At 39.6% G+C, this 63,422-nt stretch overlaps 5 protein-coding genes, 1 long non-coding RNA gene and 2 pseudogenes across 7 annotated transcripts; 6 read left to right on the top strand and 2 right to left on the bottom strand.

Annotated features, from left to right (window-relative positions):
• The first annotated feature begins 2,906 nt into the window (after positions 1-2,906).
• On the top strand, positions 2,907-6,312 carry LOC145495405 (uncharacterized). Its single transcript, XR_014050408.1, has 4 exons — positions 2,907-3,204; positions 5,284-5,348; positions 5,841-5,892; positions 6,289-6,312. It is a non-coding gene; the product is annotated as an uncharacterized LOC145495405 (long non-coding RNA).
• LOC145494167 (uncharacterized) lies at positions 6,069-11,275 on the top strand. The gene is made up of 7 exons (XM_081473630.1): positions 6,069-6,350; positions 6,908-6,982; positions 8,531-8,576; positions 9,590-9,630; positions 9,792-9,882; positions 10,568-10,599; positions 11,047-11,275. The coding sequence occupies exons 1-7, from the start codon at positions 6,325-6,327 to the stop codon at positions 11,273-11,275; spliced, it is 540 nt and encodes a 179-aa protein (XP_081329756.1). The 5' UTR covers positions 6,069-6,324.
• Positions 11,276-11,972: 697 nt separating this feature from the next.
• Positions 11,973-15,504, top strand: LOC145495402 (uncharacterized; annotated as a pseudogene).
• Positions 15,505-17,228: 1,724 nt separating this feature from the next.
• Positions 17,229-24,125, bottom strand: LOC145495382 (N-acetyltransferase 8-like). 2 transcript variants are annotated; one of them, XM_081475000.1, is made up of 2 exons: positions 23,297-24,125; positions 17,229-20,599 (listed from the first exon to the last, which is right to left on the bottom strand). In XM_081475000.1, exon 2 carries the CDS (start codon positions 20,594-20,596, stop codon positions 19,880-19,882), a length of 717 nt encoding a protein of 238 aa, XP_081331126.1. In that variant the 5' UTR covers positions 20,597-20,599; positions 23,297-24,125; the 3' UTR covers positions 17,229-19,879. The 2 variants fall into 2 exon arrangements, with proteins under 2 accessions (XP_081331126.1, XP_081331125.1); XM_081474999.1 differs by having other exon boundaries at positions 23,239-24,125.
• A 9,907-nt stretch (positions 24,126-34,032) lies between these two features.
• On the top strand, positions 34,033-36,779 carry LOC145495369 (holothin acyltransferase-like). Its single transcript, XM_081474982.1, has one exon. The coding sequence runs from the start codon at positions 34,346-34,348 to the stop codon at positions 35,384-35,386; it is 1,041 nt and encodes a 346-aa protein (XP_081331108.1). The 5' UTR covers positions 34,033-34,345; the 3' UTR covers positions 35,387-36,779.
• A 2,136-nt stretch (positions 36,780-38,915) lies between these two features.
• Positions 38,916-43,888, top strand: LOC145494168 (holothin acyltransferase-like; annotated as a pseudogene).
• On the bottom strand, positions 41,382-42,042 carry LOC145495400 (uncharacterized). The gene has a single exon (XM_081475015.1). The coding sequence runs from the start codon at positions 42,037-42,039 to the stop codon at positions 41,596-41,598; it is 444 nt and encodes a 147-aa protein (XP_081331141.1). The 5' UTR covers positions 42,040-42,042; the 3' UTR covers positions 41,382-41,595.
• A 10,289-nt stretch (positions 43,889-54,177) lies between the features above and the next one.
• Positions 54,178-55,280, top strand: LOC145495368 (holothin acyltransferase-like). Its single transcript, XM_081474981.1, has one exon. The coding sequence runs from the start codon at positions 54,234-54,236 to the stop codon at positions 55,278-55,280; it is 1,047 nt and encodes a 348-aa protein (XP_081331107.1). The 5' UTR covers positions 54,178-54,233.
• The last annotated feature ends 8,142 nt before the right edge of the window (positions 55,281-63,422 follow it).

A 63,422-nucleotide genomic window follows, 5' to 3' on the forward strand; every position in this document is an offset into this window, starting at 1 on the left:
GTGCTTTTTCTAGTTGTCATATATATGATTCAGTAAAGGAGACAGACAAAATTCTAGATGGAAACACCTAAAATGATGTCACTCAGTCAGGAACAATAGATACTCTTCTTAAGTTAAATTAAGTTATAATTTAGTCAACTGTGATAGTGGTCAACTCGAAAGCTTTTGCTCCAATGGCCAGTACACAGTACACTTTGTTTTTTTATTTAACGTAATTTTGCATTTTTTTATTTCTTTCTTATTCTGTAATTTTAGTAATTGAGTGAAATGTATGTCACTAAAATAATTGTAAATAATATTGGATCGAATTGAATTGAATTGATTACTGAGCTGATTTGATCTACGACCTCTGCTTACTGCGAGTGGCCAGGGACATGGCGATTTCAAATGATGGCAAATGTTGTTTTAGGCTATCTGGAGTGTTTTTGAAGCTCTGTAGGTTAATTTTAAGCTGCGCTATAAAATTTTCATCTGTTTTGGTCATTCTAGGGGAACGTGAGTCTTCTCGAATTTATTAGGGCTTTTCACTCCATTTCCCGAAAACCTTAGTTCTTATTGCCTTTGGGAAAATCACAACTGACCTATTTTCGTTACCCAAAACGACATTTTTATTAATCCGGACACAACAGGCATGATGTTTCTCATATCGCGAAAGTTCGAGGTGACACTGAATTCACGTTACGAAATCGAGCCTCAGATTAGAGGCCTTCTGAACGGATAATTTACCGAAACAGTCCGTTGGGTGACCCTGTTTATAATTACTACACCCTTGTAATAGTGAATATTAGGTCATGATATCTGAAATAAATCATTCACGTATACTGAGATGCTTGATGGAAAAGAATGCATCGAAACCTCAGTGGGAAGCGTCAGTATGGCAGTATGAAACCAAGTTTGATTGTGATTAAAATTACTTTGCCTTGATATTGAGACTCTGAAATTCAATTATGATGACTTATGTGATGCATTTTATCTCCAAACTGGAAAGATTTACGGATGGAATGCAGAACAGGGGTTTCAATCATGCGCTAGTTTTAAATGTATTTTCATCATGACATTAAAAGGGCAAGGAGGTACTGGTTATATGCGCCAAATTGCAAACACTTGGTGAAACTGTCATGCTTAAGTTAGATGTAGTTATAATTGATTCTCGCCTCATTACTTCATTACCTCGTTAATTAATGGTATTACTGTTCAGTAAATGCACTGCACTAAAGTAGTTCCGTTTTCTGACAATCGGGAAATATGCGCTTTTAAATCGTCAATTGTTTCTTTTTGTTCTAGTAAGCTGAAAGCGGTGTTTATATTGATGCAGTGCTCAGCGAGGAAACAGGTACTGACAATTTGCCGCAGGAAGGCAAATAATTGGCGATCAATATACCAATCGAACTAAACTACGTATAACTGTTTGAAGAAATGCCTGTTAGCTCAAAACTTTTAGCGTGCGAAATGTTTAGATCAAAGACTTGCTTGACTTGTTTAATTGTTCTAACATAATGTTAGCTTAATTTTTTATTAATCCTGAACTTGGTGTTCCAGACAAATTTTCAGTTTCCATCATTGATTACATTGACGCTGCTGCTCGCAGGGAACCGACGCCTACCTTACATACGCGTTCTTACTTATACTACAACGAATAAGTATTTCAGAGGAGGGGACTGTTTTGAAGTCAAATGGATGAACGAAAGTTGCCGAAGTCGATGCTATATCTAGATGCCAACGAGAGTCGACGAAAGCTAGGGCAGGTTTTTGGCTAAAAGCTAAAAGAGCCTGGGGAGAGATTGACTGCTTGGAGGGAGACTGGGGAGACACACGCCTTTTGCTGAGTTTTCTTTGAGCAGTTTTTTACTTCCAACGGGTTTTGCCATAAATTCTTTCAGTGGGAGAATGGAAAAAATATGCAATTTTGCAAAGCATAAAGAGATATTCACCCAAAAAAAGGAAACTATCTTTTTCCTACAGTACAGAGGACTAAAGAGTCAAAGTGGTGCCGAAGAAGTGCTTTTTGTAAAACTTCAGCGGTAAGTTAAGACTAGTAGTTTGAAAAGAATTTTAAAGCCCTGTTTTATGGCTTATCTTCAAATAATTTGGATTGCTCTTAGTTTTAAATTTTCCTCATAAGAGTGTTTTGTTTCATTCAAGAATTAAGGTTTAGAAACATACAAAGTCGATTAATGCCTCAGAATGTTTTTTTATGCTGTTGTAAAACTGTCGAAAATGGCAAAATGCCGGCACTCTAACGGTCGGTTCATTGTTCATTGCAGTTTTTTTTTTCCAGCTCAGCAGGGTCGTTTCCAAAACAATGTTTTCAGACAATTTCACAATAATGAGATAACAAGGTGAGTACAATACTCGAGACCAGCTAGTTTCTTGCTTTAAGCGTTTTCCTTTCAGTACAGTTCGATCGATCGAACTCGTTCTCGGCATAGCGAAAACAACTGTATTGGAATAAACTTTTTTTTTTGGAGCTTGCTTTCGATATCGACCAAGACGACGCAACATTGGTAGAAACAGGGGCAGCAGGATACAGAAACTAAGGATTCATAAATCATAAAAATATTGAATTCTTTCGAGACGAATAATTAAAAAGCTTATGAAAAAAGATGAGGACTGAACTTTGCTGTTAAACTACCCAATGAAAAGCTGGATTAATCGTGGCAGCAGAATCGCTCGAATCAAACTATAACCTATGAAATAAAAGCGAATTTCCGAGCAAGCCAGTGGTGTTTCAAGGTATTTTTACTTGACAATTTAATAACGTGATTGTTTCGTTGTTGGAAAAAAATTGTCAAGATTGCGTGACAAAGCTGAGCGTGCAAGCGCGCGTTTTGCCTCATAAGGCGCTCGTAGGCCATTGTTACGTCATGAATGCAAACTTGCGGCTCAGAATCAGACTGGGTTTACAACGGGTCGTTTGCGCTGAAATTTGGACAACTGATTTGCGACAAACAAAAATTTAAACAGCATTGAGAGTGACACGCTATGGCTGCTATCCAAGAAGGTAAAGTAAATTTTTTTCTATTTTTTTTTTTCAAATTCTCAATTTTGCATTTTTTTTTTTACGTTTAAAATTCACCTGAAGTCCAAGCTGTGATTTTAGATATTTAACTGAGGACGTTTCGATTTTTTTCCACAGTGAATATTCCTGAGCATGAAGAAAACGATCCTTGTTCAGAGGCCGAGAAGAAGATTGCACCAAGCCAGGTAATTTTATAAATTTGTAGAGTTTTTGTTTCTCGTTGGCCCAGTAGACGAAATCGCGGTTTGTAGAGTTTTTGTGTTTGTTGTTCAAGTGGACGGAATCAATGCTGAGAGACGCGCATTTGTTGGAATGTAGAATTTGTTGCACAGCTATGATTTTTCAGTCTTGGGTTCAATTTCGTCCATAGCAAAACCCAACTAACCCCGGAAAAGTGATTAATATGAGTAAAACATACTACTTAAGTCTGGAGTACTTTCATACGGAGAAAAGAAATAATTCATTTTTTTTTTATCATTATTTGATCGCGCGCGAAGACCCAAAATATATTTTTATATATAGAAATAATACGAAAGAGGTATTTGATGAAACATAACTATCAGAAATTTAGTCTGATTTCGATCCATTGGACAGAAAAATTCTATAAATGCATTTTCCCAAAAGGTTTTTTTTTTTTTTCTATCCTGCATTTCTAACTAAGAAACACATGCTGAAATGTTGGGAGCTTGCAAAGATTGGGAAGGTATAGTTTAAGCTTCTAAAATATGAAACCAGCATTATTAATATACTGACTTACATGATGAAAAATATAATTATGAGAAAGAAACATAATAGCGATAAAAATTATTTCATTGTAACAAATTCTCAAAGACTTCACAGATTGGTTTGACTAGTTTTTGGTCGAAATTTTTCAACAGGGACGTTACTATGGTAACGTAATACAAACACCGGATACCAGATGAGACCTCAGTAATCTCTTTGAACTTCTTAACATTGCTCGCAAACGTTCAGTTCACCACTACGAAATCTTTGAAATTTTCAGGAACGTTTTCCAGATGTCTGCAAGATACTAGCCTTCTCTTCATATATTTACGAAGTGTCAAGCAGTCCGTTGATTGAATATATAAACAATAGCCTCCATTTGGCGCGGAAATATGCTCGGACATTTGTCCGAGGAGAAGCGAACAGTTTCCCGAGAGCGTTGCTCGAGGAAAATTGTGAGCTTTGTTTGTCGCAAGCTGATTGCGGAAGCCAGAGTAACCGATGATATATAATCAATTAGGCGGCGGAACTCCGGCGGTCGCCGGCTTGTTTTGAAAACACTGAATATACGAACATATTTCCGCGTCAATTGGAGGCTATTGTGTTTGTTATCCTTCTAATAATATACATAATAATAATATAATAATAATAATCACTTTATTTAAGTGTCGATGTATTTAGCACTAATGTGCTAATTGGGGACACTAAATAAATCAACAAATATTTCAAATATAACATAAACTATTAAGAATCCCAACTGGTGGGAGGTTGACCAGTTGGATATATTTACACAACGCGGCCGAGGAGTTGAACTCGGGGCTACCGAGAACAAATCCAGATAGCGGTAGGGCGGAGGATTTGAACCAGGGACCTCCAGATTTCAAATCCAGCGCCCTAAACCACTCGGCCACGCCGCCTCCTTAAAAAAATTACTCGACTCTGATTGGCTGAGAGCAGTGCAGTTCAAGTGTAACACCAGTGCAAATTACACATCGTGATTCTGGATTATGATTGGCTGAAAGACAATAGGAAATTTCGTAAGCCAGTGATATCACATAAAATGATGACGGAAATTTTGTGCGGAAACTTTGAAAAGAGTTTTCTCGATGGAGAAAAATGGCTTCAAGAAAGATCTTCCAGCACTTCCTCCACGAGAATTTTTACATGTTTACATTATTAATAATTATAAGTAATCATACAGTTTTTCTCGTTCAATTTGGAATTAATTTGCACTTGTGAGTTTTTCAAAAAGCTGAAATTGCACTCGCCGAAGCGGCTCGTACAATTTCAGCATTTTGAAAGTCTCACAAGTGCAAATTAATTCCAAATTGAACTCGAAACCGTATGATTACCTATACAAATATTTTTCCCAACACGCGCGGCTTTGAAAATTGGGGAATATCACTCGGATATTCCCCAGTTTTAGCTGGGGAATATTCCGTTACGTGACTCGTTTAAACCAATCGCGCGCAAGCGAAAATATTTGAGGGATTATAAGAAACAATAATCATGATTGAAATGCTGTTCTTGGTCATTTCCAGGCTTTGGAAATTAAGGAGGCTGCCGGCCAAGAGAAGAAAACTACAAAAGTTCAAGTGCGTAAAAGGTAAAGCAACACGTAATGAAGTACTTTTGCCTTTGATACTGAACGAAGTCAACAACTCCGAAATCGACAGAAACATAAAACGTTTTTATTGCTTTTCCAGGGTTGCCTTCAACAGAGTTTGCTTCTCTTGAATTTGCAAAACAAAGCATACCGGTCTTTTTTTCTTTTCTTTTTTTTTTTCTGCCTTTTTTTCTTTAAACCTGTCATTTTTTAATCAATTTTTTTTTCTCCTATCGTCAGTTTGCAACCTTTAAGTTTAGACATTTTAGTGCGCTAGCGGAATCACCCAAACACTTAACGTCTGAAAACGGAACTTACTTTCCTCTCAAACGTTTCGCACTTCACATGAGCTCTTATTTCTTTCTTTTTCTTTTGTTTACGCGGCGTTTTTACTGAGCTACATGTATCCAAGGAAAAACTCCACGGTGTCGCTAAATATTTGACATCTCTGCTACATAACGCATTCATGACTTTTTTTTCTCAATCCTTTAGCGAGTGGTGGCCAACTCCGCCAAAAAAGAAAAGTGACGAAGATAAGATAAAGGTTAGCAATGTTAATAACGTAACAATTGGTGCCCGCAGCATGAGGAGGAAAATGGGCTTAGCCTGCTAAGTAGAACCGCTGACAGCCAATGCTGCTGAGATTTAAGTAATAAGCTGTGCACCTCCAAACACATTTCTGCAACTCAAAGTTGTTCAGTAAAACCCGGAGAGAGGAGGGGTCGGGAAAATGAGAGGTCCTGGGAACGAGGTTGGAGTAAAACCTGTCTTTAGGTAGCTATTTGAGAACTCTAATCTAAAATTTCCAAAATGACAGCCTGGTGAGTGAAGCCTTTCTGTCGTGTTTTGAGAAAGTGAAGATAATTTACAAATCAAAGGCTGTTAGGAGTAGAAATTGATGGGATTCGCATTTGCGTATTAATGTCATTTTAAATTGTAGAAATTAGAAGACCTTGCAGTGTCTCAGCAAGACGAAATGGAGAAGCTTCGAAGGCAACTTGAGTGAGTAATAACTGTCCGTCTCAACTAAAATGTAAAATTCTTGAATAAGGATTTAAAAAAAAGACAAAAGCCGATCTTGGGAGAATAGTTTTTTTAACGTGACAACCTGTGTTGTATTTTGAGACTTTTCTCTCTAATACAGCTGGCTTGCGATTACCAAATGAGGGTAAGGTAGAAAAAAAATTAAACCTTAATCACCGTTACAGCTGCTTAAAAACAGGCGGGAGAAACAATTACAACAATATCTAACAGTTAAGCTTGATTATAAAATAATTAAGTTTCCTCATCCAGCAAAGGACACTATTCCCAAATCGACCAATAACAGTGTTTGTACAACTGTCCCTTTAATCAGAAGAGTGTAAACAACAGCCGCATTCCCTAATATGCTAAACTTAAGGGTTGGACGATCCCCTTTCAGGCCAAAAAATGTTCATTTGGAAGTTAAAGCTGGTCTATAACTATGTCTGTAAAGAACCTTCTATATTTGATAGTTTCTGTTTCCAGTAAACTTTGAACAAGGAATCAAGAGCCTGTTGTTTTTCTGCTTCTTTCTGTAGAGAGGTACAGGAAGCCTTGATCAGAGAAAAGGAAGCATCCCACGAACTAAACATTCAAGCCCAAAAACAAAAACAGTAAGTGTAGAAACCATACCACCTGGTTATACTGTTGGTTAACGCAAGACAATATCTCGATTTGTAAATAAAATACAAAGAGTTGTGGTCAGTTAGCACGAAGGAAAAAGTGTCTTAGATAGCGAGGTCGGATTGTTAAAACGCTGTCCAAGTAAGACCTGACACCATGTCGTAGCAATGAACCAATAAACCAGTCAAGAGATCCGTTTTAGAACATCATGTCATGCAGATTCGAAGAACTAGAAGAATATGCAAATACACACAAGCATGCGAATAACTTATACGGACTCATCACACCTTCGGTCATGCGACCGGAACTGCGAACAGTGTGAAACCGGAACTGAATATTACAGTTTGTGGCTGAGGGGAGGTGGCTGTTGTGAAGTTCAGATAGTAAACTCCAGAGCTGTAACCACGAGACGGGGATTGGGAGAGTAATTGCTGTTTTACTGCAATTTGTGTTAGTAACACTTCACGAAGATTTCTCTTAGCCCCTGTCCACACTACGTCAGAGGAATTTAAAAACGCAGCTTCAGTTATTTCTAAGGTTAGGCCTTCCGTCCACACTAATCTGTCACGAAAACGGAGCTTTTCGAAAACGCTCATCAAACCGGAGGAATTTGAAAACGCCGGGTTTTAGACAGAAGACTTTTGAAAACGGAGCTTTCCGAAAACGATGACGTCACGATGGTCATGTGATTTCCCTGCCAGATATTTCCTCAAACACAAATCCAAGATGACCGGTGATTGTTGCGTTTTTAAATTTCTCAAGCGAAGTGTGGATAGAAAACATTTGATGCGTTTTCAGAGTGAAACCACCGTTTTCAAATTTCTCCGGCGTATAGTGTGGACGGGGCTTTTATACAGCTGTTTCGAGAAAGGTTGTCTTACAAAAGCGTATAAGCGAACTCGACAATGTCGAAGGGTATTGGGGTAACGGTGGTCATACAGTTGCTTGATTGAAGATCAAGGTATTTCAGCGTTCAGAAAAGGAAACAGCACAAATACGTGTATTCATGCCTTCTCTTTCCCTCTTGCTCAACACCGTGAACCTCAATCAAACAGCTCCAAGCTATTATGACCCATAATACTAATCGGCTTTGTCGCGTACACTTTACAGTTTGTGGGACAACCTTTGCCGAAACAGCTGTATGCTGCAACAAGCTTCACCAATTGTATGATTTGGACTCACTAAGTAAAAGACATTAAATCCTCGGCCTTTTTGAAAAGTAATTTCTTCCAGGATATGACCATTTTATCATTTTTGATGAAGTTAACCACCAGCCCGCAAAAAACGCGAAACACGCGAGGCCCGAGATATCTGCAAAGCCCGCGAGACTCGTGAAGCTCGCGAATTCCGTGAACGTGAAGTTAGAGTTAATCATCAGAGAATTGTACAACTAATCGGACTAACACCCTCTTCTGTTGCTTTATTTTTAACCATATTAAAAACTTGAAGATCTTTAAGTCAAGAATGAAAGCTGAATGGCTGGGTACGCGGCAAAGAATATGGACTTATCATTATTATTCTTATCTCCCTCTTAACAGGACGATTAGCGATCGCCAGATTGAAGTTAGGCACTTTAGAAGCGAGGTTAGTTTATTCTGACTATTGTAACGAAAAAACCGTATTCAAATTTCCACGAGCATGGGACTGAAAAAATGAAATAAAATTCTTAGACGGGAATCAGATCATGATCTTTTCAGGCCACTGGTTGGAAGTCTAACCCTAACAAGACATATATATAGTTCGCTCAAAATAATTGTGTTCCAAGTCAGTACAATCTGTGTTGTCTTGTCTGAGAATTGACGCCAAAGGAGAGTCTTTTAACAAAGGGAGTCTCAACTGGTGCAAAATAACCTGTGGGGACCAAATATTTGGAATTTTCTGAATAGAATAGTCAAATTTTCTAATATTAGTAAAGAAGGCTTTAAATCAATTTTAAGAAAATGTTCTAAAGACATCCTCCAATTTTCTTTTAATAAAGAAGTCATTTTGATTTCAAACAAGAAAGATGATTTTATTTATTATTAAGTTAATAAGGTATTTTAATTCTAATTATTGTTTTATTTTTATCTTAGTTATTTTACTATTATAAGCAGGTCCACATCAGCCTTTTGGCTGCCGATTCAATATTGTTCATTCAGTCTTGTAATTATAAACCTGCTCTAACAAATAAAGGATTGATTGATTGATTGATTGATTGATTGATTGATTGATTGATTGATTGATTGATTGATCAGGCGTTCTTTGATGGCAGGTTAGGTACAAAATTGACGAGGGGGAAGCGCGGTGGCCTCATGGTTAGTGCGCTCGACTCCGGATCGAGTTGTCCGGGTGCGAGCACCAGCCGCGAACATTGTGTTGTGTTCTTGGGCAAGCCACTTTACTCTCACAGTGCCTCTCCCCACCCAGGTGTATAAATGGGTACTGGCGAATTTACTGTTGGCGGGAACCCTGCGATAGACTAGCATCCCATTCAGGGGGGAGTAGAAATACTCCTTGCCACTTGAAGGAGAGTTGAGGACTTTGGACCTTTTACGGAATAAGGAAAACTGTTTTATGTTTACAAACTAAAGGATATTGCTTCCTTTAATTTCTGGCAGACGAAGAAGCACAAGAAAGGAAAGGAGGCGGCTATCGCTCAGTAAGTTATTTTGTCTTTACTATGTCAAACGTTGACAACTTTACAGTGCAGTTGTCTTATTTGAAGATCATAAACAGACTTCGCTTTAGAACTTTCTTTAGTGTATTTCTTCAGAGCGGTGCCTTCGTATTCAAGCGTTGTTTGCTCTCGCTTTCTTTAAGGTTGTCTAAATCCGAAGAGGACAAGGATGAATTAAAGGCAACGCTCAGCTCTTTGAAAAAAGAGGGATGTAAAATCAACCGAACTTTGAAGGTGAGCCAGCAGAACGTGAACTTGCTTTCACGATTAGAACTTTTGGATGTAGAAGAATCTGACGCCATGCCTAATCAAAGCTGTAACTGTGGAGTTACCAAATTTACTTAAAAGAGCTACGTCATAGTTTGCGCGTCTTGAAAAGTTAAGCCTAACGTTTTCAAGTTCGTCGTTTGTAATCCTTGTTAATCTTCTCCATCCTTTACTATCCTTGGTTCTTTATGGTTTATTATTATCGTTTTGGTGTTTTACCATCTTGGTAAACGACTATTTTTAGGCTGCCTTCATTATAAAGGTAATTTTGTACGCGGCGAAAATAACTCAGGAAAACCGTGTCTGAACCCCTTTAAACTTGTTTTACATCATCATTTGTTCTTCCCGTCCGCTGTACTCACAGCTGCTCGTAAGCAAATGTCATGATGAAACAACAGTTTTGAACACTTGGAAAAAATTTTATTGAATAACTAGGAGGCAGAAAATTGTCGCGTGTACGTGTTTATGTTAAATTATGTTCCTCGCTTATACAAACTACAAAATTTGGGTTTGATTTAAGTAAGTTCATCTTGACCAAGTTCGATAACTCCTTTGTTCAATTACTAGTCGTTCACGCAAGGTGAAATGAATTCCCCTTTCTATTTTAAAAGCATTAAAGTTGATTGTTTCTTGTTATCGTTGTGTAATTTAGGAAGAGAGGAATCAAACTGAAAGGCAGACGAGGTAGGTTTCCATTTTCGTAAATCTCTTGATTTAAGAAGCTGACTAAACGGGAAATACACTCTTCCACGTTATCAATTACGCCTTTACAAGTTCGATACGGATTCACTATTCCTCATCTCTATTGACCGCTTTGAGTCACAAAGGACTTAGAAAGTTCCTTCACGTATCACTAATTGAAGCAAGATCTAAAAATGCTGATTACAGATCTTCAAAGCACTGACGAAAGAGAGGGCCATATTGGCCATGACGTCACAAACTGACCATGACGTCACATACTGGCCATGGCGTCACATGCCTGCCATGTCGTCATATAGCGGTCACACAATGGCATGATGTTGTGTGTTTTATCATACATGTACTAACATACTAACCTACTAACATCAAACTAGGAATACAAGTGGGTCAAAATCTTAAAACTGTAATGGGATATTTTATATTTCTTCACAGAAAGCTTGGTGAAGCTCAAAATGAAGTTGGTAGACTGCATAAGGAAGTTGCACAACTTCACAGTACAGTGAACAACCTTGAGAGTCAAGTTATATCTCTGAACTTTGAGAAAACGGATCTCGAAGATGATAACGTCAAACAACAACTTCACATAAAACTCCAAGGGAGAATTATTAAAAAGGTGCGTGAAGAGATTTTGTTAAATTCAATTCAACAAGGGACAAAATAATAATAATAATAACAATAATAGTAATAATAATAATAATAATAATAATAACAATGATGATGATAGTACTACTAATAATAATTAACTTATATTGCGCAGATATCAATTTAACATTTTCAGCTGCGCACTACAATGTGACATAGAGCGGTTTTCAATTGAGTCTCGAAAAGTAATTGGTTTTGCATTTACTACGCTGGACGATTGGCTTGAAAAACTCGCGCCGCTTTTTCTTCTAATCTGAAGTAAAACCAAAACCAGTCGTGACTACCTCGCACGCGTTTTCCCGCGCTTTGCGTCAGCTACATATAATTACTTGGAATTGATTGGTTCATTGGATTGTCTGTGTCCTTTATGATTGGCTAGAGTGATTACTTTGGGTTTTACGATACTCAATTAAAAAGCGCTTTAACGCTAACACAACCATGGCAACTAAAACAGTTTAACAAAACTTTGCTGTACATTCGTCTTGTTTATTAATGAACTGTATCTAATTTAGTATAAACATTCTCATCAGTATTTTTCATACACTTTCTTTATTTCTCTTTGGGAGAAGTTGGTCATCTGTCAAAAAGTTCTCTCGTGATGGTCAGACACTATTTAGTGTTCCTATATTTACTTTTTTCGTAGAACTGATTCACCCTTTTATTATTCTAGTAATTATTAAACTTTTATTTATTTCTGTTGTCTTAACTTATTTTTCATGTTTCTTTTTAAGATGACAAGCGATATGTGCTCGGTGGCAGTGTAAGTTCAAATACACTACTTGTTTCAACATGATAGTCAAGTAAAACCAACTTGTTTTAAACAATATCTTTCAGATGACTTTAAAATCGTGCTTGTGAATAAAGACGTATCGGTTAGAACCCATTAAGTCCAAAAATGAAAACAAACATTTGAATCACTACTAAATATGTTTCAAGTTATGTTTAGACGGGCGTGTTCGACAGATCTCCAAGGTTAAAGGGGCTAGGTCACGATATTTTAGTTAATTTTGTTAATTATGAGCTCTAAATGTCAAATTGGCAGAGCAAAAGTCTTTCATTTGCAAGATCACGGCCACATAACAACTGAGAATGATTTTCCAGCTGTGTAAATAACATTTTGATATAAACTGATATAAATTTGAAAAAATGTGGGCCGGCGTTTTTCAAATTTACCCAAGTGCAATCCATTTTGATCCTCTCCAGTTTTGCCCATCCATGTCCCTTCTTGGCTTTCCTGTGTTTTGTTTGAGATCGTCTATAGTTTTAAGCCGTTTTTGTGATATTTTAGTAAATTCTATGACCATTTGATCAGTACCGAAAGTGCCTAAAATTGCGTGACCTAGCCCGTTTAACAAGCTTACATCAATATTTTATTTGCTGACTTGTATTCGAAACAGGACTCCCCAACATGAATTCATGTCCATCTAGGAAAAGGCGCATTCTAGCCCCAAGAAACGGGAGGTGTTTAGATTCCAGATTGGAATTCACGTCCCGCCTAAGCGGGGTCATTGCTCTGTTTGAGGGCCATCTCCAGGCGTATAAGTGGATAAAGTCTTGTTTTTGCTGGGGGGAGGGAGAGAGCCTGAAAAAATCTGCAGGGGTAACGCTTATCCCTTCTTAGCCTGATGAAACGGATTATTCTGTTTAAGTTGTTAGTTATGAAAGACACCATACTAAGTGTCCCTTTTTGTTATTTTTTTTCTCTAAACAGTAGATACGAGGAGCAGAAACTAGCTTTGGAAAGCGAGGTAACTTTACTTCCATTCCTTGCCCATCGCTTTTAAACGACTTACCGTTTGGCACTAAATTTTTGATGGAGTTTATTTTTACGAATCGGCGATTTTCTGTACATTGCAGAACTAATTTTTTCGACTGTAAGAGACTGGTTTTTCTTGCTGGGTACTAATTTTTGCCATTTTCGGGAAGTCGCGTTTAACTGAAATTTTAAAATAAACCGGCAACGTGTAGAGAAGTAAAACACAGTAATCCAGTAATCAGTGTCACTCTACCACAGTTACATCGTGTTCTTGTGTGGCTGATTGCTCCGGCAATGGATCAGAAATTACGTTTTATCGTTTTGCTTCTGAATGAAAGAGACGCTTTAAATAAAGGACAGCAACAAAATTCTTCAAGTGATCATGTTTGTATTTATAATTTCGCCAGTGGAGTAAATTTTGCGGTGGAAATTTTTGCGGGGATTTTTTTGCAAGAACTTTTGTTTTTGCGGATCGTGGCAAAAAAAAAAAAAAAACGCAAAAATCGCAAAAATTAGAACCCGCAAAAATTTTTAGTGCCACACGGTAGGTTTCCATGCAAGTTTACCATGTGCGTATTTAAGAATAACATTTTCCATACTTTCAAATTCTAGCTCAGTGACTACAAGCTCTCTGTGAATGATTGCAAGCTCTCCCTCGAGGAAGCTGAGACAAAGTAAGTACAGACAAACTGAGCTGACTTCTTTTCGATTCCATTACGATATAATCATGGGCCAGGACAGAAAAGTAGTTATTGAAAAAAATTGTGAAGGGCTTTTTGCGTGAGGTTTACATAGCGTTTCGACGCGTTTTAGTGATAGCCTGACAAGCGTTTTTTCCTCTAGTGATAGAATCTTAGTAATTGTAATGCTCTTTATTCCAGCCTAAAAAATACCAAGAAGAACAACAAGCTCATGGCTAAACGCCTTAAGGCTTTCAAAACAAGGAGCAATAGAGAGGCAAAATTATCAAGGTAAATCATATGTTTGCTGATAGACAAACGCGCAATTTGTCCGTCGTCTTCCTGTCTTAAGCTTTGAACTCCGAGTAAGCCTCGTTCTCAGGGAGCTTGAAAAAGAGGTTATATCTAGTATGTGGCTAACACTAGCCCGAAAAAAGATTTCTATCGATTCTCTGCATTATTACTTGAAGTAATATGTGATGGCCTGTTCAGAGAATGCGTACATTTAGACCAGTTCAATTAAAGAATCCGTGCTGGTGCCTCTTATCGCATGTTTTTCTTCAACTCAAGTCAATATAATGGGTCTGTAAAGAGAATTCAGATGATATTCTCTCCAACATCTTTTTACCTTTTTTTCAGGCTGACAAGGAAACTAAAGTGGAAATGAAAGAGTAAGTACTGACTTTAGTTTGTGGTTTTACTTTCAGTAGCGATTCGATATGGACACATGTGCACGTGTCACAAATTCGCAAAGTCCTCAACAATCTTCGAACTCGTCAAAATCCACTTTTTTGTCTCCATTGTTTTCATATTAGCTCATTCTGTATGTCCTTCGCGGACAGACTTGCAGTAATTTTGCTTTTAAAGATTCTTTTTTTGCTGAACCTATATTTGAAGAGGATCTTTATCTCCATCGCAAAGGCCTAGTGTCGAGTCTAAGTTCATTAAATATAACTAACGCTACTGTCCTTATTTTTGTTTTTTTTTTTTTTTCAGGAAAATCGAGACCCTTCAAAAAGAAGTAAGTAGCTTGTATAAAACTGATTATCACTATTTTTATTTTTAATCTCCGTTGGATGATGGTAGTGCCACCATCATGCAAACTTGCATCGTTGATTTAATCGAGAAAAATAATCGCTTTTACGATGTGACAAATGTGACAGAATCAAACAGTGCCCTACAATCGTAAATTTATATTACAGCACAGAAACGACTTGGGCCAAAATCGTTCTCGTCACCAGTGCTACTCGTTTTAAAATGTCCTTGCCACGTGACTAAAAGAAACGGAGGCTCTGGGAACGAGAATAGGCCCAAAGCGTTGTACTCAATGTAAAATCCACCCATGTGCGAATTCCGCACAGGAATCCCACCGGTATCTATCGACCAACTAACCCTAAAGAGGAAGCCCATAAGCCATAAGAAGGAGCTGAAGTTCAGCCAATTCCATTCCCATGAACTCTTGCGTCCCCAAGACCAATCTTTGTAGTGTTACGTCATCAGCGTGGGATGTCACGCTGCGAACCGCGTGACCGTTAAGATAAGAGAAAGTGGTAAGTGATGAGAGAGAGACGAGACACGCTAGTCCAGTCACAAAAATAAAATTCTCCCAGCACATTTCAGGCAAGGAACTTTCCGATAATCTGGTTTTGAGTCATAAAACTCATTGTTTCTCTCTATTGTTATGTTTTTATATTTTTGCAGAACGAGAAACTTCGAAGCGAGCTGAATAATGGTTTCATTGGACGCTACCGACAGATGAAGAGATTTTTTCTGCGTGTCGCAGAAGTACTGCTCTTCAGAACCACTTATTGATTAGACGCACTTCAGGGGGGAGGGGGGAGGGAGGGTCTTTTCATTTTTCGTTTGTTTAATTTGAAAAATATATTTTTTTAATGAAAATAGCAGTGCAGAAAAAATACTGCGTCCTGTGCACGCGTAATAAGGAAATGAACCACAAAATTAAGTTGCAAAATAATACGAGACACTGTTACCAGTAGAAAGGGAAGAGTTGTTATTGACGGATTTAAAGACTGTGAAAGATTGACAAGTGAACACCATAACTACCAGAAAACAAGATGTGGATAACAACTTAAAAGAGCTAATCAGCATCAGTGGATAAGAGTACTGCTTGAACTTTGAACAGGCTAGAATATATATCACACAGTACAGTGAGCAGGAAAATACACTGATAGAAGGTTACATGGAGTGGAGTCAGTTGAGCCAAAGATGGTGGTACACGGGTCATAATTGGCTTTCGATGGACAAATGGAAGAATGTTTGTGGAGTATGTAGATATGAGCAAAGCAGAAAAATGGCCGAGGAACGTTGTACGTGGGTAATGATGTGCTTTCGATGGAGGGAAGGTTGTTGAGGATGGACAAGGTAGACAAGATGGCCAAGGAACGTTGTACATTGGTCGTGATTGGCTTTCGATGGAGGGAAGGTTGTAGAGGATGGGAAAAGTAGAAAAAATGGCCAGTGAAGGTTGTACATGGGTTATGATTGGCTTTCGATGGAGGGAAGGTTGTAGAGGATGGACAGAGTAGAATAAATGGCTGAGGAACGTTGTACATGGGTTATGATTGGCTTTCGATGGAGGGAAGGTTGTAGAGGATGGACAGAGTAAAAAAAATGGCTGAGGAACGTTGTACATGGGTTATGATTGGCTTTCGATGGAGGGAACGTTGTAGAGAATGGACAGAGTAAAAAAAAAATGGCCGAGGAACGTTGTACATGGGTTATGATTGGCTTTCGTTGGAGGGAAGGTTGTAGAGGATGGAAAGAGTGAAAACAAAATGGCCGAGGAACGTTGTACATGGGTTATGATTGGCTTTCGATGGAGGGAAGGTTGTAGAGGATGGAAAGAGTGAAAAAAAAAAATGGCCGAGGAACGTTGTACATGGGTTTTGATTGGCTTTCGATGGAGGGAAGGTTGTAGAGGATGGACAGAGTTAAAAAAATGGTCGAGGAACGCTGTACATGGGTTACGATTGGCTTTCGATGGAGGGAAGGTTGTAGAGGATGGATAGAGTAAAAAAAATGGCTGAGGAACGTTGTACATTTGTTATGACTGGCTTTCGATGGAGGGAAGGTTGTAGAGAATGGATAGAGTAGAAAAATGGCCGGGGAATGTTGTACGTGGGTCATGATTGGCTTTCGATGGAGGAAAGAAAGGAATGTTTGTAGAGTATGGTCGGGAGGGATAAGATAATGTTAATTTGCGGAGCATGGCCACGTGGCCATGTTTCGCAAACTTTGGCTTTAAAACTTTACAGCCATCTTTGGCTATTTATCTACTTTGCCTGTGAGCAAGGTAAATAAATAGCTAAAGATGGATGTCCAAGGATCTTGATAGGTATTGGTTGGCCGAGGGATGGAAGAATATGTTCCTAGGAGACGGCAAGATAAAGAACTGTTTGAAGGTTGAAAATCACAGCGACAAATGAACAATACAATGATCTGACGGATCTGCTGATGTAGTTCACGGTGTTCAACTGGCAGCTGTTTACAAAGTTCTAAAAAGTCAGTGGACTGAAATGAACAAAGTTTGGACGAGAAAGAATGAAGTTTAATACAGAGTATCAAGAAAGACTGGTAACAAAACAAAGTGGTTCATTTAACTCTTTCATAAAGAAATTTAATATGACTGGAAATTTTAGTTTTTATTATTTTTATTTATTTTTGAGATTTGAGCTATATTAAAATGGACAATTTTGTGTATCAGTGTGTGTGTTCCGTTTGTGTTCAGTTTCCTCTCGACCACTACCGGTAAGTCCTTTAAAAGGAGCAAATCATATAAGCTTAAAGTGCATATGAAAAAATATAGCCCGCGTTTTTCGCAGTTTTCGTTAGCCTGCGAAAGCAGAGCGTTTATGGGGAAAAGTGCGCACGCGATACACGAGCAGTAGCGAGCGTGGAGTGCGAGAGTGAGCAGGAGTGAGCGTGGAGTGCGAGAAAAAAAAGGTAGCTCGCCTTAGTGTGCTGTACCCGCCTTCGTCCGTAATCCATCTTACTCACGTCACACGATAGTCCGTCATTTTGAACATCTTGAGAGGAATTGGTTTCCTATGGAAGTTTACGGACTTACTTAGTGACACCACGTTATTGCTTTTAAGTAAGTTGAGAACGTCCACAGATTCTCTGAGCTCCGTTGCACTGAACTGTTGTTAAAATGCAGCTTTCCCTGTGTAACACACAGGTTCATCAGTTTTCTCCCGACACCAACAGTTCCTTCTTCAGTTGGTCCTAATAGATAGAGATTTGCTTCCACCCAGGGGACTGGGGTGAGTACTTATACAGTCTGACTATACAGAGGGCTTCCCCTGCAAGGCAGTATGTTCTTCAACCTGGAGGTATACAGTCTTCTTGAATCTTCCGATCGAGCCTAGTGGCCCATCAGGCAGATGCCCCTGGTGAGGGACTCCCATATGAAAAGGTCGAAGATGCTCGTCGTCTCGCTTAGGGGTAGAAATCAAGGAGTCTGGTCTCACTTAGGGTGTTTATGACGAAACGCCACTACGTTTTTAGCTGTGAAACATTTTAGGATGCACTCGAGGAAAAATAATGATAAAACGCTCTCATTTCTGTTTTTAGGCTCGATTCCCGCGCGCGGCATCACGAGTCGGTCTATTGGCGCTGTCTCCTCTCCTGAACAGCAGCTGGTACACCTCGAGCCTATTACGTTTCAAGTGATATCTTTTAGGGGGTGAATAAAGCTTGAGCCACGCCCAAATTGGTCTCCTTTTAGGGGTCAATTCAAATTTTGTGGCGAGCATCCCCGACCTTTTGATATGGGATTCCCCCCCCCGGGGCTGGTGCTTATCTCAGGTTTCCATAACATGAAACGACCAGTAGTATTTTTATACCTCCCTACCCCCCCTGATGGGATAATATTCCTCATCGGGTTACCCCCTGCATTAATTTTGCTGGTATTCATATAAATGGATGGACAGTGAAGTGTCCTGCCCAAAAGGGATACCACAGGTCAAGAAATAAATGGTTAGGGAAAAAAAATTCTTCATGATCAGGGAAAAGTCAGAGAATGTTATTTCAGTAAAAGTTAGAAAATTAGAAATGATAATATCATCAAGTAATATACAGTCAGATGCATATATATAGTACATTATTTATATAAAATCATTTACATTAAGAACTTTTTTGCACTTAACTCTTTGGAGCAAAACATTCTCTCAGTTACAAATCATGCTCACCAAAAGATATGTTACTTGACTCTTTGTATAAAAGACATATTATGCCATTTACACCAAAATTATACATGCATTTTACCAGTGATACTAATAAGTCATCCTCTAGCAAAGAATATTACTTTACCAAGTTCAGTAGCCTACATGTAGACCTAAGGTATGATATATTTACTCAAACCTCAGCTTATGACAATGATTTTATCATACATGTACACTTTACAAATTATTGCAGCTTTATTTAAATGTTATTAGAGCATATTACAGTTACATCTTGACTGACAGAGACAGCTAGGAAGGGGACAGAACTTTCATGTATAGGCTATCTATACTGCTATGAAAACCACTGGCTTTGAAATAGCATTATCACATGTGATTTTCTGCTCAGTTAAATTCTGAAACCACAACTTTTTCACAGTACTATTTGTACTGAGAAAAGAAAATTATTTACCCCAGATGTACAGTCCCCTTGCCCCCTAATATGGGAGGGGGGGGGGGAGTTTGTATAAAAGTGATAGAAGTGATCGTCATGCCTCTCACTGGTAAGAGTTTAATTTTTATTTGTGATAGGAAAGAGTGGTAATTTGTTTCTGCAGAATGTGCAGTCCCAACTGGGAACATCTAAACCCAACCCAAGGAAGGCCATTAAAATCTCAGTGGGAGGATTTGGGCAAAACACCAAAGATTTTTTCAGACAGTCTGAAGTCAAACTAAGTTATCAAAGTGGGGGTGGGGTGGGGGGGGAGGGGTGTTAAATCAAACAAAACTGCAGTAAGAGAGGTATGGATATCTTTAGGGAACAAAGCAATTGGTATATCCAATAAGGAATTAACTGAATTTCGGACATATGCCCATGTAACAATGTTTCTTTCAAAATATCCCACCATTTTTAAGGGCCTCCCAACAAAAACCAAGTGAAGTCCACCTTCCCTTGTCCCCTATGCAACGTTAGAGCACAGATATTTGTTCCACAGAGATGTTTAAAATTAGAGTTGAAGGTCAAACGACCAGTATTCTAGATCTTTAAGGATCTTTTGAGGGTAAGGGAATACGTCCATACGTTTGAAACCATATTTCTTGTACAATCCAATTGCTGGCCCTTGCGCACTTGTAGTTGTCAAGATAATCTTCTCAAGTCCTTCTTCTCTGGCATGCTCGATAAGCTGGTCAAGGAGTTTCCTGGCAATTCCCATTTTACGACACGTTGTTGACACTGACATTCTCTGTAGCTCTGCTACACCTGGCTTGTGGGTTTCATTGTGAATGAGTCCAACCATTCCCACAATTTTCCCATTCCACTCGGCCACCCACATGTGCGAGCCTTTGTTTGACATGTAGGACTTGTCAATGTCCAGTAAATCTGTTTTAAGGCAGTCATTAATGAACTTCCAGCACTCAATGTAGACATCAACATACAAAAGGGCCAACAGAACGATAGAAATAAACACACAGAGAATGAAGATCCAAAGGGACCACTTAATGGATGCTGCAATAGCAAAGACAGTCACCACAGCTAAGTACCACAAGAATCTTGGAAAGACGACATGCGTGACAAGGTTGATGAGTTGCTGCATGCCTTCTGTGAATATCTCTCGGCATTCAACATAATCCAAACTGCGATATGAACGGATTTCCAATCCTTCTATTCTTGGTCTGTGCACTACAGCTGGGACAACACCTTTGCCATCATTGACAGCAAACATATTCTGTTGACAAAGGAATTAAAACTAGGTCATTTGATGCTGCTGAAACACAAATTATGGCTACATTTTCTTTGTGCAAAAAAACCATACACCATACAGGCAGTCTGATTAACGCACACACAATGAGAAAATCCTTGGTTATAATAAGTACTTTTGTGAAGGTGCAGTGGAAGCACATTAGACTTTAGATCAAGCAGTACCCCAGTTCAAGCCTTGGCATGGGTCATTGCATTGTGTTCTTGGGCAAGACACTTTACTCTCACTTATAAGTACCTCTCTCCGCCCAGGTGTATAAATGGGTACCGGCAAATTTAATGCTCGGATAAGCCTGTAATAGACTAGCACCCCATCAAGGGCAGAGTACATGTAGAAATACTCCTAGTCACTTCATGCTACAGAAACCAGAGATAAGTGCCGGCGTGATGGGCCACTGGACTGGAATGCAGACTTAACCTCACATCTTATTTTGTCATGCATGATTACTGAATAGCATGCACTAATAGCTTAACTGGCAGATCTCCATTTAAAACCTACATTTGCTAGACTAAACTGTAATTTACTGTAACTACACAATTTATTTTTCAGCATTCCTGAGTAGTTGACTTGCTTGTATGAGTAGAGCTTGAAGGGCGTTGTGTTTTGACCCCTGTGGACAAGCTGAAAGTTCAAAAATATATGTACCAAGGATTTTTTTACTAAAAGGAAAACAAAAGTATGACCTAAATGTTGCTGGAGTTTTCAGGTCCTTAAGATTATTGGTGACGGATATCAGATGACATGGCACTCTGTTCACTCCAATTAGCCAAGCTTATATTGTTACTCAGAATAACAGACATACATGTAATTCCATTCTATTGTTGACACAAAGTAAATCACAACACTTCCAAATAGTGCAGTATTAATTGATGTAGATCTTGTTACATTTTCCTTCTGCATTCTTTTAATAGATATTAGATATTATGTGGTTTAATCTATTCAAACAACTGGAATAAATAGAACACCTTGTTATTAGTACAACAGCCAAGTTTACGACTCTGAGCTTAAAAAAATTACAGTGTAAATATGGCTCTACAATTAGTCAGGTAATTTTCCAAACATTTATGTGCTGAAGAATCCAAATGTATTTATAAACTGACTGTGCATTGATTATGAAGCCATCATCAAATTTCCACAACTTTGCAAAACTTAAAACCCCATGATTTTAAAAGAAAAGAAGCCATGAACTTCTAGACATCTTGCTTTTACAGCTCAGTTATATAACATATGACACATTTTTGCTCAAGTGCCAATATTAACAGCTTTAAAAATAATACACACTGGGGAAGGCTCCTTTAAATATGTCGAGCCACTCTAAGGCCTTTTAAAGGAAGTTTCAAGTGACTTGAAGATTAGGTATGAACTTACATCTGCTTAACTTTAGTAATTTAAATCATTTCACATCCAATTTGTGAAAGATCTAGAGATTGGGGAAATGCTTTATGAGCTAACGTACGAATTTGAATGTCTATAACTAATTAAGCTGGATATTTTTCTGGATAATTTGTGGAACAAATCTCATTGTGCTGCATCATTTGTCAGTGGTGGGGATCAATTAAAGATATTTTTTCTTGACTGTGGTGAACTGCTTTTAATAATTGTTCCTACATAGCTCAGTACAGGAGTGAAATTCCATTCATGTATGAACATTTGATATCCAGCCTACAAGGGTATTGTATGCAGATTACTTCTGAACCTTATTTTCCGGCTGGGATTTGCTTGATATGATAAAACTCTTTTAGTTTCATAAATGGAAAAGTCTGATCATGGAATATTTTTTTCATATTTCCTATTATTCAAGCTAAAGTGAAAATATAGCTTTGTCCTCGCACTCTGATACTCTCATTTCTGCTAGCCCACCGTTGCTGGCAGCTTGCTAGAGTAAACAAATTTGAGGCCAAAAAACGGGATAAAACTTAGACATCACTGGAAATGAAACGAAACAAAAGGTTTTGTTGGTTTTATAAATTCATATATGTTCATGTGGAATCTGGAAAATGATATTTATGAAAGAAAACGCGTATTTTGCTATTTGATCATGGCATCACATCTTAGACGGGATCAACGTTCAAGTGACCGGTGCATTAATGACACTAAATTTAGACACAGTGCTTCTGACACATGATAATCATTTCTGAATGATTCCACAAACAATCGCCTCTTGTTGTCTTCTACCTTGAACGCCAAAGCCTCTCAACAAATTTAAGGTTTTAACTGCCATTTTAGCAACCGAAAAATTCAAATCCCCACTAGTCCTGGCGAAAAGCAAAGGCAATTATAAATGAAAAGATCGCACGATTAATTGTCCTAACGTACGAGTTGCTCCCAGAGCGAAGGAAATTCAGTGTTTGGTTCTATTTCGGCCATTTACCGGCATCAGTCGAAGCTCAGTGAAAACATGATGTTTTAAAGCGAAATAAACCGCTCAATCAAGCAAAAACAAAAGCAAACACTGTGCCTGCCAGACTAAACACAGCTATATTTAAAAAAAAAAAACCCTCTCCGATTATACAATGATAGTGTACAAGTTTGTGTACTACGGTGAATTACGCAATTTGTACATTTAGCAAATCACCAACAACGGCTAGCCACAACGAATTTTCTACCTGTATAGCTCTCCAAAAGGGCCCTCAAGTAAATATCAAAGCCAAAGTAGCAACTCACTTTCCAAATGAAGAAATATCAGAGCATCAAATGATCTGTCAAGATTGTCGCTGAAACGCCGGTCCGTGTATTCGAAACTGGTCCACCACCATCGAAGGTTTTCACCACGTTGGCCGGCGATGTTCACAGACGAGTGCAGACAGCTAGCTTCTAGACAAAGTTTTTTAAGGCTTGGCACAGAGCAGCCTGGCTGCACCCTGGCTTATAAATTTGTAGTTTCCGTTTGAAGTCGTCATAGAAGGCGGACAAAGAAGATATAAAGATATGTAAATTGTGTTTACTCATTGATGGACCGCAGACGAGACAGCGTGGGCTCATAGTGGGATGATGAAAACCACATGACGAGTTCTTGTGTTGTTGTCGCAAACCACGAGGGAAAAACGTGACTTAAATCCTATCCAGATTTTCTTACTCTTCGGGTGATAACTTTTGTGGTAAACATGGGTAAAGTCCGATTTTGACGATTTGTTCACATCAAGTCCATCGACGAGACCAAGCGAAGGATCAACATGCCCGGCGCTTGTACTGTTTTAGCCTGATTGAGTCTGTGTGCGTTTGTTGTTTGAGTTTTCAATAGGAATAGACACAATACACCTGTATGGTTGCCTTATGTGAGGAAACCTTTTATAGTAAAATTATCAGATTTGTAATTTTTTGGCCGAACATCAGCCAGGCCCCGCGAGAAACATGCAGCGAATCCGCGTGTGGTGGCGCTCCGCGCTCGTGTATCGCGTTTCGCTCTCTGCCCCGCTAATCCGCCTGATCTGCCATCTAGACCAACTACGCCGTTAACGAGATGAAACCGCTACTCCCGTTACGTAAACATTAATTTTTAGCTTTTAAAAAATCTAAAAATGACAGCACAGCTCAACACTTCCCGGGGGGTCCTCCCATATAAAAAGGACGGGGTGCTTTTCGTACCTTTTAGGGGTTAAGAACGCGGTTTCAGTACCTCATGGTACCAGAAGGTCCATAGCGGGAGCTTTTGGGGCTTTCAGGGTACTGAGCCGAACAAAATATGACAGGAGATAATCTAATACTTGAGAATTGGTTTAGACCACGAGTAGTCCCTCTTTCGCTTAGTCCGTCTTGCGTGACGCGAAAGAAATTCGCGAGAAAAAAATGGCCGCGCGAAATCCTGGGGCCTAGGAGCGTGCTTCTCGCCTCCAGGATTTCGCGCGGCCATTTTTTTCTCGCGGTTTTCTTTCGCGTCACGCAAGACGGACTAAGCGAAAGAGGGACTACTCGTAGTCTAGAATTGGTTTTTCTTTTCAAGCCACGCCCACAAAACAGGATCTTGGTACCTTTTAGGGGTTCTTTTCAAAATTTTCGACAAGCACCCCCGTCCTTTTAATTTTTATATGGGAGTTCCTCCGGGAGCCCTTAGCTACAAAATGTTAAAATCGTTATTTGAAGGAATTGTAGCCAGAATTCTAAAACAAAAAACAATAAGAAGTGATCAATAGTTGATTCAGCCTAAGCAGCTTAACATCTTTTTTTAAGACTATACCGTACGAATATCGAGGCTGAAATTTGCGGAATTTTAAGAATATTTTAAGAATACACCCGAGGATGAGATTTTGCAAGTAATAAAATTTTGAGAGTCCAAAATTGTACATACAATCCAATTGTATTTTTTTAACGAAGCCGTATAAAATTCTTCCTTTCTCTCAACGTCAAAACCAGGCGTCAAAGAAAAAAAAAAAAAGAGGTTATGTGTGTCATATCAGGATTTATGGCCTGCAGTCTGGTAGTCTGAATTTCAGCCGTCTCTTCCCTCTACCCCGAAGGGCGCCCCCTCGGGGTAAAGGGAAGAGACGGCTGAAATTCATACTAGCAGTCTGTCCCCAAAATTTCTTCAGCACCATCAATTTACATAGCCTAAACCGGAAACGTCACGCGCTGTAATCTAAGTATATTCACAATAATGTTTTTTTTCTGCCTATAAAAATTGGCAGAAAAATAAGAATATACAGCCTGGGCCAGAAAAACAATATTCTTACAAAAAAACAAAAAGAGTATATCACCTCTCGAAATCTTGAGCTCATAAGAGTAGAGAAGGGATCGTGCTTTTAAAGTTTTATATATTTTTTTATGCCCATGTATGCCTGAACGAACAGAGCATTGTGTCCTTCTTATACTCTCTGTCAAACCTGCGTAGCTGGCGAGATTTCGCCCGCGCGAGTATTTTGGCGGCGGCGGCGGCGGCGGCGGCGGCGGCTCGCGTCAACGCGAGTGGCTAAGGCGCGAGGAGATTGGTGAAGAGCAGAGTTGACTTCGCCTCTCGCGACTCACTTGCAGGGAGAGAATATAACTGATGGCGTTACCGCTTCCAAAAACCACTCGCTCACGAATCCCGCCAGTTAGGCAGGCTATCTCTAGCCTGGTCATGGAGTTAAGAAGAACAAAGCGGCTGGGTGTCAGCTTGTCTTCTACACAGACGCTCTTTGTGTGACCAGCCCTAAGAGCGTCTGCGTTGCTAGGAAGCTAGGTGTCAGCCAAACGATTGCCACGGTTTTTCCGGTGCTAATGTCGATAGTGGCTCTCATATGCATGGCTAACACCTTGAAGACTGGTTAGGTGGCATGTTCCCCTCACATAAATTCGACCATCTTTTCTTTCGACACAGGGACGGTCATCCGAGGAGAAAAAAAAAAAATTATGCACCTTACTGAAGAATACAAAAGCAAAAACCGACACAACGTAGGATGATTTTTTGAAGGTGTACTATATTTCGGCTGGCCAAACCAGCCTTCTTCAGGTACAATGGAGAATTTTACTTTGGTACGTGTTTTTATGTAGCCGATATTTACGTAATACCGGAAATACGCAAAAGTAATTGATAGTGTAAATTAAAGATAAGCATACGGTAAAATAAAATAACATGATAAAAGAACATAATAAAAGAAAACAAATGGAAACAATTAATATGTTTTTTCGCGGATGTTCAGACCATTAGGATCAATTGTTCTGCCTTTTTGAATTAAAAAAAGCTTCCCTGTCCTTACGGATAGAGTCTCGGTTAGAAACGATTTTTTCGATGGGGATTAATTGCATGTCGTTAGCGGTGTGGTTAGGAGAGGACAGGAAATGTTCGGCGGCTGTAGTAGGTTTAGATTTGTTGTTAGGGTTTGCGCCTTACTGCAGCCTGTATAGTCCAGTTTCCGACATTTTCGAGCTGCCCATTTGCCTCTTTGTCAAAACGAGTCTCCTCTCCTCCCCCCCCCCTTCGCCTCTCTCCTTCCCTACCCCCTACCCATCGTCGCTCTCCCTCCCCGTCCCTGTCCCGCTCCGTATTCCTGCCAAAAGGAAAAGGGGCGATAGTAACATTTCAATGCTAAAGTGGAAAAAACTGAACCTACGTGAAGACGATTCACTATTTATTACATTTGAGAGACCAACTAGGCGTCTTTTATATTTCCATGGATAGTTGGAGCTGCGTTTCATTCACTATATATTGAGTGTGGTTCGAACTGGTCACCTTTTGCTATTGGTGTTCACTTGGTGACAGAACGTGTTCAATAGACTTGAAAGAAAAATTAGCCCACGCTATTGTCAAATTCTTTTACAATGCTTGCTTTCACTCTAAAGTAACTGAGCAACCAACAAAAGCAGATATTGATTGATTACGTTCAGCTGAAAGCCATAAAATAAAGTTTTTTGGTGAAGTAAAGCATTGTCAACACGCTGTCCACAGGCAGGGAACGTTGCGAACTCAACTCGAACATACAGGACTGAGTAAGGTAGGTGAATATTTCATGTATTCTTTAAAATTGGTTTTGTTTACGAAATAGGAAATTTAAATTAACAGTGTCTTATTAATGAGTCCTTCTCTCCAATGTGGACCTAACTTAGAATTACCCTTAGGAGTATGGTGAAGTCTTTGGGCCAAGAAAGATATGGAGACAGGATATGTGGTTCAGAATACAGCAAAAAAAAAAATTCCGTTAAGAAGAGATTTGTTTCGTTTTATGTTTGACTAGTATTTAGGTCAAATGTTTAAGAAAATGGAAGATATTTTTATAATTGATTTACCTCAATTCAGATACATTTTCACTTATACAGAAAAATCTGAAATCAGAGTACATAATATTCGAAAATACCCAGACAAAATTTCTCTTTGTATGTTTAAAATTACTTGACATCGGAATAACTGACTAGGACAGAACTTCAAACGAACGAAACCCTTGTTCTAACTTCCAGTTAAATATATGTGTCGCGTTCAACCTGAATTGGCTTCGGTGAAAGAGCAAATGGGCAGAAACCCAACGATGGTTTATTCTCAAGTGCTTTAAAACGCTGTCTTAGGTTATCTGTCGGGCGTTTGAAGCTCTGTAGGTTAATTTTAGGCTGCGCTATAAATGTTTTATCTGTTGGATAATTCTAGGGGAATACGTGTCTTCTCAAATTTCTTAGGGCTTTTAATTTGTGTCCATTTCCCGAAAATCAGTTGCCCATACCTAATCGAATAAATCTCTTCTTTCTCCATCCTTCGTTTTTTCGAACAATATATATGTTTCATCACTATAAATGGATAAAAGCTTTCAATAAATTGAAAAATTGGAGAATTTACTGCGATGATCATTCTTTACTTTTAAAGTAAAGTAAAGCTAGGAAAAGCCTCGTCAATTTACAACTTAACCATTTGTATTGCTCTTGTGCTATTGCCGTTGTGTGAACCGGTACGAACGCGTAACGATTGGTTTTGGTTTTACTTCTTATTGAATAAGATATTTGCGCCAGTTCTTTTTTAAGCCAATCGTGTAGTATAGTTAGTTAAAAACCAATTACTGTTCGACACTCAAATGAAACCTGCTCTAACCTTTTTTGGTAGCAAGTTCACGCGGAAAACAACATCCGGAAATATACTACCATTCATGGTTTAACAGGTGTCACTGTACGTCAGTGCTGTTATTCTAAAACGACTTGATAGTTTACAATAACTGCAGAAATTCTCGCGCGCTCATTGGCTTATTTTTCATCGTCCATAAGCGTGCAGACACATAAATTTATAATTTGCGCGATGCGTCAGCGAGCGAGAGCGGGCAATTTGACAATTTGTTATTGTTAAAACAGATTGACGTCAGTGTTTCATGCGTCTGTCCTGTTATTGACAATGAGCTTCGTCATAACATTGTCAAAGTAGTCTACGGATCCACAGCTACTTTGACAATGTTATGACGAAATTCATAATCAATAACAGGACAGACGCATGAAAAACTGACGTCAGTTTGTTAACTCGATAATACAATACCTGTGACGATCGCTCACGTCAAGGAAAGCGACGTCAAGCCCTCGCTCGCCTGTTACGTACTACAAACTAACTTCCGTTATTTTTATTGACCAACGACACCGGCTACCACTGAACCAACAGGTCTGCATATTTTTAGTGTTTTTTGTCAACATCTGTACCTGCATCATTATTTTGTGCAACTGAAAAGCCTGATGAAGTTCGTCACCAAAAATGGGTTCCTTGTCATGCTTTTACTCTTATCTATCCCACTCACGATTTAGCCTCTTTGTCTTTTGTAATTGTTAATATTTTCTGAGTAAGTTTCCTTTTCTTTTTTCTTTGCAAATGAAGTGAAATGTGTCTGTTTGTAGTATCACATCGTAAGTAGTGTAAGCAAAACAATGTAAGTAGCATAAATATTAATTGTTAATACTGTAACGCAATGTACGTAGAGAGTATCCTTAATGTAGTTAATGTAAGTATGATATTGTATGTAGTGTTCTGTGTGGTTATAGTAATAATTTTAAGAAAATATAAACTGAATTTTCTTATTCTCACTGCACTGACAAAACCACCAACAACACCAGCTACCACTGAACCAACAGTTCTGTAATTTTTAGAGATTTTCCTTGTCCACATCTGTATCTGCATCCTTAATTTGTGCAACTGAAAAGTCTGAAGAAGTTCGTCGCCAAAAATGTAAACTGAACTTTCTTATTTTCATGGACAGAACCACCAACACAGCCTTCTACCACTGCACCAGCTACCAATGAACCAGCTACCACTGAACCAGTTACCACTGAACCAGCCACCACTAAACCAGCTATCACTAGACCAGCTACCACTGCACCAGCTACCACTGAGCCGGCTACCACTAAATCTTTAAGTGTGTATTTTTTGGCTACTTTTGTCCGCATCTGTGGCTGTATCCTTTCTGCAAGAAAATCGTTCCGGTGTCATTGTTCTCAAGCAGTGAAGTCGAATTCGGGAAAGGTCGATTGGACCTGCCCTACAGGGGAATTAGGATAAGGGTGCTGTAATCTCCATTGGTTAAATTTTTAGTTTTAAAATGTCAGCCCATTTCTCAGCAATCAGTTAAATTTTCAGTCTATTGTTCGCAAGCAGTGAATTGGAATCCCGACAAGGTCCACTGGACCTGCGCCACAGGACGCAGCCTGGATGAGAATGCTGTAATCTCAGTTATCGGTAGCTATCAATTGAATTTTCGGCGATTTCTCTGCTCTCGGTTAAAATTTCAGCCCATTTCTCAGCAGTCACTGACTTTTGTAGGTCCCAGACCTCATGCAGGCATCAATTTAAAATTTGGACGAATTTTCAGTTATCACTTAAAACCGATCAAGACACGCCCACAAGCTGCTGCAATGCTAGCCTTTGAAAAAAGTAATCCTACTTATTTAGAGCAGTTGCAATCACTTAATTTGCTTACAACTTCCTTGCCGCAGGATGTTATTGTTGAAAACAAAAGATTTATGTCGTGCACAATTTGCGTCACAGTTTTTCGCTACTTCCAAAAGTATATCTACGATAGGTTTATCACCGATTGACAGGCCGACAGACTGACAGACTGATTGATTGATTGATTGATTAATTGATTGATTGATCGATTGAATGAATGATTAATTGATTGATTGATTGATTGATTGAATGATTGATCGATCGATTGATCATCCGTTTTGATTAATTAAATTGACTAACCCCAGTGAATGGTGGTTGGTCCGAGTGGACCGATTGAAGTGTTTGCAGCAAGACGTGTGGTGGTGGAAATAAGACCAGAACACGCAAATGCAACTAGCCGGCCCCTGAAAATGGTGGCAAGTAATGCAAGAGAAAGAGCAAGAGGATTGAGAGGTGTAAAAAGAAACTTGCAAAGGTAGTTGAAATTCTTTGATTTCTCTTCTTGAAGGAGTTTAATTGGTTCATGATTATTCAATACCTTCCTAAATTATAAGCTGCGAACTAAACGACATTTATTGTCTAATTATAAGCAAACACATCATACGCAAGCGGACATTGTTTAAGAAATAGAAACATGAGTGGAAGTTTGGGAGAACGAAAAATGCTGAGGGAACACGAGCCGACAGGCTATCGAGTTTTAGTAGAATTCTACTAGTATACTAATGCAAATGCTGCAATCTGATTGGCTGAGCTACTCGTATACTATCAAACATTGGAGTGTAGTGGTCTGGAGTCGTCTACGAAATTGCAACATTTTGATGCAAATGGATAAATAAATTCCTGAGAAGACTAAAAGAAAAATATTAATGGTTTCCTAACTTCAAAAATGATGTGAAAAAGCTCCCTTCCTGTAAAGGTCTTCCACAACTGAACATATTTGTCGTCAAAAAAGGCGCAACACTGCCACAACGGTACAGACTGACCTAATAGCGGCGCTAACGGACTCGCGTAAGCAGACTAGCTATTTTCTAAACACATTAAAGGGGAAGACCTAATGACCTCCAAAAATGTTGCCATAGCACGGTCTAACGGCTCAACTAACGGTCTAACGGCTAACACAACAAGAAGTGCCCTTCATAAACACGAGTGAAGCAACTAAAAGGTCGAGTGAGCGAACAGAGAACAATATTAAATGTACAAATGTCACGAACCGCAGGAGTCGTGTAGGCTTGTCAAACCCATTTTACAAAATAATAAATTGAGCCAGTCTTTTTCACTCGCTTTTTTCCGGACCGTGACGTCAGATTAAATGCTAGCAATAACGTGTAACGAAGAGAACGTGTAACTTTATAAAGAGCTTTAAAATACATGACTATATATAAAACTGACTGTCGAAACGAGTTGAAAGAAATCATCTGAAAGGGCAAGGCCATCAGGAAACCATGCAAATCTCTGTCAAAGTCTAAATGACACACTTTTGATTATGTAAGGCATTTTTACTTTGTATGCGTTTCACTAGACTCATCTATCGGATTGAATTTCAACAGTCGCGTATTACAACGCTTTGCATTGTTTGGTGGACCGTGCAGTGATTTGGGTGAACGAGATCGATTTGTGCTGCATTCCTACGGTGAATCAACCTGGAAATACGATCAAAAAGTGGGAATCTACTCCCTGTGTTTGTAGCGAGTTTCATTTGGTGCAAGGCGTTTAATCAAGAAAATAGTCATACGGTACAGGGGCGGATTTAGATGGAGAGTGCAGGGGGTTCGCTCCCCCCCCCCCCCCCGAGATGAAGCCTTTTCCTTCGTATTCGCTTTTAAAATTTGTGTACCTCACCAGTCCGTTACACCATTCCTTATTGGTGTACCCCTCTAAGATCCTGGAGCCGCGCCTGTGGCACGTTTATTTCATCCTGTCTAGTCACAGGCGGCCCACACGTTGAATACGATTAATACGTGACATTATGCTGTTGGCGAGTTTTACTTTCTGGCGGTTTTAGGGGAAGCCCCGGGGGTTCTTTGGGAATTTCTGAGTGGGGATGTGCCGCTGGGACCCTATACCAGAGCTAGTTCAGCTAAATTTTGCTACCCTATACTAGAGTAAACTCCCAAATCCCCACATGTATCGACACTATTGAGGCTGATTTGCGTAAATTTAAACTTGCCGATTTGATTTTTTTATATTTTTGAGTGGTAATTCCTGGTTTCCTTAGTCTAGATAAAATCTTCAACCAACTAGTCAGGTTTGGGAAAAATGATACCCTATTCTAGACCCAAACGCTCTGATTTATCGAGGAATAAAACACAAATAGCGGTGATAAACATATTAAACTTACGCATTTTAATAACTTGACGTTTCGTATGCTACGCAACACACATTTTCAAAAGTGGAATAAAGACCGTTACAATTTTTGAAAACTATATATTAAATGTAAATAAGGGGTCTGGAAACGAGATTAAGAAACATCTGTTTCTTAACAGTAAAATAATAAAAACCTAAGCTTATTAATAAAGTATCAGCTTCTCACTGCTGACGTTTACATTAAGAGCCGGCTTAAGTTCTTGGATGAGCAAAGTTTCTTTAATTTTACAATGATAATCTGTTTTACCAGAAGCTAGAATATCAAAATGATCCCACTTGATGCTGTGAGGCTCTCACTAAGAATGACCCCACACCAGCCATTGCCGACCATATAAAAGCCACAGGTCACAACATCAAGTGGGATCATTTCGAATGTATGTTGCGTAGCATACGAAACGTCAAGTTATTAAAATGCGTAAGTTTAATATGTTTATCACCGCTATTTGTGTTTTATTCCTCGTTAAACTACGATGGCCCAAGAACAAAAGCTCTGATTTATATATCCTATCCTAGAGTGAACTGCTTGAAAACCATACCCTTCACAGCGGCACATACCTATATAGCCCATATATGGTAGTGCCCCCCGGGGGGAAGCAAACGGCCAGAAAGTAAAACTCACCTGAAATGGCTCTAAACCACCTCCAGCAACCCAGAGACATCAAAATAACGCAATGCAAACATAAGGTAAGCCATTTTATTCCAATTATTTCCTACACGTAGCATTTAGAGTAATTTTCGAAGCATTCTCATACATTGTCTTATAAACGGCTAAAATTGCAACGCAATCGCCAACAGCATAATGTCACGTATTAATCGCATTCAACGTCTGGGCCGCCTGTGGTCTGGTCGGATGTTATTTTAAAAGCGAGCCTTAATCCTTGCTCTAGTCTCCTCCGCAGCCGTTTTTTGGGATGTTACGCAACGCTCCCCCAAAGAAACGGCTTCTTACATCCGAACAACACTCCTTTCACGAAATTAGCCAATCACCGCTTGCGTTCCTTTTTCAAGAACATTTTCGCGCCAAATGCGCCCTTTGAAACGGCTAAAATTGCAACGCAATCGCCAACAGCATAATGTCACGTATTAATCGCATTCAACGTCTGGGCCGCCTGTGGTTTGGTCGGATGTTATTTTAAAAGCGAGCCTTAATCCTTGCTCTAGTCTCCTCCGCAGCCGTTTTTTGGGATGTTACGCAACGCTCCCCCAAAGAAACGGCTGCTCAGATCCGAACAACACTCCTTTCACGAAATTAGCCAATCACCGCTTGCGTTCCATTTTCAAGAACATTTTCGCGCCAAATGCGCCCTTTGAAACTTGTCCAATCAGACTATGTCTTTTATCTTTGTATCCCGTCGTGGGAGATGTCACAAATGAACATACAGACTTCCGGCTTTTGTTTAGGGACGCCGAAAAATATCGGCGACGCTTGAACGAGCTTTCTATGTAGCTGAAGACTCTTCAAGGTTCAAGCTAATTATTAGAAACTTAATTTCAACTCAAAAAATTATTGTCGAGAAGGAAGATACCAGGAAATCAAGTAGCTTCGCTCGATTTGTTGGCAGCGAGTTCTGAAAGCCGCTCTTTCCTCCTGATTACAATCTGTAGGAAGCGTTTAGCTCTTGATTGACGCTTACAATCTGACATTTCGAGAAAATATATATTCTCTCGTTAGTTGAACATAGCGATGAGCACATGAAGCACTTGTACTTACGGCTTTCATTTACATTTTTTTTCGTCCGTCATGATCGTAGCCTGCGAACACCACCTATTTTTGGCGACGTGCGGCGTGAAACAAAAGCCAGAAATCCCTCCCGTGTTCGCACCGCAGACCTTTTCGAGCAAAAGCTTACGTCATTCGCACTTTGCTATTATGTGATTGGTCTGTTCGACAGAGCACAAACAAACCACAAACACAAAAGGAAAAGGATGTGGTTTGGATGTGAGCAGCCGTTTCTTTGGGCGAGCGTTGCGTGATATCCCAAAAAACGGCTGCGGAGGAGACTTTCCTTGTTCTAGCTACCAAACGAAACGAGAAAATGACCCTTTTCGCGCCTCGTGGCTTTGCTGCTTGCCGCTCCATCAGTCGCTTCATATTTACCACATCTCGTCCTAGATTTTATCAAAATCGAAGAAACAGACTGCTCATTGAGTCTACCAAACACTATACGAGCTTGTCTGGCACGGAACAGTTCAAAATTCGCCTAATTAAGACAGAAGAAGAATTCGAAAGTATCATCATAAATGCGCTGGTGAAGGGAGGCTGGAGGCCAGGTTTAAAAGATGCTGAATGTTTCATGGCTTGTGATCCAACAGCAGGGTTTGTTGGCGAGTTGAACGGGAAACCTATTGGCTGTATGACAATGGCAAAATATGGTGACAGGTTTGCTTTCGCTGGTTTTTATATCGTGAGCAAAGAATACAGAGGAAAGGGATACGGCAGGAAAATTAGAAAGGCCATTTTTGCAAGAGTGAAGCCTCCTCGCAGCATAGGAATAATATCAGGGCTGCCGCAGGCAGAAGAAATGAATAAACGGGAGGGATTTCACAGTCAGTTTTATGGCGCACTCTTTCTTTTTAACATTCCAACAACCATAGCTTACTTCTCTGAGACATCGATAAGATCACCCGTAAAAATCAAGGGCGTCGAAGAAGTGAATTTGCAAGCGTTATTCATGTATGACACCACGGTGTTTGGCTTTGAACGACATGCGTTCTTGTCCAAATGGCTTCGAATGACTGGCAGTCACGCACGTGTAGCCATCGATAGTGAAGGTTCTATCGTGGGTTACACGGTTGCCCGACCAACGTTCATCAAAGAGAGTTACAAGATTGGTCCGCTGTTTGCAGATTCAGAGGAAATTGCAGAGAAGTTGTTGAAAGCGGTGTTTGAGGAGCTACTTCGACAAGAGGAACCTGCTCCTGTGGTTTGCATTGACGCCCCTACAGAGAAGGCCACGAAACTGTGCGAAAGGCTTCAAGGAAAGAGGTCTTTTGAGTTGGTGTACATGGTCATGGATGATCTCCCTGACGCATGTTTTGATAAATGGTTCGGTTACACTACGGTTCAATTTGGTTAAGCTGTCTGTCAACATCTCACATTTCTTACCCCACCTCAAGATGTGAGCAGCTTAGAACGTCTTACATTTTGTAAACAGCTGTTTGCTGTTGTCGGTAATTCAGAGAAAAGATTGCGTTATTTTGGTGTAGTGTTGAACGAGGAAGATTTACAAGAGGAAAAATGTTAGTCATATTTTCATGGGACGATTGGAACCAGGTGAAAACTGTTTCTTTCAGGTACTTTGTACTTTCAGCCCATTGTGAAATCAGAGTCCTGTAATTCTTTGTAAGTTACTCATTTCGCATCGAACCTTTTACTTTTCAGGCACAGCTGTCTTTTTATAATTGTTTGTAGAAACTTGGTTTCCAGATATTTCACGTATGCTCAGTATTCAAGCTAGAGGAGTTTCTTTTTTGCTGCCAGTTGAGTTTTGAATTTGTGATAGTTTTCTTTTTGCGGATTAGCGAACGATTGTCGTGCTTTAAATTGGTGTAATATTTTCGTTTCTGTTTTCGTTTTTTCAAGTTTCATGTACCTGACACTTCTAAGTATAAATTCATGGAATTATAACAAACAAGTATACTAAACACGAGCAAACACCGTTGTGTCATTATCAGTATGCCTGAACTAAGCAAACTATCAGGCGGTACACACCCTTACAAGACGTGTCGTGATTGGCCGACGGTTTTAACAAAAAATAGAAAAACCCAATTGTTTGAGGAGAACGTAAGCAACACTACTGGAGTAATTAGGCCTAAAAATACATTCCTTTAGGTAGATCTAGTTCAATATTGATGATCGAAGATCACTTGGACCCTAAACTGCTCCTATGATCAAATTCTCGACATCCATTTTTTTTTACGTTTTCGTACACAGTAGGTCTTTCTCAGATAACTTGCCAAATTTCAGTCCAATGACGAACATTAGAACTCGCGTTTTTGAGGAACTTTATTTCCGAGAATTTACGGCCGCCATTAAGTTTCTTTGTTTCAAGTCTTGGTTGAGAATTTGAGTAAATGAATTCATTTGCTCAAAAATATCACGCGGGTTGAAATTATAATTAAAACAACTAGACGCTTTGCTGCGTGTACCCAGGCAGTCGTTATACCGAGAAGCAATAGCTATGTTGCAATTGAGCTAAATGTTCTGCATTTGAAGTTGTACGAAATTCAATCGAATTGATGTGCTTAAGCTATTCTGCTTTTGATTGCATTTCTTGGAATCGATTGATAGCTTATTACCCGTTTGCAAGTCTTTAGGGTGTGAAATGAGTCAATGTCTTTATATCAACCTATAAACGTTTCAGTCTATTTTGCTTAGCCTTTGTCGTTGTTATTTGCGTTTCTCAAGCAAGCGAGACATTTTGAATTTCATAGTTATGGCGATGCGTGACATAGACCTACGAACGCGGTTGTCGAAATCATATACTTAGCTCGTGATTTTTAGCCCATTTAGAAGTTAAAGTATTAGGAAAAGTACTTATGTAAATGCTTGTTTGTTCAGTACAGATAATCAGTCGCCTAGATAGCCAAAGTAAGTTCCAGATTTTTACAATATTTACCGGCGGCAGTGTAGGCGTACCGCGGAGGTACACCAACATGGCGGTTCATTACTGGTCTCTGTAAATTTGTGCAAAATATTTCGACGAATATTTGAGCTTGGGAAAACGCACAGACCTAAAAGTTCCAGGAGTGTCATCTTTATTAATCTCCTATAACATCACAGTTTCTTGATTTTATCCACTAAATGGTTTTCGAATAAATTTTTTATTGCGTCAGAATTGCGTGACAGTGCAAGCCAAGAATTGTTTTGCTGGGGTCACTGACATACATTAGTTTCTTTCAGCTTGAATGTACAATAATTCGCTACATGAGTTTCACTCTTATTAAGACACATAACTCTGTTACAAGCAAATGACGAGAGAATATCGTTTAGTTCGAGATTTTATCTTTATTATACTTTACGAAGTTTCTCAGAGCATTTTACTTAGGTGTACTCGAACAGATGAATTCGTAAACAAATTCTGTAACCTTTCTGCTCTTGTTGCTCAGACGTTCTTGAGCTCGTGCTGGGATTCTGCTTGGTTCACGATCACGTCTAAAAATACGGAGACGCTTCTGAAGATGCTTTTTATCAAGTTGAAGAGTTGACAGCCCCCGTTGATGGATCATTTGGTATAACATGATTCATGATTCACTCAAAATGTTCGCTCGTAAATTGATCTCTCGTAAGGCTTGCAGCGACCCGTGCCGAAAACGCTTAACGTCCTTTAGTGTTGGTCTACCTTGAACGGTGTGTTCGTCTGCATGTGATTTCATCGCCCTAGAAATCATGGAATCCGTGCTAACTTTTCTCGACGACAACCTCTGTAAATTCCATGTGCTGTACGCATGCACAGGTGGCGCATGCACTTTAGAGACCAGACGGCGATTTGTGACTGAACGCGGAAAAAAAAAACGGAGCCGAAATTTAATATCCAGGTCTCACTGCCTGAGTAATTAGAGTGAAAAATTGCAGGAATATAAGAGCCAAAGTTCTTGTCATTCTTTAGGCGAACTGCATTACTAATTGTTGTCATAATTTCAACCCCTGTAGTGTTTTTTTTTTTTCTGTTGGAGAAAATGAAGTCATTTACTCAAATTCTCAACGAAGACTTGGAACAAGGAAAATTAATGGCGGCCGGAAATTCTCGAAAATAAAGGTCCAAAAATTTGGCAAGATATCTACGAAAGACCTACTGTGAACGAAAATGTGAAAAAAAAAACAAGAATGGATATCGAGAATTTGATCATAGGGGTACTTTAAATTAGTGCAGCAAAGGAATATACTCTATACTAGGATTTCTCGGTTCCTTTCATGCCGTACAACAATCCGAGTGATCTTAGATCGTAAATCCTAATCTGGTTCTTCCCAAGAGAACCTGCAATATACACCCTCCCTGCGAAAAGAGACTTAAACCTTATACTTATATATACCTCTTACTAACCGAGTTCGAGGGCCGTACTGTAGGTTACGGGAACGAACCGAATATTTTCCCCATCGATTTATGGCCCAAGCGCGCGGGCCATAAATCGAAGGGGAAAAACGAGGATCCGTAACTTACAGTACGGACCGTGAAAACGAGGTTATAAGATATTTATTATACTACCGCGTGTCTGACGGGTTCGGGAACGATTTCTATTTACGCGGAACGGTTTCAAATTGCTGACGCACCTCGAAAGTAAAACGGGTTCAATTTGAAATCGTTGCTAAGTGACTCTAAGTCCTTAGTAGGTTTTAATACACAATTTCAGGAGTAAAAGAAAGTTTTAAACTTTTATTTGCCAAAAAAGTTAAGAACACTTGGCGATAAATCACGAAACGTTTTGGCAACAAAAACAGCTTGAAATTTTAGCGTGCCGTACAATTTTATACGGCCCGCCAAATTGACCAATTACAGGGCGCGTACCAATTGAGATATAATAAACGACCTAAATATTTCTTTTTTAAAAAAAAACGGATTATGGGATAACGCATGCAGCTCGAGAGTTTTCATTGGCTTAGCCATCATGGGTTATGGTAAGCGTAAGAATGATTTTGGGGCGTTTCATTTCTGTCTTAATCTAGTTTCCTAGATTTTGGGGTCATAAATAGGGTATTAAATTTTTGGTCAGGTTATAAATAGCCGGATAAGGAAAATCGCAAAAATAGGGTAAGCAATTTGGGAAGCGGGCCGCACACCCCCACCCAATATTTCTGGCATTATTTCCCACCGGGACTGTCCGATAGGACAAAAAATAGTGGCCAGTGTAGAGAATTAAAGTGGACGCCAGTGAAGGTTCGACTGTAGCTTGTTTGTCTTTTAAGAGCTGTCTTTCGCTTTGCTATATCTTGCGAAAGACCTTGATGCTCCCGTTTGTGCCTTTACACGTAATACTTCATGCCTGGGACTTCGTGAGCTTCATCTTTTGCCCTAAGCAGGGTCTTAAAAGAGGCTATTGTCCTACACATATACGGCTGGCGAGCCTGAAATTTGAATCGACCAGTCAGGATCGGGATTCAACAGGCGGGAAAACTTTACTGTCTTGACGTCAATGTCAGTTAGAGGAAAGGCATTGAAGTGGGCACTTTTCTCACTGAAGATGGCATAAATATTCACGAAAAGGGACTTACGATTCCCAAAACCATATCAGATTGTGAAAAGTGAAATATATGAAACATATTGTGTCTCCAAGCTTCTAACTTGGCGCCAAAAATGGTCCGCCGGCAATTCGCTTGAACAAAATATGCTGTTCCTCGTCAAATTAAACCCGGAATTCTCAAGTTAACTATTAGAAGAGGCCAAAGAAAGTGAAGTATTGTCTTTATTTTTGTTAGCTGCGAAGAAAAAAGCTGTTATCGCGTCTTTTCAGTGGGACAGCTCGGTTCTGACTGCCGCTCGTACTGCGGGCGCAGCCGCCGTATACAAGGCGCAGTGTAGAGTGCCTTTTTTTTTTTTGTAGTATTTTTGTCCTAAACAGGGTCAAGATTTTAAACTGTCCGCAATACCTCTACACCCAAACATGGGTCAAATACTTCCCCCAGGGTACAATTTTGCGCTAAATCTAGCTGGAAATACTATCAAATAAGTAACAATGATGCAAGGCTGACAACGACATGGTAGAATCCAAACTGAAAGCCAAGAATTGCAACCATGGACAGTTGTTTTGATCTTGTTGGGTCTCGTCAACACGGTGTAGTAAGTAATGAAGTAATCGGCTGGTTGACATATCATATACTGAATGCATAACCCTTTCCCTCAGGTGACCAGGTTAGGGCAATGCGTGGGTTCTGTTGGTGGTCCATACGCAGAACATGCCTTATCCAGCGTCACCTTCGTCTCCTGATCTACTCACTGATGGAGCAAGTCCTAGCTCTTCCCCTTACTTCTTCGTTTGAAACCCTCATTTGCTGCTTGCTGCTCGATCAGTCGCCTCGCATTCACCAATTCTGGTCCCCGATTTTATCAAACTCGAAGAATCAGACTGCTTGCTGTTTCTAACAAACCCTATATGAGCTTGTCTGGCACGGAGCAGATCAAAATTCGTCTCATTAAGACAGGAAAGGAGTTTGAAAGTATCGTCATAAATGCTATGGTGAAGGAAGGCTGGGAACCGGGTTTCCAAGATGCTGAATGTTTCATGGCTTGTGATCCAACAGCAGGGTTTGTTGGCGAGTTGAACGGGAAACCTATTGGTTGCATGACAATGGCAAAATATGGCGACAGGTTTGCTTTCGCTGGTTGTTATTTCGTGAGCAAAGAATTCAGGGGAAGGGAATACGGCAAGAAAATCTATGACGCCGCTATGGCAAGTGCGAAGCATTTTCCCAGCATTGGTGGAATCTCGGAACTCTCGCAGGAGGAACTGCACAAACGCAATGGATTTCGTAGTCAGTTTTACGGGGCATTTTTCGTCTTTAACATTCCAACAACTATAGCCTGCTTCTCTGAGACATCGAAGAGAACACCGGTGAAAATCAAAAGCATTGAAGAAGTGAATATAATGAGAGGTTTTGAAAAACATTTCAGAATAAAGAGTACGTAGAGAGATAAAAAACTCGACGTTTCGGCGACGACATGTCACCATTATCAAATGCAAATTATTATGTGTTGGGTAACGTTATATGGAGAATATAGAGTGGGAAAATACATCAGAATAAATAAGGCGGGGATAAACAAAAGAATGACAAAAATTTTAAATAAAAAGTTTCGCTGGAATGAATGGAGTCATTTTGAGTGTTCAGAGCCGGGCTCTTTTTCCTTATAAAAAGCATGTCATAAATAAGGCACTCAAACTTTCCACGGCATTTCTTTAAGGTGGTAAACTGCTCTTGAAGATTGTTAGATGTTTGGTTGTGTTTGTCCTTTAGGCGTTTACCGATGACGGAATATTTATGCTCCTAGATGTCACACGAATCACATTGAAATTCATACAAAACGCATTGTGGTTTACAAGTAAGGGCTTTGTTTCCGTAACTTTCAAATCTTCAGAGATTTTCCTACTTGTGAGAACTGGTTGTAATACACGATCGATTTTCTTTCCAAGGTCGCTTAGTTGCCTGCGCACGGAGTCGGCAGATTTTCTGATCTTTGAAAGGCAAGGTTATTAATACAGGGCTTTCGGCTGGCTTAATACGGCTTTGATTCTGGTCTTGGGAAGCGTAAAATCTCTTAAAAGTAGAATTAATAAGTTTTGCAGGATATTTCAGTTACAGAAACATTTTTCTTAGATCATGGCATTCTTTGGAGAAGAGGTCCGGTGAAGGTGACAAGCGTTTAGCGCGATCAAGCATAGTTCTTATTAGCGATCGTTTATATCTGTTGTCCACATGGCTCTGATAGTGGAGTAAAAGCCCTTTGCTGGTCTTTTTTCTGTAGACAGAGGTGTTAATGTGGTCGTCGGTCTTGGTGATTACCATGCCTACGAAGGGTAAGCTGTTATTGACAGCTGTTTCCATTATAAATTGGATCGCTGGGCGTGCATCATTCAGAACTGAAAGGAAGTCGGTAGCAGCTGTAAGGTCAGATACTAGAGCGAAGGTATCATCGACGTATCTTTTGTAGAAGTTGGGAAGCTTGTTTTCATGTGCAAGTTTCTCCTCGATGGAGCACATAAAGGTGTTTGCCATTAGTGGTACTAATGGTGAGCCCATCGCAACGCCGTCCATTTGCTTGTACAAGTCGCCGTTGAACTGGAAAAGTTGATCTTTGGTTGCAACTGTATGCAGTTCGATTAGATATCCTTCACTGATGTTAAGGTTGTGTGTATTGTTAATTAAACCAATTCGCATTGAATGATTTCTTTGCTAAAATCTGAATAGTTTCTTCTAACGGAACGTTAGTGAAAAGGGCTGTGACATCATACGATACCAGAAAATCATCGTCACCGATTTGCAGACGTTGGATCTCTTCGGAGAATTGAACGATGTCGGATATCGTGTATTCGTTGATAGATAAAGGTTTCAACTTCTCATCCAGCCACTTTGCCAGAGCGTAGTTGTATGTATCTGTCGCAGACAAAATGGGTCGCATGGCAAGACGTTCTTTATGGGTCTTGGGGAGACCATGAAGGTGGGCTTAGACCTTCCTCCGAAGGGGGGGGGGGTACTTTGGGAATTTCTGGGTGGGGGTGTGCCGCTGGGACCCTGGAACCCTTAGCCTATACCAGAACTAGTTCAGCTGAATTTTGCTACCCTATACTAAAGTAAACTCCCCAAATCCCCCCATCTATCGACACTGTTGAGGCTGATTTGCGTAAATTTAAACTTGCCGATTTGATCTTTTTATATTTTTGAGTGACAATTCCAGGTTTCCTTAGTCTAGATAAAATCTTCAACCAAGTAGTCAGTTTTGTGAAAAATGATACCCTATTCTAGACCCAAACGCCCTGATTTATATACCCCATCCTAGGGTAAACTGCTTGAAAACCATACCCTTCACAGCGGCACATACCTCAGTATATAGCCCATATGTGGCAGTGCCCCCCCCCCCCTCGGGAGGTCTTCCTCTCATCGGAGAGGATGATCATTATAATCGGACTTATCCATGACAACGACGCCTGAACCCTTGTCAAGTTTAGTGATTACTATGTCATCCCGTTTCTTGAGTTTCTTTTTATTTAAAATTTTTCTCATTCTTTTGTTATCCCCGCCTCATTTATTCATGTATTTTCCCACTCTATATTCTCTATGTAACGTTACCAAACACATACTAATTTGCATTTGATAATGGTGATAAGTCGTCGCCGAAACGTCATGTTTCTATCTCGCTACTTTTTATTCTGAGAAGTGAATATGCAAGAGTTATTCATGTATGACGCCACAGTGTTTGGATTTGAACGACAAGCGTTCATGACTGGCAGTCATGTACGTGTAACCATCGACAGTGAAGGTTCTATAGTGGGTTATACGGTTACCCGACCAACGTTTTTCAAAGAGAGTAACAAGATTGGCCCGCTGTTTGCAGATTCCGAGACAGTTGCAGAGACGTCTTTGAAAGCAGAGTTTGAAGAGCTACCTCGACAACAGGAAGGTGCTTCTGTGGTCTGCATCGATGCCTCTACAGAGAAGGCCACGAAACTGTGCGAAAGGCTCCTGGACAGGAAAGAGATCGTTTGTGTTAGCGTATATGGCCATGAACGATCTCCCTAATTCATGTTTCGATAAATGGTTCGGTTACACTACTACTCGAATCGGTTAAACATTCTTAATTACCACTTCTTTATTTGCACTCAATTTAAGACCCCCTTTTTAAACTCGTGGATACGCGAAGCGTAGGAACGTGTTTGTTGTGGGGACTCCGATATGCAAATGTGTCACTCACTCACTCACTCACTCATTCACTCACTCAAGTGTAGACACTGTTCGCAATTAGTCGACCCGAACGAGAGCGCCCGAGCCCGACGCCATGTTGGAATAGTGACCGCGCAGTTGGGCGGTTACTATTCAAAGCATGCATGCATTTTGCCAGCCCAAATTTAATGATTTTGTAGCTTTTACACGACAATAATATTAGGAGTTTCGTTAAAGTGAAGTGGAGTTGACTTCGAATGTTGGAATTAGTACTATGGCCAACTTGAAGGCTGAATTTCATGAGCATTTAAGTCGTCTAAGCTTAAAAAATGACCAGGAGATGAGCATCTGTTTGCTGGAAACTGACCTGAAAATGAGTAAATCTCATGCTAATGTAGTAAGCTTTGATGAGAATGTGTCATAGTCGTCGACCTTAATGAACTTATATGAGCGAAACGAACTATTTTTAATGAACGAGTGACTAGTCAACATGGCGGTCGGTCGGCTTTCCTGCTGCTCTGCAACTCTTGTCGTGTTTATGGTCATACAATTACTGTTGCAAACGCCTGCTCAGATTGGAAAGATTACAAGTTTCACCTCCTCACTAGCTGTAGCATATAAACTAGATGTCAAGCATTTTCCCGGTCGAAATTCAGGATTACACCGCCGCCCACGTGCTCTGAATGTTCCTCCATCGCTTAAACTTCAAACAGGATTGAAGCTTGTAAATACCTCGCTCACTGCTTCGTTTTTTGTCATTCTCGCCGTTGATGTTAGCCTAAATCCCGGACCGATCAGGGATCCATGTGTTTTGTGTGCCAAGGGCTGTCGAATAAATCAGAAGGCTGTGCAATGTGATGAATGTGATCGCTGGTTTCATGCGAAATGCATGAACATGAAGAACCATGAATATTTTATGGCTAGCGACTTGACTGCAAACTGGTCTTGCACGGACTGCCTGTTTCCTGGACCTCTTTTTCCTAACAATTCTGACTGTAATACGCACGCTTCTACGGCTTCAAACGACCTGAATGATCTAGAAATTCATCTGATAAGAGGTCTCAAAATCGCGCACCTGAACATCAATAAGCCTGTAAACAAAGTGGAAGACGTTCGCGAATTATTCTCAACTTATGCTTTCGACGTGCTTGCTTGGAGTGAACCCTGGCTCTCGTCAAGCATAACCGACAATGAAATTAGTATACCTGGATATACACTGGCACGGAAAGACCGTAGTGGATCAGCAAAGTTGAACCGTGGAGGAGTTTTGTTTTAAATCCGTGAGAATATTCCTTTCCTTGTCAAAAGCGAACTAGCGTCAAACAATGAAGAGATATTATGGATCGAAGTCAACAGACCAAAGTGCAAACCTTTTCTGATTGCCGTTGCATATAAGCCACTAGACATGAAAGAAACTATTTTTATTGACTCCCTGAGAAACTCATCAGTTGCAAACATTGACTTTGAAAGGAACGGTACAGTGCTTCTGGGTGATTTTAACATCGATTTACTCGGGAAGAGTACCGCTAACAGATTGTTAAAGTCTTTTGCAACTGAACTGGACATCAAGCAGATTATAGATGAGCCAACAAGAATCACTGAGCACTCAAGAACTCTTATTGACTTGATCTTTACCAACATTGATCACAGGATTGTTCAATCTGGCGTTCTTCAAACAAGTCTGAGCGATCACAGCCTAATATTTTGTGTTATGAAAGCACTGTGTTCTTAAACTTCCACCCAGGAAATTTGAATATCGTTCATTCAAGAATTATAATAACAAGGCGTTTGTCAATGATCTTAATCAAGTGCCGTGGTCAGTTGTTAGTTGCATGGAAAATATTGATGATGCTGTTTTCCTATGGGAACGTCCATTCTCTGAAATAGCAGACCAGCACGCACCTTTGAAGTTCAATCGTGTCAAGGGATCAAAAACCCCATGGGTAACACCAAAACTTGCAGAAATGAAGCGAGATAGAGACTATCACCTTAGAAAGGCACGCGCCAACAATAATATTTATCATTGGAGCATGTACAGAAAACTGCGGAATTACACTAATCACGAGGAAAAAAAAACTGAAATCGAGGTACTTCTATCAAATGATCGAAGACGCGAAGGGTGACGGTAGCGAAATGTGGCGAGCCATAAAACAAGTGCTCCCTGATGCGAAAAAATCTTCAGTGTTTTCCATCTTCGAGAAAGGAAAGTGGCACACCGAAAACTTATCTATCGCCAATATCATGAACCACTACTTCGTATCTGTTGACAAAGTGCTAGCGAAACCATTTCGAAATATCCCTATTATTGCTATTACCAGCACTCCACCTTGTGAATTCCATCTAAACAGTGTCACTGTGAACTTTGTACAAAATGCCCTTAGATCTCTAATAACGAATAAAGCTGTTGGCCTCGACAAACTAAGTGCTCGCCTACTAAAGGATGCCTCCGATGTCATCGCACCAGTTCTAACTGAACTAATAAATAAATCTTTTGCGGATGGAGAATTCCTTAAAGTATGGAAGTCAGCTAAAGTCTCTGCTTTATTCAAAGGTGGAGATAGATCACAGAAGGATAACTACCGACCGATATCAATCTTACCTACCATAAGCAAGATTATAGAGAGATCAGCGCATCTTCAGCTTTGTACCTACTTAGAAGAGAACGAACTGTTATCACAATCACAGTTTGGTTTCCGCCAGAAGCGCTCAACATCTACTGCCCTAATTGAATTTACAGCCGGATCAAATCCTAGAGAGCATGGACAAGGGGTGCGTAACGGGAGCAGTGTTTTTGGATTTACGTAAGGCGTTTGATACTGTTGATCACTTGATCCTTGTTAATAAGCTCAAGAGTCTAGGAGTGGCTGGAAAAAGCTTGGCGTAGTTCCGGTCATATCTCTCTGGTCGATTCCAAGAAACGATCTGTAATGATGCATTGTCCCCGCCCCCCCCCCCCCACCCCCCCCAGCTAAAATCACTATGGGGGGATCTCAGGGCAGTATTCTTGGGCCACTGCTTTTCTTAGTGTACATAAACGGTATTCAAACTGTCTTACAACACTCAAAGATTACTATGTTCGCTGATGATATGGCGTTTTATTGCCATGAGAGCTGCCCAAATGACTTGCAATCAAAACTGAATGCGGACTTGGCAGCGATTACATCCTGGCTGAATGTCAACAAGTTGACATTAAATGTTGCAAAGTCGACGTTCATGACCATTGGTAGCAACTCCAAACTAAGTCACTTTAACGATATAGATCTTATGGCTAATAACAGTCAACTGGACAAAGTAACAAAATTCAAGTACCTTGGTGTAACTATAAACCAGTACCTAACCTGGCATGATCATATTGATCAAATTCAAAGAAAAGTCTTGAAAAGGCTGGGGGTTTTACGGAGAATAAAACATCTGCTTCCTGCCTATGCCAGAAAAATTTATCTAACGACAATGGTCATTCCAATACTTGAATATGCCAGTATTGTTTGGGGCGATAAGAACAACAAAGTCCTAATGGATTCAATCCAAGTTCTCCAAAGTAGCGCTGCTAAATTGGTCCTGGATAGGTCGCCGTATTCGTCTTCATCCGAAGCATTTGCAGGTCTAAACTGGATGAACCTGTCTGCCAGAAGGCAAATGCAACGTTGCATCCATATGTATAATTTAGTCAATGACAACAGTAGAAATAACACCACTGTACGAGGACAAGACTATCATAGCTACAACACCCGCTCTAAGGAAGTCATTCGAACTACAAAATCTGTTACCAACTGGGGACTTCTTAGATCCTTTAACAGTGTTTTACCTGACTGGAATGACCTGTCGCCAACAACAAAAAAATTATCTTTAAGAGACTTTAAGAATGTTCTGCGCAAAACATTAATGTAAATGTTAGGTATATATAAGCTAGATAGTTGTGTTAACCGTAAATGACTAATTGTATTTTATATTTTACTACGGGTTTCAATGTCTCAAGAGAGAGAGGGTACTCTATGGTTGTTTTGGCAGGAGTGTCCTCTGACTGTGACCCAAGAACCCTTAGCCTTTACCACTCCATGTTCAGCTGCAATTTTGCCACCCTAGTTATTCTGGACGTATGTGTTTGTAATGTGTGTGCAACAAAAGCCTACGCTTTGTGAGATAAGTGCGACCTTGCGTGGTACGAACCCGGCTTGTTTTAACAGCCTTAAATGATACACCAATAATTGCAAGTCCACCAACACATATCATCTCTAGAGCACTTAATCCACGAGTTTGGCCATAGGTCTCCTTTGATTTAAGGTTCACTGCCTCATGTAAGGGAATCCGTATTACGGAATCCAAGACATTTTTGCCTTTGGAATCCGAAATCCAGCAAGCTCAGTGAATACCACATCTTACATAGTCCGACATGTACTTTCAGAGCATAGCGAAAGCGAAAAATTATTTGGTCAGTTGGAAGAGTCGCATATGTGTACAGATCCATACAGGCTATCGTTTACCAACACCGCGTCAAGTAGGTCTTTGATTCTCTTTAATAATAATAGGGCACATGCTTTAACTTGATTTAATTATTTGTAAACGATTACTATTTTGTCGCATTTTACCTATTTGACATTTTCAGGTGCTCGCGCAGTGGCTCTGAACTTTTAACAGTGTTCGCAGGAGATGTTTGCCACCAATTGTGCACGATACGCACTTCACAAACAAAAAGGGCGGCATTCACTACTTATTAGGTATTGTTATAAGTGCAGTACTACTAAAAATTGGAAGATATTCTGAATTAAAGAGGGTGCATAACTCTACATTGAGTTAGTTTACGTAACAAGCTCTAATGTTTCCGAACCACTTGTTAAAACATGTGGCAGACAAACACGCATACGTCAGCAAGCAATCTGTTTCTTGAGGATTGGTAACGCCTAGGATACATATAATACATGTAGGTTAAAGCAAAGCGAGTGAGCCAGCAGAGAACCGCGAAGCTGTGTTTGAGTCGCCACTGAACGACATTGTTTTTCGTTTCGTTTCGAGCAGTGGAGACAAGAGGAGTGCAAAAAAGCAAAGGCCTCACTGTACTTGTTTCGCTGAACGAGCGAGACCGATTTCTTTAATTTAGCAATAGTCTTGTTAAATCGTCAACGCACTGGTCGATATTTGATTCGATAATTGACTTAATGATTCACAGTAGAGGTACATGAAATCGCTTTATTAAAAGAAACGCGGATGACACGTTTTTAGTACCGTTATCCCTCAAACGCCCAAAAATCACGCAAACGGTTGCGATGTCATGATCACTGAGCTCACTGAGATCGCGAGTCCCGGTGAAAAGAATGAAGAGCCTCATAGCACTGCTTGTGGTTTTAAAATGGGGAAACCGAAATGCCCAAATTTGTCAGAGATGTCCGCGATTTTTAGCCCAGAATTCGAATATGCCATTGAATCCTGTCGCTCAAAATTAAGAGTTTCAGTCACTTTTCGTTTGTATTTGCCTTTTAAGGTCATCATTTTTGGCTATTTTTATCCCCACAGCAAGTTAATGAAGCCTTCCTCTTTTTTAAAAACAACAACATTATAAGTCTTCAGCTTTAGGAATTTTAAAGTAGGACCCCGTTAGAATCAACCGATTTTATATTGAAGTAAAGTCGCACGTGCGTGACATAAATAAAGGCTCAAGTGTACCATGACTTCATGAAAATATGACTAGCGTTCATTCAAAACTTGTTCTAAGTCCCACAAATATAAACTAATAAACACCAAAAAACAATGATTGCAGTATCTCTGGCGAAATTGTCAGAAGATTTGGCGCACTGCCGCACGCGGACAGTTTTTCGGCCTGATTTGATTGGGCTTATTTTAGATTTTCAGAAAGTGTACTACTGACAATAACTCTTAATGTTAGCATTTACTCGTACGCCCTGTGAAAAGAAGGCCTACTATGGGACCTTAAGTCGCCTTAAGTCGCCTTAAGTCGACTTAATTAAGTTGCTATCGGTTACACTCAAATTGCCCCTGTAGGAGGTTATTAGACTTAAGACTGTCATGTTAGGGTAAACCCCACACTAACCCTATGGAGGAGGAGGCACAATGGCCCAATGGTTGGTGCAATGGACCCCTGTTGGGGATCATTGCATTGTGTTTGCGCTCTCATAGTACCTCTCCTCATCCAGATGTATAAATGGGTACTGGTTACGGAACGGGGGTGGGGGGTGCAGCAAAGGTGACCCCAATAGGTGCGCTTTTAATTGTTTAATCGTCCACAATGCATTGGAGCCATCTAAAACTCCCCTTAAAGGGCCCTAGTCAGTCACACCTTTAGTTTTGTTTACATACAAGAGTTTGGCTTTTATGTTTTATTCGGAGCATGTCAAAGCAAAGAAAATCACTGTGAAGCTACTAAAGATAAAGGGACATACGTTCAGGAACACAACTTACAGTAAAGTAACAAGACTTCCCTCACCCTGCAATATCAATGATTTTGATGGCATCGAAAATAGTAGAGGCTGACTAGGGTCCTTCTGATGTTATCCTTGGCAGATTCTGACAAGTCTCGTGAAACGTGAAGACAGACGAACCTAACAACAGACAGGGAGCAGTTTACAAGATCAAATGCTCCGACTGCCAGGCGTCCTACATTGGTGAGACTGGCAGAAACCTTAACACGAGACTGACTGAACACAAACGAGCCACGAGAAATGGTGATGCCAACAATCACATTGCTGTACATCATCAACTGACAAACCACAACATTGACTGGGACTCTGCTCAGTGCTTAACCTACAGTACAAACCATTTTCAACGACTGACTCTGGAAAGCTGGTACACTAACCTAGAACAAACGCCACTTAACAGATGTCAACAACTACCGGCGCCTTACAAACGGCTTATCCATGACGGAAACGAAACCGATAAACGGACTTCTAACAGACCGACTTAACAATACAACGACCAAAAACCGACCTATTTGACTAACAATAGACGGATCGAAACCCACCAATGACTGATGACAAACTTTAAACGAGTCTTTCAGCCAATACCATCATGGCTATACTGACCAATCACGTTCAACGGACCAGACTTATAACATCATCGACTGACAAACACTATTCACTTGGCTCTGAAGATGACTTCCGCTCAGGTTGTCGAAACGTCAGTCACCAACAATAGTTCTTTTCAGAACTACAATCACCCGGACGATCACACTATACGAGCAAACTCTTATATTAGGCTCGGGTGACCTGTGTACAAACGAGCGCTCTTTAGCCGACTACTAGGAAGGCGATGAGAATAAACAACGGCTGATATCTTCAATCATAAGCTTAGACGGTCAGGCAAGCACGTCTAACCAACGCCGACCTCTTCAAAATGTTGGCCTTTCCTCTGCCGTGGAACACGCTAATGATGAGTGAAGAGCGGTTGATGAGAATCAATAATTTCCACGGCTGTCAAGTGACCATCAACTACCAGCGTAGCCAAAAGTTTCCCGAACAGAGATGTAATGTTCCACAGGCGGAATCGATTGCAGATGATTGTTATACTTTGATTGATAAGCCTGTTAAAACTTTCATTCTTTAGAACTGAGATTTACAGACATTTGAGTACAGTTTCATCACAGTTGTGTGATGTGTGACTATATGTGATGTTTAAGCGATCACATGTTTAATCACAGGTAGTTGTAAAGCCAATCAATTGCGCGTGACTAAATAAAAATAAGTGTGGCATAAAATGCGACATTTATTTGCCTTGTAGTATAAAGGAAAACTAGCACGGTTTCGTCGGGGTATTGTGGAAAAATACCGACTCCTGATATTTCAAAACTCCCCAAATATCGCTCGCCGAGGCGGCTTGTGATATTTTGATGAATTTTGAAATATCACTCGCGGTATTTATCCCAAATACCCCTAGAAACCGTGCTCTTTCTATACAAATTCCCGCATAAATAATGTGGGATGATAATCTACTCTAGTAATCTCCGTTCTTTGAAAGAAACTTTTATAGGAACGTTTTTTACCACCATACCAAGAACACATCCCAGGCTAAGAGTTACGAGATGAAGTTTATTTTGATAACTTTTGAAAGAAATGTATGAACGCTAGTGAAATGTAAACTTCAATTTTTACATTATAATACTGAGACAAAATGCTGCTACTGAAAAAAATCTAAAAAAGTCTCATGAGTTCTCGTTGTGGCTACCATATGTCAGGCACAACTCTAAAACAAGTGACACGAGGCAGCCTAAAGGGCCTTTGATTACCCTCGGCACATCGTACCTTGTCCGGCAAGCTTCGCTTCCCGTGATCGTTTCCGGCTCACCTTTCCGATTGAGTTTCAACAGAATTGTATTAATGTACAACAAGAAGCTATTTCTCAGAAAGAAATAGTGTTTCGTTTCCAGAATGGTATGCAAAGTCTGAGAAAGGCCGGGGTTTTGATATCTCGTGCATGAGAAGTCCTGGGGTGAGGGGGATATTGTGCTAATGCGCCGCCTTGCACCGCACGGATCTGCTCAGTTGCCAGAGCCTGGGGTTTTTCGTCCAGGTGAGGTTTAGTACTGAACCTATTGTAAAAGAGAAAGGATTAATTAATTTAAGTTGACCACACATGTATCAGTTATTAGAGTCAACGCGCTTCGAAATGTATTTCAGTGTGATACTTCACTTTGTCTCTGCCCTAGGGGAGAGGGGGTGCTCCCTTATATCGGCTATATAGGTATGACCAGCGTCAGAGGGACATGTTTTTTTAAGGACATTTTAGTCAGAAGTAGAGTATCGATTTTGGTCATTTTGGGCTCAAACCGGGTATAGTTTTTTGCACTCTAACTTTGAATTAGGTATGTTTTTTAAAAGAAGCTACTGTTTTCATCATTATCGATAAGACCAGCAACTAAAGCCATTCACAATACCTTTAACATCATTCTGAACTAGAGAACTACGGCAGGTCTTAAACAGGGTATTAACTTAAGGGTCAGGCCATAAATGGGTTAGAAAAATCGCAGACTTTGGTCTTAAATAAGGTAAGTGCTTTGGGAAGCGGGCTACACAGCCCCGCCAGTTTTTTCAGAAATTCAAAGTATTGTGCGTGAGGCTAAATGAAGCTAAGAGGCAAAAGCATTTGACGCATAATTTTTCCATTTCTCTGACGGGCAGTCCTTGATTCGAATGGATGCGGCACTCTACGTTTCGTTATCAGTGACGCAGTATATTTGTCTTTTCAAAAAGGACGCCTCGTGTGTGACGACAGTTGTGCAATTATTCCTCCACTTTCACTTGAATATTATGAAGCTAAAATACAAATGCTATCGGTTTTTTCATGGAAAATGCCGCGGTATGTCGAAATACAAATTTTTGTTACTTTTAAAAGCGCGCTCTAAGAAGTAAAGCTACTGGAATTGTGGCGGAAAATTTGAGAAATTCAACTAAATCTGGAAAATGTCGACACCTAAGATATGAAGAAAACCTCATGAAAAAGCCATATTGTGCCTATTTTGCAATATACCAACGTTAATTAAATAACAATATCATGAATTAGTTACCTTCCTCACTATATCGTATCTGTAGTATCGTCCAAACGCTCCGAGTGCGTGTTCTTTTCCCGTAAACAGCCACAGAAAAGGGGCGGGATTGTTATTCCTGACAAGTGTTCTGATTGACCAAAATTATGTCGCCGTAGTTGTGATCTTAATCACATTTAAATCAAGCACGGAAACAGATACCTTCGTTTTTCTAGAATACATCGTTTCAGTAAGACTTAGGAACATTTAAGTCGCCAATTATTTCTACCTGCATGACATTTTAAATTCCTTTTCTTTCCGTGTCAGTAAATAAAATTAAATTTCGAGAAGTTACTTCTGCTGAACATGTTTACCTTGTGAATTACAGGCGTTTAACCTGATAACATTCATACTCACTATGTCAATAAATCACTCTGAAACGGAAAACAGTGCCATTTCTTTGTTGAACTAAACAAAACTAACTGCTCCCATCGGCTTAAAATATCGCATTGGTGGACAAATCGCGTGGTGTGGCGGTGTCTCTACTTCGAAGATATATTTCTTTTTCACTATCACTATCAAGTCACTAGTTCGCAGTTTTCTTGTCTAAGATAATACCGAGAAACGAGAGTTTCACTGAAATGTTGCAAATGATACATTTTGTTGCGATGCACCGAGTTTTGGCTGAAATTTTGCCGCCGTATTTACATTTACAAATTACGAACTTTACTCTGATTGGATATTACAAATCACTATGTAAATAGTTCACCCCTGAACTGAAAACAATACCGTTTCGTTTCGGAGGAAACGAGGAAACGAAACAAAAAACGATCGCATCACGGTTAGTTTGATAACAGACAGACCGATTTGAAACGACAAGATCGATTTGTTCTACATTCGTACGGTGAATTTAGCTGGAAATGCGATTATTTGAAACTCTACTCCCTGATTTTCACCGCGCTTCATTTGACACAAGGTGTTTAATCAAAAACATAAATAATGATTCTGTAACTACGTTACAACCTGTTTCCTCTGATGTCATTAATTTTAATGTGAGTCTTTGTCCTTGTTCTACCAAACGAAACGAAAAATGGCGCTTTTCGCGGCTCCTGGTTTTGCTTCACGTCGCTCGGTCAGTCGCTTCGTATTCACTAATTTACATTCGGCTCGTCACGGATTTTATCAAACTCGAAGAAACAGACTGCTTGCTGTTGCTAACAAACCTTATGCGAGCTTGTCTAGCACGGAGCAGTTCAAAATTCGCCTCATTAAGACAAAAAAGGAGTTCGAAAGTATCATCATAAATGCGATGGTAAAGGAGGGCTGGGGTCCGGGTATACAGGATGCTGAATGCTTCATGGCTTGTGATCCGACAGCGGGATTTGTTGGCGAGTTAAACGGGAAACCTATAGGTTGTATGACAATGGCAAAGTATGGCGACAGCTTTGCTTTCGGTGGCTGTTACATCGTAAGCAAAGAATTCAGGGGAAGGGAATACGGCAAGAAAATCTATGACGCCGCGATGGCAAGTGCGAAGCATTTTCCCAGCATTGGAGCAATCTCGGATCTCCCGCAGGAGAAAATGAACAGACGCAATGGATTTCGCAGTCAGTTTTACGGGGCATTTTTCGTCTTAAACCTTCCAACCACCATAGCCTGCTTCTCTGAGACATCGAAAAGATCACCCGTAAAAATCAAAAGCATTGAAGAAGTGAATATGAAAGCGTTATTCATGTATGACGCTACAGTGTTTGGCTTTGAACGTCAGACGTTCTTGTCCAAATGGCTTCGCATGACGGGCAGTCACGCGCGTGTAGCCATCGACAGTGAAGGCTCTATCGTGGGTTATACGGTTGCCCGACCAACGTTTATCAAAGAGAGTTACAAGATTGGCCCGCTGTTTGCAGATTCAGAGACAATTGCAGAGATGTTGTTGAAAGCAGTGTTGGAAGATCTACTCCGACAACAGAAAGGTGTTTCTGTGGTCTGCATCGACGCCCCTACAAAGAAGGCCACGAAACTGTGCGAAAGGCTTCATGGAAAGAGGTCGTTTGAGCTGGTATATATGGTCACGAATGATCTCCCTGACGCATGTTTTGATAAATGGTTTGGTTACACTACTACTCAATTTGGTTAAGCAGTCATAAGAGCCAATTCATCTAAGTACCGAGAGTGAGATGACAGTCGCGAAATTTTCGATTTCTTTATATTTTGCCCAAATAACCTCTTTAGTGAGTTGTTTTCGAAAAAATGCCATTCAAAGGACCTGAAGCGCTTTAGTTTTTTCGAAATCGAGGAAAGTTCGAAAATCGCCATTTTGGCTGCCTGCTGCCGCCGAAAATGTCCGAAAATTGATTGTGCATTTTCTTTTCACTCGTACAGATCAACGCAATGATATCTATCAATATACTTCGGGTAGCTCATAGTGTATGCGTTGCTGTTTCTAAAGCATTAATTTGATTAGCAAAAGCTCTAATTTTTATAGTATATTATGCCGATACAAGTACCTTCATCGAAGCTCAAGAGCGAAAGGGCTAATTTTAGCTAATTTCAATACCATCAAAAGCCCACTGGTACATTTAATTTGAACGCGAAATTAAAATTTTCTGAAAGCTGATATTCTATGTTATATTGTGTGAAAGTCTCTTCCGCGGCCCGAAAAAAGTACAGCGTTGAGAGACATAGACGTGTGGTACCTTTTGGTAAATTTGTCATTCGTGAAACCAAAATGGAACTTGGCCAGCTACCTTCACCTAGAATAACAATAAGCGAATGGAAACCTATTTCGTTAACAAATATGCTTTTAATTAGTTTTTGCTTTTTTTTTCTTTTAGATTGACCACATGATTAACTTCTGTAACTTTTGCAAACATTTGCAGTTAAATGAAAATAGACGCTGCTTTAATTTTGATACATTGTAATGTTATGCAAATATATTTCGATCACCGGCACGTGCATATTGCCCGAAATTGATTTTCCTGCCGCCGGGTTTTTTTTTCTTTTTTTAAGGTGACAACTGTAGCACACATTATTCGTTCAATATCGGCAGTTTTTTTTTTACTTACGAAATTACGCGTTTACAGCACTGTGCATTATATTTAGTATACTTTCACATCTAAGTAGTACAGAGCTGGTCAGGATGTAGAGGAATTCACAAAATTGTAACTAAGTAGCATACAAGAGAGAGTTCTGCAACAGGGACACTGGGACACAGTGACTTCACAATACCCCAGAGGTTGACGTTATCAAAAATGATGACATCATAATCTAAATATAGAATAGTGACATCATCGGGATGGAGGGCTGTAGGGTGTCATTGGAGGTGTTACGTCATAATCTGAAAATAGGTAGAATGATGTAATAGAATTATATTTAGTAACAGAAGTCATGTGATTTTCTCATTATAAAGAGGTGAAATTTTAGCAATATATTAGTAAGCTTAATATGGGTCTCACTCTCTCTGCTCGTCGAATACGATTTATCAGCTACCGCTTACCGGCTAGGAATCTGATCACTCCCATAAGTGAAATAGGTTTGCTGAAAGAAGCATTTTGTGGTCTACCAGGTACCAAGCTTTCCAAGTTAAGGAACCTTCATGTTGAAGAACCTCTGCCCAATTCGTCCCATTATCGAGTATAGAATAGGAAGAAATTCATTTCAGCAGGGTAATTTAGTAACAGAATAAAATATATATACTTTATTTCTATTACGTGTACTTAATTTTCCGACCTGGGAAATATTAGTTATGTATAGGCAACATTGAAATTGCTTTTCCGTGTTTGGACCTTCAATTTGTATTTTCACTTTAATAGATGCTAAGCAGAAAAGAAATTTCCTTTGGACATGATTACTATCGGCTTTAGCGCCTTGGGCCAAAGTCTATAAGAATCTCGGTTGCGCCTTATACGCCTCCGTCGCTATAAAAATCTATGATTGCGAATAAATCGATTTCTATTTGGTCTGTTAACTTAGTAGACAGAACAAAACAACTCTGTTTGTTCAAATACAATAGAGTTTTCCATTGCTTCTTTGCTATTGCAAAATAATCTCTCAGGGGTCATTAACGCCTAAAGTTATGCAAGTAGACAAGACCGAGAAAATGAACGAACAAATGCTTTTCAAAGACGTTTATTGCAATCAACTACTCTTTAACTATTTACAACTCTCAGAGCTCTAACTTGTCAAGTGATCATTACAAAGTCATGCAGTTTGTTCTTTTTATCTGGTCATGATCAAGTACACTGAACCATACTTTGCACTCAGAAGCCTTTTCGATAATTCTGTTTACACTGGCTGCGAAGTTATTAGTCGTTTATTTCAATGAAACCTCTCAAACATAAGAACGTGAGAAAAGTAAAGGGGATCTTTTTATTTCATTTCATATTACTCTCTTGGTTAGTAAAGCTATATTGTTTAATCTTCTCCCTTTGATAGATTACCTTTTGCGTGTAAGATTTGTCTTGGATTCGGTCTTTTCGGCTGCTTTTTCTTCTAAAAGTAACTAAATTAGCTCACACTTAAGTGAATTGACCAAGAATAACAAAATCTTCATTTTATTATCATGCCTTGTCGAGTGCTTACCTGATTATCCATCAACTGAAGCATGAATATCTATCCAATTTAAATGCAATTAAAAACTCACGTTTCTGTTAATTCGGTTTTGTTCGGCAAAAGAAACAATTTTGTTTTTTAACCATTTAACTGTCAATTTTTTAAAACATGTCTGGATAAAATTACGGCGAGAAAAATAACTTTGACAGCTAGTCCAGTTTGGTGCGTGCGATGACGGGACAAAATCATTGTTTACCCGGTCCATCTGACGCTTTTTACAGTTATTTCAATGCAAACGAGGAAAACGAGAGGCGTTTTTATTCAAATTCTTCTGACCCGTACCCTGGATTCCGTTACTGACAGCAATTTGAAGAGATGGCTTCAGGGAGACAATCTTTTTCGATCGCAAGTGGTGCAAGCAACAGCACAAACGCAAGCAAAAACTGCTCGTCCAATTTCACGAGTTGCTAGCTTGACTTATAAACTATCGGGAGATTGATGACCATTGATCGACGTAAAATCACACACGTTGGTATAAACAGCAGAGTGCCAATTAGTGTGTAAATATATGGAGTCGCGTGATGATAATTTCTCATTTCCATGATCTGTTTGTGATTTGAAGTGTTCGGCACTGATCTCTTCCAGTGCTTGAAGTATGAGTGGGATGGATGGTTTTGGCGATGGGTGGGCGGCTTTGCTGAGAAGAGGGCTGTAGTAATCTTTGCGCTGGTGCTGGTATTGTAATTACAATCGGCGATTATCATAATCGGCTTGGAGGTGTAAAAACTTTCCATGCCATCACACAAAACTGGATCGTTGGCTCGTGTTACAGAATGTGACCTCATACATGTAATACATAGTGTAATAAACAAATCCCCAGATCTTGTTCCTTCGGGTCTAACGTAACTGTCTCATGTGTTCTGAGTGTGAGCTTTGATTCTTTAAAATCTCACCCCATCATGACAGAAGAAGTGAATTCAACAGCTCGAAGATCTGTAGTAATGAGTTGTGGTAATAGTCCTCGCAAAGCAGAGATATTAATGTGACGTAAATTGTTATCTCGTAGTAAAATTGAAGTGTAGTTCTGAACTCTTGTCTGTGAATCTGGTATGGATGACAAACCAACACTTGTACAGTCGATAATCTACTTCTCGCAGCAAGCGTTTGTACCACATAGAATAGCTAGCAGAATGAGTATGGATAAAGACATCTTGTATTCTGGAAAATGTTTGAGAAATTCGAGATTTCCTTTACCGTAAAATTATTAACTGAACTATCATCTTTACTATTAATTTTTCGTTCAAATTAGAAAAAACATCTCTCGAATGACACGCGCGCGCTTTCGTCTCGGGATCCCACGCGTGCTACCAGAGAAAAAAATACAAGTGTGATTTGGTGCCCCAGGAGCCTTTTCTGCCCGTTGTGCCCTATAAATTTAGCGAAGGAAACAAATTTCTTCAGTCTTAATCCAACTTTCGTAACGTAAACATGAAGAAACTCAAGTGCAAGCACTGTCCGATTCCCGGGGACGGGGGCCACTTCCATATGGGGTGGACGGGGATGCTCTTCGGAAATTTTGAATTTAACCCCTAAAAGAGACCAATCTGGGCGTGGCCGAAGCTTATGCAGACCTCGAAAAGAGACCAGTTTATAAAACAGACAAATAAAAAGTACAGTAACTTTTAATGATGGCGAATTTGTTTATATGAATGAGTAAATATAAAGAATCAAAATTCTTTCTGTTTTGTTATTTCTTCGCGTGCAACCCTTAACGAGACCTTGACGGCTAAAAATAATGACATTTTGTCCAGAAAACCCTAAGGGAGACCAAAATCCGAAATTTACACCCCTAAGCGAGACGACGAGCATCCCCGTCCATTCCATATGGGAGTCCCCCCCCCCCCCCAGGGGTCCGATTCCTGGATGTGGCTCAAAATTTGGATCTCTCAAGGTTTCTGAGAAAACCACTCGATTTAGAAACGAAACTCGATGGGATACCACTACGATCGAGACTCATTTCAGTGAGCGGAACCGAGTCTCGTTTCTCCGAAATCGAGACTCGTTTAGTGAAAACAATTAATTTATTATTTTAAATTGGAAAATTATTAATTAAAATAAGTTATAATAAATAATTAATTAACTTTTGATAATTAATAATTAAATTATTATTTTTAATATCTAATTAATACTTTTCTATTAAAAATAATATGAAATTAATTGACTATTGATAATTAATGATTAATTTATCATTTTTTAAAATAATTATTAATTTTTTTAAAAAATATGCAGTTAAAAAAATTAGGAACAGTTCTTTCCCCCATTGCTGCTCCTCTTAAAATGTCGTGGACGCCGACCACGTGACCACAAGACACGGAAGTTCTGCTTTAGGAGTTGGAAGACTGGGTTCGGGACATGCGCAATGCTGTCGCATTTTTAACTCAATACCAAAGTGCCCAGCTTGATAGATTTATGATCAGACGCTGACATTTTCATATAAGCATATATCAAACTTAATTTAAAATGCATGTTGCACTTCTTCTGATGTCATTATTTTTCGTCCGCTGGCTTTGATTTGTCTTTCGCAAACCGAGTATTATAATTGCAAAATGGAAGATAAGAAGAAGCTGTTAGCGAACTTTTTTGCTATAATTTTGCTTGCATGATATTTTTCTCAAAATCACCCTCCCTCTTCCTGAAAAGTGAAATGGTCCACCCCTATGGCGATCTCTCTCCCACCCTGCAAGCAGAGCCTTTTCTTACGGTACATATGCTTTGAACAGGGTGTTCTCTCACCCGGAGCCCACCTGGAATTTGGGACGTATAGTTTTCGGGACGTGTAGGATGGTTGAAAACATATGAAATTCTGCATCCGCTATGACTGCTCGAATAACCCCCACTCTACTGTCATGCTAAAATCAGTAGCCAATTAAATTTTTTTTCAACACTGTATCACAGAGGTCCTAGATTTCCATCCGCTTGATAAAGTAGGCCAAACGTGTATCAAGACGACTTCAATAGCCCATTTCTGAGTAATAGTCTGCACCCGTTAAAAGGAGTCTGTGAAACCATTTAAATGGAGATTAGTTGATTTACATGAAAATTTTCGCGAAGGAAAAAATCATTTTCACTCCAATGATTTCCCTAAAGCTTGTTTAATCCTGTTTACGAATGACCTTCACTACAAATTTAACACACACTTATTAAGAACTAGAGAAATAAATAACGTTGCTCTCCAGATAACATTTATTTCATAAATAAGAACATCAGTACAAATATTTGTGGACCGTTGTAATATAGTTTATCATTACAACACTCATTATCACTACAAATTTTAGGTAGCACAATAAGAAATGATAAAGATGTTCATGGAATCACGATCTTGGGAACCGAATGCAAAATTTCGCAATACGCAGACGATACGACAATGATCTTAGATGGCTCACAATCTTCATTTTTAAGAGCTCTATACTTGTTTGACGCATTTGGCTCTATGTCCGGCTTGAAAGTTAATTACGATAAAACGAAAGCCCTCTGGATGGGCCCACTATATTATTTTCTAACAAACATATAACATGGACTAAAGGAAAAGTCTACGCCTCAGGAGTCTGGTTTTCGACTTTAGAAGAAAACCCTTTTGTAAAACAATAAAAATGCAAGCAAGATATAAATTCCCAACCATATTTATTCGTTGTGATAATGGGTAAAAAGTTAATGGTAATGTTTTGAGAAATAGGTGCTGGGTCATTCGAAATATAATATTGGAATATTTTAGGTGTTTAAAAAAAATGTTGCCTTTTCTTACCGTTGTTGATGTGTACGCAGGTGCTGCGTTTCCTAGGAACTACTTCTTCTGTGAAATATGTGTAAATTACTTGACCGTTGTTAAACTGGAAATGGTACCATGTAATCTAACTATTTTGAAAATGTAGTGTCTACTTCAATAATTTGTCGCCGATTCTTGGTAGGATGCCTTGGTACATTCACGTTCTGCGAGCACCGTTGCTGCACTGCATGTTTTCGGTTTAGCTGCGTTGTCCAGCAACACGTTTGTTTACTCGCGGGTGTCGATCGAGAAAATCAAATAAAAATTGAAATCTGGATTTTGGAAGCGCTCTTTTTGGAATTAGTCGCGTTAGACTCCTTAACTTATTTTCAGTCTCCTGTCCAATTTTTCAGTCAAACCTTGCCCTTTTTACTGACCTTTTCAAGGAGTTTGATAACGATGTTTAAATTAATTTATTCCTAATTTACACTTCTACCCAAATAAAGAAAAGATTCCTAACAATAGCAGCGGCACCTCATTAGAGGATGTTTGTACCAAGAGCACGTCCAGTTAATGAGATGGATAGTTTTAACTGGAAATCCCGCCCACGAAGCTGGGAGTTTGCAAACCTATTTCTTGTAACACTTATGTTGTATGAAATATTTAACAACAACTTTTATATTTTAACTTAGTGTTATCCTAAACTTTTAATCGGTAAGAACGAAGATTGTAACTTTTATATTGCTCACGTTGCCTTATTTAGGTCAACCACTTAAGAATAGTCGGTTAAAATCAAGGTAGAAAACGTTTTAGTCAACCTCGATAACTTCGAAGGAAAATATGCTAAGTAGCTTGGTGCGCAGTGGCAATAGAACCTTATTCGAACTGCACATGGCATTACGTTAGCCTAATTGACAGATTGACATTGATTTGATGGATGACGTGGTTGTCCCTTTAAAAGGAACGTGACGAGTTAGCTCCTTGTAGTTGTAGTAATTGCTGTAACCAGTCAAGAGCAACAAGTGAGAGAACGTTGTGAGTATTGCACCGAAGTCATCAGTAGTGGAAATAAAAAGAGAAGCAACCAAACAAAGAGTGTTGGAGTGATCAGCTAATTTCCCCAAAGGCCCCTTCAACACTTTTTACGTTAACTTTTCCGAAAAAATCGAGAGTATAAAAAACATCCCAAACAAGTGGTCTGCTAGAAGATTAAAGTTATTCGACGTGCATTTCAAAATGTTTTAAAATTGAGAATCACGAACGAAAAAAACTTCAATCACACTTCACATAAAACGTTTGAGGAAGCCTCTTTATAGTGACTGTTATTTTAAATCAAAGGCGAACGTAACATATAATAAATTTGACGTCTAGGTCTCCATTTTCGTCTAGCCATTCCGTGAAATCCCTGAGAGGAGAGAAAGGAAGAGGAGAGAGCCCAGGAAAAGAATGAAGACTTGAAGAAATAACAGTATTCAAGAAATGAGCAGGAGAATAAAGAAGAGGAAAGAAAGGAAGAGGGAAAGCTACAAAGGAAAAGGAAAAAAGACAAAAGGTCTAGTGCCGAAAGAAAAAGGTTTAAAAAAAAAAGTAATGTTACCAACATATAGAATATTAGGCGAGGGAGATTTACTAGAATGATAGAGTAGTGAGTATTTTGTCTGATACAGAGACATACACACAGTTAATAAACCAATTTTGATATACGCATACCTCAAACTCAATGCGAATTTTCCCCTAGGCGTAGAAGCCAAGTAAAACATTTAATCTATCAAATTTGACCTACAGCTGTATTGATCAAGATCAAAACCTGTAGATGGACTGGACGACTGGTTAAAATTCTGGCTTAACTCCTAGTTCAATATTAAATTACATGCATTTACTAGCAATTGTCCGATTGGCATGTTTTTGATTCGGAATTTATATCATATAGAAGCAAAATGAAAAGCAGCACAGAATACAAAGGGA

This window comes from Orbicella franksi, chromosome 8, assembly GCF_964199315.1.
Source record: "Orbicella franksi chromosome 8, jaOrbFran1.1, whole genome shotgun sequence".
Classification (NCBI taxonomy): Eukaryota; Metazoa; Cnidaria; class Anthozoa; order Scleractinia; family Merulinidae; genus Orbicella; species Orbicella franksi.

What these genes read in the sequence shown, in the direction of transcription:
- LOC145494167 (XM_081473630.1), top strand. Translation starts at nt 6,325, where the DNA reads ATGGAGAAGCTTCGAAGGCAACTTGA. An exon ending in TTAGGCACTTTAGAAGCGAG is followed by an intron (nt 8,577 to 9,589) that starts GTTAGTTTATTC and finishes AATTTCTGGCAG; the next exon opens with ACGAAGAAGCACAAGAAAGG. An exon ending in AAATCAACCGAACTTTGAAG is followed by an intron (nt 9,883 to 10,567) that starts GTGAGCCAGCAG and finishes TGTGTAATTTAG; the next exon opens with GAAGAGAGGAATCAAACTGA.
- LOC145495382 (XM_081475000.1), bottom strand. Translation starts at nt 20,596, where the DNA reads ATGTTTGCTGTCAATGATGGCAAAGGTGTTGTCCCAGCTGTAGTGCAC.
- LOC145495369 (XM_081474982.1), top strand. Translation starts at nt 34,346, where the DNA reads ATGACCCTTTTCGCGCCTCGTGGCTTTGCTGCTTGCCGCTCCATCAGT.
- LOC145495400 (XM_081475015.1), bottom strand. Translation starts at nt 42,039, where the DNA reads ATGGGCTCACCATTAGTACCACTAATGGCAAACACCTTTATGTGCTCC.
- LOC145495368 (XM_081474981.1), top strand. Translation starts at nt 54,234, where the DNA reads ATGGCGCTTTTCGCGGCTCCTGGTTTTGCTTCACGTCGCTCGGTCAGT.